The following is a 60,948-nucleotide window of genomic DNA, read 5'->3' as shown; positions in this document are numbered from 1 at the left end:
GGATTAGAAATCAGGCCACCAAGAGTTGCTGGTCCCTCCATGGGCATATGGCGCATGGCGGTGCCCAGATGCGGCGGCTGCCGTCCGTGCGGTAAAACCTTATCCAGGCGAATTGCGGCCTCCATCGTCTGACAACACTTTGGTGCGGTCACTGTCCACCAACGTGCAGACACCACTATCTCAATCCGCTGTCAAGCATATCCGCCTAAAACTCGGCATGTACCAACAAACAAGGACGAGCACACGGAAAAATCAAGATCCAATTATTTGATGATGTGGCGAGCTTAAATTATTTTTGGCTGCAAATATTAGGAAGCTGCTATGGTTGAAACTAATTCTAGAGGAACAATTGTCGAAGAAAGGTCTCAATAAAGTGTTTTGAGGGTAATTTTTTAGGAAGCTCTTGGAGTTTCTCTAAGAGGTGTGTTTGGTTTCCTGGCCAATTTTGAGCCTAGCTAGAATTCTAGCCTGACCAACCTTGGTTTGATCTCGCCAAGCCAATTCCTGATTGTTTGGTTGTCTATACTATGTTAGTTTGGCTAGCTCTAAAATGTGTTTGGTTGTCTGATTTGTTTTGATGCAGTCACCTCTTCTTTGAATATGTAAGGTTACCCCTCTGAGATAAGTTTTTCTGACGTGAGAATAAACAAAAAGAGACGAATAATAGCAGCAAAAACAAGGATAAATTCATATCCAAATCCATACCATTGCGCATTAAGCAGGCTAATTCACCCCACCAACGCAATATATTGAGCAGGAGCACATAACACGAAGTTCATGCAAGCTGGACAGGACAAGTTTCTACAAAACTGATGAATGTTCATTACATTAGAATAAGGAACCTTACCTTACAACACATTGATTTGGGGATCACAAGTATTGAATGAAACAGAAGAATTTCATACTGCAGTAATCATGATTGAGAAACAAGAAATATGATTCGTTGGAGCCTGTATCTTCAGGCCACATGGAGCCATTGATCATAAAAGGCCGAGGGAGAATCCGATGACCATTACAGTAATAGAAAGGAACTAAAGATAATTAGGATATACGCCGTAAAAACAAATTTCATATACACTTGATAAAACTATTTGCTAATCCTAAAAATCCGACGGACGTTAAGGCATTGAGCTACCCACGCCGCGCTCCATGGTGAGGCCGAGGCGGGGGTACCAATGCGCCCTGCATCATTTGCCCACGCCGAGCACGGGGAGGTGTGACAACTCTCAGATCTCCAGTGTTGGACGAGGACGTGTGACCTGCTGCATCCACACACAATGTTGGACGGGCGTCGTACGAGCAAGGATCGATCTCCAGCGTGGAAGAGGAGCAGAGACGGGCCATTGGAGTTGGAGCAGATGCGGCCTCCACCATTGCTAGTTTGCTAAGTACTACTCTCGCTCCAATTCTTGAGGAGTTGATGGCGGCACCGGCATTAGGTAGCGAGGTGTCGCGAGTGGAAAAATCTGAGTTGCCGCCGAACTTTGAAGCCAGGGGCTCTCCCGCGTAGGGACGAGGCGAATCTTCGGCGGCCAGGTGAATGAGGAGCGCAGGGGAGCAGAGGCGACGTTGAGCGGTGAGGGAACCTCTCACGCGAGCTGAGCGAGTTAGCCATCTAACTAAATAGACCCTAAAAGGTCTAGAGAAGTAAGGGTCTGTTTGGAACATAGGAATGAAAAATAGAGGAACATGAAAAAACACACACAGGAATAGAATATGGAGATAGATGTAAAACGGAGGATTGAAAAAACACAGGAATACATAAGAGGTGGTGTTTGGAACATAGGAATCTAAAAATATAGGAATTGTATTAGCATAGAAATGATAAAAGGATAATCAGACTCGTCGAGCGCGGACGGCGCGGAGAGTTTATCTCTTTATCGTGTGAGTTTTCTCGAGCAAGCGCGAAGGAAACGAAAACCAGAAATCCCACTGGATTCTTTTTTTCCTCCAAAACGAGCAGAGGAAAGGAATTGGCATTTCCTTTGTTCCAAATACACATTTTCAATTCCTTTCCTCCGTTTTCTCTTCCTGTACTTTTCCTTTGATATTCCTACAGTCCAAACAGGCCCTAATAGATATATTTCCAAATAAAGACAGAGAAATTAAAGTTAAGACAGGCTTTGGAGCCGCTGGGTAAATAAGGAAATTGCGAATTTCAGGCATGGAAGGTACAGAATACGTGACGCAAGTTTTTTCGTTTTGATTGATTGCCAAGCCCAAGCGGCCAGGGCCATCTTTAGCAGCAAAGCCTTCTTCCGTCATCCAGCCTGCCAGGCCCAATGTCAACTGCATCACGCAGGCCGCAGAAAAGAACCCAGTTCCCACTAACCAACGCCATCGATGACATCTCCCTCGTCGTATCCCCGCCGTCCATCTAGCCCACAGCCGGCCTCCTACGGTCCTACCCACCAACCCGATCCCGGACCCGGATTCCCCCACCGCTCATAAATCCGGAAGCGAAAAAAAAAAAAATTCCCCGTGCTCTGCTGTGTTCTACTCTTACACCCCTGCGACTAATCCCCCTCATCGCCCGCCCCCCTCGTCTCGTCTCCCCCCCTCCGCTTCGCGCATCTCACCGCCATCTCACTCCCGAACCCACCCTCCTTTCCTTCCCGCGTCTAATTGAGCGCCAAAGCGGGGGGACATTTGAATTCCCCGCAGCTTCCGCTTCCAGTGGCTTCTCGAACCTTCCGGAGGCGCCGCCGGCCGGTGCCGGCTCTATCCCCTTACCCCCCCTAGGGTTTCGCGTTCCCCTCGGGGATGGGGGACGCCCCCGCCGCCGCCGCGGCGGCGGCGGCAGCGTCGCCCGCTTGTGCCTCGCGGAAGCGGCGACGCGGCGATGACGGCGCGGGGCTGAGGCGGGTGGCGGAGATCGTGATGGTGCTGGCCGCGGCCGGGGAGGTGCGCGGCGGTAGGGAGCCCACGGCGGCGGAGCGGGCGCTCGCGGCCGAGGCGCGGGAGGCTCTGGCCGCCGCCGTCGCCGAGGGGCCCGTGCGGCCCAAGGATCTGTTCCCTGGGGAGGCGGTGCGCGAGGTCGTCGAGGATCTCGGGCTCAACCGCGCCAAGGACCCAGCTGCCATGGGCTTTCGCCCGCCTAAGGCCTCCATCGCCGATAGGCTCATGCTTACTAAGCGCAAGGTTTTGCTAACTCTCTCTCGTTTGCACCCATTCCCGCGCAGTTCAATAGCCATCGTGCTGAACCGGTAGGAGCTTTGAAAATCTCAACTGGGGTGATAAATGCGATGTGAGAATGCTTGTATGACTATTCGACCGTATTAGTTTGTTTGGCATGGCACTGCTGTTTGCATGGCGCAAGCTATTGCTTCTGAATGATATGTTAGCCAATAATGATTCCAGGGATTCTTGGATCACTGCTTGTATATGAATATGATCTGTTCCTTTTGTCGTATTCTAATTCGGCACATTTTATTTGCTCTTGGAGAGTTTCTGGTAGTGTCTCATAATATTTACTTATCACGTACATGCTTCGAGCAAATGTTTCTGTTTCGGTTACTTGTTATTGTCGAATTAGTATGTATGCAACTTTATGTCGCCTTTGTCTTATATATGCTAAACTTGCTATTTGTGTGCTTGGATCCCTTCGAATAATTGATTATTGTCTTGTCGCGACTTTTCCAGCTCAAGCGGGTTCTAAGTGTGTTTTCGGTTACAAATTACCATTACTTTCAACTTAAAAATTAGTGTCGGTGCAAAACACGATGTATGTATACCATCTGACTGTTTCATTTATTTACAGATGGAAGAAGTCAAGGAAGCTCCAGTGCAATCAACAGTTAGCGCACCGCAAACGGTCGTCTTAAGTGGAATGTCTGAGTTCCATGGTTTGAATGGGACTACCAAGTTTGGTGTTGGAGTTCCTAGGAACCCGCCAGTTCCATCTTTAGCTGCTACTGCCCCATTAACCTCTACATCCGCAGCTACCTTGAAACCACCAGGATCATCTCCTGTAAAACCAGTTGCCAACTCATCAGTTGTTCCCCAACTCCATACTGGTCCATCAAACCTTAAATTGGACAAAAATGTTAGTGGTCCTCAGAATTTAGCACGCAGTGGAGGTATTTCTCTGTCTTCCTGTTCGCAGCATCTCTTATTTATTTATTTATTTATTTATTTATTTATTTATTTATTTATTTATTTATTTATTTATTTATTTATTTATTTATTTATTTATTTATTTATTTATTTATTTATTTGCCTTTTGGGTAAAAGTAGGACTTCTTACTTTAGCTTATTGTAAATAAGATGCCTACTTGGGCATGTTGATAGCTTTTGGATATGATCTCACTGCACAACCAAATCCTGAGTCTGTACACTGCTCAAAGATGCAAATAAGATGGACCAAAAATTTTAGCTATTTGATATTAGAAATACACCCCCCCGTGTTTCATTTTATTGTTCAAGAGTGAGCAAAGTACATAAAGCACAACAGTTGTATGACAACTGCTGTGGCTAATGAACAGTCAAGCTTTCTGACTTTTAGTCTTTTACCCTAGCATCTATGTATTTTTCTCCGAACACTCGTTCCTTTGGAAAGTTGTGCTTAACTTATCAAACTGCCACTTGTTAGTTCCAACCTTTGCATATCCCTGTAGGTGGAGGGATATGCAAAGATTGGAACTAACAAGTGGCAGTTTGATAAGTTAAGCATGTACATCTATAATTATATATCCCTGATTATAGGCTGATGTTTTCCTTTTCATTGACATTGCTCACAGACTAATTTGTCTGTATTGCTTACTGCTGCAGTAACTGTTGTCCACTCAAACAAGTCAACTCTAGAAACATCTGCTAGGTCCAATGTAAATGCTGTACAGAGTTCCAATCAGATGGTGAAAAACCAGGACACAAAACCAGTGGCCGTTCAAGCCATGACAGTTAACCCTGTTATAGGGCATCGTGCCACACCAGGTGTGGCATTTGTTCCGCCAAAACCTACTTTCGTCAATCACAATGAGATAGCAAAGAATGTTCAACAGTTTTTGCACCAACCTGCAAACCATCCTAGCTGGACTCCACCATCAACTGAGTACATGCATTCTTGCTTGAGTTGTCAAATATGCAAAGTTGTTATCATTGGTACAGACAGTGTACTTGTTTGTGATGCTTGTGAGAGGGGAGTACACTTGAAATGCCTTCAGCAGTATGGCAATAAAGGTGTCCCTAAAGCTGAGTGGCATTGTTCTGCATGCCTGACTCAGAGTAAGGGCAAACCCTTGCCACCAAAATATGGCAAGGTTACAAGAACTGTAGTTGCATCAAAGGTTGCTCCACCTGGTGGTGGAGCACAACTTTCTTTGCAGGGATCAGCAGAAAACATGGCTGCAAAGGAAAATCACCAAAAGTTGGCTGCAAATGGGAATTTGATGAAGCCAATCTCCATTCAAGGTGGCAGCACAACACCCAACAGTAATGTTTTGGCACTGGGTGCTATCATGGCTGGTTCACAATCACAATTAGTTTCTACCTTAAGACCATCAATAGTTAAAGCTGAACTGTCCTCTAATGGAAAGGAAGGAACTGGGCAACCGTGCAATACTACAATACAACCTGATGTGAGATCATCCTCTCTTAACAAAAGATTGAGAAGTGATTCGTCTTTGAACCCTGCAGATTCAGCAAACGATATCATGCATGGTAAGCATACTGCAGAAATTTCTGGTGCTGAAGCAAAGGTCAAGTCTGAAGCAAACTCTGAGGCCCCTGTGAGCAGAGATGAGGAATTGGTTGATAGCAGTAGAACAACAATTGAAACTGAACAAACCCAGGTTGTTGCTAGTGAAGAAAAGCCCAGGGCACAATCAGCCTTTGAGACAGATAAAATGAAAGATGGAAAGACAACTACCAACACAGGAACAACAACAGATCAATGCAGCAACTTCGGTACTGAACAAAAGCTCCCCAGTGAAGCAACTTCTGAGGCACACACAATTATTGACATGAAGATGACTAACAGTACTGGAATACCAGTACAGCAAAGCAACATTTCTCCTATTGAAGAGAAAACCCAGATTGATGCAGTGTCTGATTCACATCCACATACAATCCAAGATATGGAAATGGGCACCAACAATGGACCACCCATAGATCAAAGCAGCAGTCTTGTTACTGAAGAAAAGCCCCCTGAACAATCCTTTTCAATTGGTGATGTGTGTGTCACTGCTAATGCTGGAATAGCAACAGATCAAACACAACATCCAAATGGGTCAACTGAAAATGTAGTAAAGAAATCTCCCAACAGAGAACTATATAAAGAGGAATCAGGCTGTAATGCAGTCTCAGATATTACCCAAAAAGTAACTTCAAATGGCATCTTGCACCCTGAGGACAAAACTTTATGTGTTCATGAAGATGAAGCAGTGGGTTGTGACACAGAAGCAAAAGAAGCAGCAAACTAATTTCGTAGCAGGTTGCATCCAATTTTCGTTTTTCAGGTGTGTTTCTAATCAAACCAGTTGTTAGAAGTCTCATGTCTGTGAAAATCATTCCTGTTTTGATTTATGCTGATAGTGATTCTTTTAAATTACATTATTTGAAATTTGAAATTGATGCTTGTAGCTCCGGGTTATTCTTTAATTATTATGGCTATGTCAATCACATTAGCTTATTTGAACTCATGGTTACAAGTATGCTTAGGCGACCTTTAGTGGCCTGTATTTATTGCAGCACATGTTTTTCCCCCAACTCTGAAAACTGAAACCTTGCATGGCCTTTTGGATTGAACATCTGTATCTTACCTTATCTTAAATCTTTTCACAGTTGGAACTATGCTGAATCTACCATTTATTTTACCAACATCAGTGATCAACTGTGTTCTCTACATTCTCTTGGACAGCTTTATACATTTAGCCATCACCAACCATTTTTCCAGGAGGTTTGTTCTGTACCCCTTGGAAACATGCTCACCAGACCCACTCCATTCGTAGTTCACTGGTATCACCACATTTTTTTACCAAAAAAAATATATATATTACGTTCCTGCTGACATGAGCTTTCCTAAACTCTGCAGGTATCCACTGCCTCCTGGTGTAGTTAGAGAATCCTAGAACACAGGAAATATAATCGTGATGTTGTACTTTATGTAGATTGATAATCTTGAGTTCCTAACTATTTAATTACATTCCCCTTTTATTTGTTCTGTGCTCATCTGTAATGGTGTAATTAGATAGGGTGTAGCTGAGTTAGGACTGGATTATCAAGTCACAATAATGATATTTGCCTTCGTCATCACCTCGGACCATGTTTCAATTGATACAGTCTACCGTGCAATTGTTGTGGACGCCTTTGTGGGGTGCCAGTATAAGGCGCTGGCCCAGGCGTCTAGCAGGATTTTTTAGGAGATTTGATTTCAATTTGTTATAGTGCACCTAATCTATAAAGGGCACTTTCGCAATGTAATCAAATCATCAAAGAAGGAATAAGCCTCCTAGGCGGGTGGGTTTCCCTTCGATGGTTGCTGCCGGTGATTCAGCCGTGGCCTCCGGCGAACACACAGCGCCATTGCCTCGCGCTACCCTCTAGGTTCCAGTTCACCGTCCCAATTACTCCATTCACTCATACACTCTCCGCACCGCCCGTGCAATAACAGCAATCTATCACCATCGGCCTGCTAACTCATGCCACTCGCTTGAAGTCTCCAATCCTTCTGTCAGTTTGCAGCTACTTCATCCTAAATCAAATCTTAGAGCATCTTCAATAATTTTTCTTAAACTCACTCTAACTCTCATTTTGAAGAATCGATGACTAATTGCTACCTATGTGGCTATATCTTATATCTAATCTAAAAAGCTTGCTTCATTCTCCATCTTTGATGAGTAAGGAATTAGGAATAGAGGACGACAAGTTGGACCGAGCCGAGCTAGCTTGATATCTACTCCTACCATCACATGCCTGTGTAGTGCTCACATATATGAAAAGAACATGTCAAGATCATATTCACGTTCGTGGGCTCCGGATCCACTTCTGGCTCGTGATTGAGCATGGCAATACACTACTCCTGAGTTTGTGGAAAACTATTCTAACTATAAAGGCATAGATGTCACCCTTGTGGTGGTTGACAAACTTACAAAGTATGCACATTTTGTTACTCTTTCCCATCCATATTCAATAGGGAACATCTCTATATTCTTTATGGATGATATATTAAAACTAGAGAGAGCATCTTTACTAGTAAGCTCTAGCAAAACTCATTCTCTTCTCATAGAGGTGAAATTGCATAGCAGTACCTCTTATCATCCACAAAGCGATGAAGTGTAAGGCTACTCTTATCATCCACAAAGTGATGGCCAAATAGAAGGAGTGAACATAGGAAGTGTCTGCCATGGTTGTTCTTTAGTTGAGTTACCACTCTTCCCTCATCTATGAAAATGTCATCATCTTATATAGGTATCCACCTCTCCTAGATGTAGTACTTGTTCCTTTGTATTTCTAATGATACTCCTGTTACATTGGCAGGAAATGAGATCATGTTGAACAAGTTTAAGAAGAATACTCATGATGCTCAGAATGGAAACAAAGGTTGTAATAAGGACCGAGTGGTCCAAGAGGGGATGTTCAATTGGTTTCTAAAACTTAAAGTCAAAACCTATACAATTTGTAAATCCCAAGCATCTTGGCTCCTATGTTAGCCTAAGAATCAATTTAATTAGTCATGGATGATCACACTAAGAATAGAGTCCTTAGAGCATCTTCAACGGATGACTTATACAAAATCCTTAAAAATCTATATAGGTGATCTCTTGCTATTAATAATGTAGCTTTTTCTTTCTTCTCTCCCACCAGATTATCAATACCTTTAAAGCATACTTCCTCTATTCTAAAATATAGTGCATTCTAGCAGTTGAAAATTATCTTGAAATATAGTGTATTCGGAGAACAAGAAGATAATGTTTACTTAAATAAAAATACATAATTATTTTGTTTAAGAAAAATAATTCATGTACTCGCCATGTTTTGTATAAGGAGACTGAGAGCTCACCCTTTAATCATGGGAAATAAAATCAGACTTCGATTAGGAAGTTAAGTTCTGCTGCACTCTTTTTTATTTTGTCTAAAAATGACCAGAATGCAATATATTTTAGGATGGAGGGAGTATAAAGTAGATAGAGTGGATCATTTACATTTGGCAGAGAAGGTGTAGATTTTAAGTAGCTACTTAAAACTTTTAGGTATTATTGCCACAGCCTGTACTTCACATTAACACACAAAGATTTTATTTGATCTCTTCGTTAGTGAATACTCCATCCGTCCCAAATTATAAGTCATTCCAAAAATCTTGGAGAGTCAAAGTTTTTCAAGTTTGACCAAATTTATATAGCAAAATAATAACATTTTTAGTACCAACCAAGTATCATTAGATTCTTTGTTAGTTATATTTTCATAGTGTACCTATTTTATGACATAAATATTTATATTTCTCTCTATATTTTTGGTCAAACTTATGACCAAATGCTTTGACTCTCCAAGATTCTTGGAATGACTTATAATTTGGAACGGAGGGAGTGTCATTACGGTTGCACACACTATACAGCTGCAGCCCGTGACAAACTGACAATTGACAAATCCGTGTGAACTGTGAAGCGTGAAGCCGTCCGTCGATCGGATTACGAGGCGGTCCCACCGTGCACATCCCGTCCCCACCGATTTCATTGTCATCAGCTATTTCTTCTCAAAAACTCGAACCCAAAACCCCAAATCGACCCGGATCCGAGCCAGGCACCCGCACGATCCCACCGCCTCCTGCCGATCACCGGGACCTAGCATCGCCGCGGCGGCGGCGGGAGAGGGGAAGGAAGGCGATGAGGAAACGGGAGCGGGAGAACCCGTGCGGGATCTGCGGTCACTACCACAAGTACGAAGAGGGGGAGGTCTGCGGGGTGTGCGGCCACCGCTTGAAGCCATCGGATGGGGAGGGCGCCCCGTCGAGCCATGAGTCCGCCTTCCCCACAGAGGTGCTGAAGGAGTTCCTCTTCCTCGGGAGCTACGACAACGCCTCACGCTCCGAGGTCCTCAGGACGCTCAGTATCTCGCACATCCTTAACGTACGTGTTCAAGCCCTCTTTTATAGATGATCCCCATCCGATTCCTTGTTTGTGATGATTATTAAGTTCCGGTCACCAAAGTTGAAGATCGATTCCCCGTCCAAATAGAACTAAAGAAGTTGGAGAGCGATAGTACTGCTGGGCTGGGCTGCTGGCGCTATCTAGGGTTTGGCATGTTATGACCATTCATGGTCCATCGAGGACAGTTTGGTCAACCTGTGCTTTGTCATCTTCCACAGAGACCACGGGCTATTAATTTGGGTTATATATTTATGGGAAAGAACGGGAATGTGTTTGTCCTGTACAGTCTTGTTATTTATTTGCTCGAATGGAAAGTTGGTTTAAGTGAAGAAAGAGCAAGCAGAACATGGGAAGGCAATTAATATGAGGGGTTTACTTGAACTGGATGTGGAACTCAAACAGGGGTATTTGACAATTGAATGATGTGGAGCTTGATTGAATTGGATAGAAGAAAATCAATCACTTGTGATAATTGGTAGTTAACAAATATTTAAGGAATGAGGCGTAGCCTGTGGTGATGATTACTCATATTTGGCTTCTTAATTGACAAGTGTTCCTATGATATCTGAAATTAACAGAACCTGATATGGAAGTATGTTCATTGAGATAATGTGGAATAACATGATGGTTATGGAATGTTGCTAATTAATTTTTGTTAAACAGTGATACGCATGATTCATTATGTTCCATAAATGTTGACCATGTTACAACTGCTAGTTGAATTTGATGTAATCTTCATAGTAGATAGATGGATGCTGTTTGGTTCAGCCATATACTCTGTTTCAAATTATAGGTTTTGGTTTTTCAAGATGCATATGTATCTGGGCATAGCATATATCTCGGTGCAGAGCAAAAGCTATGTAACTAGAAAAGCAAAACGACCGAATTTGGGACAGAGGGAATAGTTATGTTGCTGTCATGTTGATGCTGTACAGCATGTCCACATCAATTATTATTTCTGGCTAGTTTCTCAATGTGGTTACTATCTTGTGAATCTGCAGGCTCACGTACCTGACAGCCAACTTTTTGTATATTCCTGCCTCACTGTTAAAATCAGTTATTGTCCTTGACTGTTTAGAGCTTGCTTCAGTATGATATTTGAAGATTGATTACTATTCTTATTATTTGCTTAACAGACTGTGCCTGATTGCCACAATCTTTACAAGAATTCATTCACGTATCACAGTCTTCAACGGGACAGGCCTTTGGATTTTGACGAGGCAAACCAGTATCTAGGTATTATCTGTTTACTCTTTCAGCATTTCGTTGTGGAATTAAGTGTACACTTAGTCGTGAACTACTCTTTTTTCCCTTGTGGAGTTGTCCCTGTAAAAAGCATGTTGCTACCGGATTGAACTCAAGTAGATATCCTCTGCATGTCATCCTAACAAATTCTATTTTTTTCGAACTGCCTGTTGAGGTTCATTATATGATTATTTGTACCTGGTTTTTTTATTGCTTCTTCCATTCAAACCTGGTTCATGTCTCTTTTAAGCTGGGGTGGACATTTGTATATGTACTTTTGTGTTCCACGTTATTTTTTGCTTGTATATTGCACATAAGCCTTCTCCTCAAGTGCTTCTTTCTGAAGTTTCCACAAATAAAAATTACTTTCATGGAAAAGGGAAGGGACTGTAATATACTTCTCAAGTACTGAGCTGTTATTCCTCTTTATTGTCACTAATATGGTATTGTGATTTCCTTATCTGCAATTTTAGAGAAATGTGAAAGAGATAAATCGCGTGTTCTTGTTCATTGCATGACTGGAAAAAACAGGTACTTGCTTGTGTAGAACTTCTATTAGCATTTACGTTGTCTGCTTTGTTGCGATTGGTTGATGAATACTTCTTTGGAACACATTTTGTTAGGTCTGCTGCTATTGTCGCAGCCTTCTTGATGAAGTCTAGAGGATGGAGACTTGCACAGTCTTTTCAATGGGTGAAAGACCGAAGACCGCAGGTTCAACTGACAGATGGTTAGCTTCATATACCCTTTGAAGCTTGTTGAGTATAAGATATCATCTCTATTGCATTATGAATCCTTGGTTCGTTGCCTATCAAATGTTAACATTTTTTTCCTACCTGAATTGACAGCAGTCTACTGTATATACATAGTGAATAAGCACTGCTAAAATACATTGTTTAGTTTATTGTGTGGTTTGTATCTCTGTTCTCAAATTTTCAGAGACTAGATTAATACATCCTGAATGAATATTACAGCTTTCACGCCCTTGTGGCTTTTCTTGCTTGAAACTTGACACACAGAACCACTTATGCAGTTATCAAATTTTTCCTTCCCTTTGTTAATGGTAATTATAACATGTTTCTTCTGTGCAGCTTCTCAGAATGAGCTTTTGGAGTATGAGCTGAAGCTTTTTGGACCCAGTGCTCAACCCTTGGTTCCCACTGAATCATTTGCTTCTCTTGGATTTGGTTATGAAAAACCAGCAGGTGACATCCAAGCACCTATGTTCAACCAAATGACCATGCCATCCATATTTGAGCGAGTCAACCCAAATGATCACCCCACCAATTTCACTTTTGGAGCTGAGAGGATAGCGGAAGTTAACCCTCACGATAACAATAGTGATGGTGGGGTAAACCCAACTAAAACAGAGAACCTGATGGACGGCTCTTAAGATGGTTTCATGATGTCACTGTTCAATCTCCATGTTGCAGTGTACTCCTTGCTGCGGAAGTAAACCCAACTGCTCAGTGCACCGAATACATCGGCTGTCTAGGTTTCAGGGAGGTTTTGCCCTTTGTCACTTGAGAAATGGTTCTTTGGCAACCGACCTTTTCTTTAGAATGACTATGAAATTAGTCTCAACTTGTAGTAATAGATGTTTGTGGCTCATATCTCTGTTCCCTGCAAAGCTGCTGGAGGTTCTTGCCCATATTCCTAATCCTATATTTCCGGTTATGTCGTACTGTTGCTATGATGCTCTACGCTTAGAAGCGTTGGTTAGTCGCTGATATCTCTGTTCTTTTCACGTATAGTTTCTGCAAAGCTGCTGAAATTTCCTACCCGTATTCTTCATCCTATATTTTCTAGTTATGCCGTATGTATGCAGTGATGTGCTACGCGTAACCTGTAGTCCCATACTGGATTGTACGACTTTGCCTCCGACTATGACGAGAAGATCAGGCGGCGGCACAAATTGTACTTTAGTAATGGGTCTTCAAAATTTTCATGGATTTTCACTTTGATACTCTAACTAAAAAAATGTGACGATCTGAGTTCTCAATCTATGATGGATTCTCATTTGGGTCCTCCAACTAAAAAAGAGAAGACAATTTAGTTCATTCAACTAATGCTGTGTCTGAGACTCTGAGTAGAGATCCAAATCTCACCACGTCACATTTATGCCTATGTGGTTGTACAAGCTTGGATATTGAGGCTACGTGAAAATTTATAGAAGCCCCGGCAATAGATCAGACAAAAGGGAGGTGGATTGCAAGGGGGGAGAGATGGAGAGATTTTTTTTAAAACTTTATTGTAGGCTACTGGCGGTGACGTGATGGATTTCGAACCTTAGTTAAGTTCGACAGTAAATTGAGAATTCAAATGGTCATTTCTTTAGTTCGAAGATCCAAAAGAAAATTAATGGCAGATTAAGAATCCAAATTTAGTTCGAGAAAATGTTTTAGTTCGAAGATCCAAAAGAAAATTTTAAAGACTTTTAGTCACGTGCATTTTACTACTCTTTTACTTTTTTCAATATAACGGACTACTCTAGCATCTCTACGGTATTACAATCACGAGTGATGCACCTTACAGATTACAATCATGAGCGATGTACCTGGACGCATCATCAACCGAAGTGGACAAACTCGGGATGATCCATCTGTACATGGAAGCGTGTTTGATTGAACATATATTATTTCAAGTTTCCTTCAGGGGAAAGCAGCCCAATTGACAGTGATAGTGTACGTGTATATGGACAAGTGAGCAGTGTGACGGAGTAGTAGTACACAACACGGACTTTACATGATGCGTCCAATTCATCGCACCTGGACATATGGAAGCTGTATAGGATGAACCTGGACACGTTTACAGTCAGGTTCTAGTTCTAGCTACGCCTCCGCACGCCCACCGAAACATATATAACACCGGCGCCCTCGTCGACCAACACGCCAATCGCCAACTGCAAGAGGGAGTTGCTCGCCGGCACACACAATCAGCCACGGGCCCACGGCCATACAATTGGTTCTTGACGTTCCACCAAGGCCTTGATCTTGATCGGCACAGCAATCGGCGGCATGGTGACAATGGAGTTCTCGCGTGCGTACAAGAAGGCAACAGCGGCGCTAGACGAGGCGGCGAGGGCGCGGCTACGGGGCCCGTTCATCGGCGACATCGCGCCGTGGTCCGACCGTGCGGACGCCGACGACGATCTGATGGATTTGGTCGACGAGTTCTACAACGGATACGGCGAGCACGGCACGGACTACGGCGTCGCCACCAAGGATGCCGTGGCGTCCCAGACCACGGAGTGGAAGGAAGCGTTGCGCTTGACGCTGGCGGAAGCGGCGGCCGACGCGGCCGCCGTACGAATCCGCGCCGAGGCGGAGCGCATTGTCCGAGGCGCTGGGCCGGCCGTCGTTGGCGGCGGCGGGATCGGGAAACACCTTGTGGAGCGGCTCCGTGCGAGGGGTTACGACGCCGGTAATGCTCTACTGCTCTTCTGTTTTCATTAGCAAAATTGTGGGCACTCTGATTTCCACCTCCCAATTCGACACGATAGATTAACAGCGCAAGATTACCAACTTGGGGTCATTAACGTTTATCCTGTGATTGGGCATACATCCAGGTCTCTGCAGATCGTCGTGGGAAAGAACCAGCAGCATCCCGGCGCCGGGCACGTACGAGTACGTGGACGTGGCAGTGGGTTCGCCGCCGCTGCCGTCTCGCTACATCGTGGAGGTCAACGTTGCAGCCGAGTTCGAGATCGCGAGGCCGAGCGCGGAGTACCAGGACCTCCTCTCCTCCCTGCCGCCGGTGCTCGTGGCGAGGCCTGGAGCTCTGAAGGAACTCGCCGCGGCAATGTGCGCCGCAGCGGCGGAGTCTATCCGCGGCGCGGGCATGCACGTGCCGCCGTGGAGGCGCGCGCCGTACGTGCAGGCCAAGTGGTCCGCGCAGTTCGAGAGAATGGAGGCCGCGGTGCCGGTGGCGGCGACGGGGCCACGCCCTGAAGGAGGACCGAGGGCGGCAGTGCATGCCCGGCGGCCTGGCATGGGGAAGAATTGCGGAATGGAGATGGAGATGGGACGCCGGCAGGGGGTCATGGGACGGGAGGCACTGGTGAGCGTCAGGCCCTTGTTCAGAGGATTGTGAGCTGACATGGGCAGGATCGTGGGAGGGAAGGATTGTTCAGGCTTCCAGAGGCCTCTTTGTTTTCCGTAGCAGTATTCTTTTGGTCATGGATTGTGCACAATTTGCACGACTCATATTTTGGGGGTTGAGGGTTACAAAAACCAGATTGAACTTACTGTACATGGCTGTACATTCTGGAACTGAATTTTGGTTCATTTGAAATGAAATGGAACTTTACAAAGGCCTTATTTGTATCAAAAAACTTTTTGGATTTCGATACTGTAATATTTTTGTTTTATTTAGAAATTAGTGTCCAATCAAGAACTAATTAGACTTAAAAGATCCGTCTCGCAATTTACAGTAAACTGTGCAACTAGTTTTTATTTTCGTCTACATTTAATGTATCATACATATGTTTGAAGATTCGATGTGATGGGTGAAAAAATTTAAGTGCAGAACTAAACAAGCCGATTGTAAACGTAAGTAATGGCAACCTGTATATGGGCTATGGTAAGGCATCTTTATATCCATTCTATTTGATAGAAATAGAAATTTTTGACGAAAACTCCTTCCAAAAAACTTCTTTATTTATATTTCCACGCATAGCTATTTTTTTATTTTGAAATTTTCACTAGCCAAAGATAAAGAACGAGAGGAAGACTAACTTTATAGAGTATGCACAACATATAGATAAGTTTTCAGAGGAGAAAAAAAATATAAAGAACCATTTTATTCAAATGACTCTATAAACAAAATGACACCCATAAATGATAGTGAAATGGGTTATGGAGTAAGCACGCTACTCGGGCCCATGTTATCGCCTATCGGTCTAAGCTCCTAGCGTCTTCATCATTTCACTCCATGTCATCTTGAGGGTCTTTGGGGTGCTTGCTAGAATAGTTGAATAAATTGAGCGTATGACGGCAGAGGGCAAAGAGGAGGTGACAAGACAGTATGTCTCCCCAACATCGTGTCTTCTAAGTTGTAAGATGTTTTTGACTATTCTAGATACATTATTTTACTATATATTTAGATATGTATATCTAAGAAAATTATTGTATCTAGAAAGGTTAAAACCTATTATAATTTAGAACCGAGGGAGTATTTTAATGGTTGACTCTGAAACCGACCACCACGAGTACGCAATTGGACTTATGCTGTACTAGGTCTCTAGTGTACTCTCTACAGATCACTTTGTCTGCACCAAACAAAATGGAGAACGTGGGTGCGTACCTGAATGCCTAGTGGTCGCTCCACTATATGAACAAGACATTTCAACCAAGGCTGCTCACCACCACTTCACCAGGAGAGACCCAAGACCGATCTGGCAAACCACGCCTGAACACGTCAGATATTTTTTTGGGCCTGCAACCACGCTCAAGCACGTCAGCTATGTTTGGCCCTTCTCCACCACATGCAGATGGACTGGATCACCGGATGCATGGAAGCAGCAAGCCAGCTCTCCACCGAGCCAGCCGTCCGGGGCAAAACCAGCAGGCAGCGCGCGTGCATTTGCGAAACAAACCCGCGAGAAGCGCGTATGCGTATGTCAGCCTCGCGACACACGCGCATCAGGTGGTGGACCGCCGCCCCGCCGGACCGGGTGCTGGCGAGTGGCGCCGGCGAAAGAGACCCGGAGTGCGCGTCCGCGCAGAGAAGGCGGCGATTGGGTGCGTCTGCGTCTCCAAGGCGATCGCGCCTTTGGGACAGCCAGAGCCCAGAGCCATGTACTCATGTCGCCGTCACGGCCCTGGCCCCCCCCGGCCGCCGGCTCCAGCAAGATCCCAAAACCGCGCACTGGAAAGAAGGGATCGCCCAGCGGTAGATAAAGGTCTCCGTCATGGGTAGGGAACAAGGTCCCCGGGTGCCGTGACGAACTGGGCGCCACAGCTTTGAGCTCTCTTTTCGGCGAAGAGGATGTCATGGGAAAGGAATCTGTTCGGTTCTCGGTTGGTTGGTTGAGTTCGTTCGTACCAGAAGACGAGTTTGCTGAAACTTAAGGACCAAAACCCAAGGGCATACAGCTGACGATGGAAGTTCGATCAAACTGACCTGATCGAGTCCATCCAAATTGACTGGTGTTATGTTGGATCACAGGTCAATTCGGTTGCCCTCGGGCAGTTGTATGCACTTGGCTTGGGATCGATTGTGGCAAGGTGTCCGGTGCGGGAGGACCTACCGAAAGAAGACCATTCGCATCGCATCGTGCCCGAGTGCTGGCCGTGCCGGTGGAAAAGACACGGGCAGCAGCGACTACCGCGAACCGCGCCAAAGGACCAAGAATTCCACAGATTTCAACAGATGATGGGCTCGCCCTCCGGCCGGCGCACTCGCCCGTGTCTAGCGCGTCGCACCGCCGAGGACGGCGGCCCGATTTGCCCTCCTTATTTAGGCGCCGTCTTTTGTCCCCGTCCCAGCCGAACCAAGGCGCAATGAGCTCCCCCGTGGTGCGCCGCGCACTCCTCCTGTCACTCATCTGCGCCGGAGCGCTCGGTTTCTTGCCCTGCTCCCATGGCGCCGCGGTGGCGCCCGGCTACGTCACCGTCTCCGCTGCCAGATTCAGGCCGTCCTCAACGTGCAGCTCCCTCGACCCAGGTACGCGGATTGTGGCAGCCTGATTCATCAGTTGCTTACTTGCTTCAGTTTCTTCGTGTTTGTTGGGACTTGGGAGCTTCGATTTCGATAGTGTTGATTGATTCGTTGGCTGGAATTCGGTGATGTTTCAGTTGCGCAGCGGCGGCGGAACGGCACGTCCGCCGTGTTGCGGCTGACGCACAAGCACGGGCCGTGCGCCCCCTCGCGGGCGTCCTCCCTGGCGACCCCGTCGGTCGCTGACACGCTGCGCGCGGACCAGCGCCGGGCGGAGTACATACTGCGGAGGGTGTCGGGGCGCGGCACGCCTCAGCTGTGGGACTCCAAGGCCGAGGCGGCGACGGCGACGGTGCCGGCGAACTGGGGGTTCAACATCGGCACGCTCAATTACGTGGTGACGGTGAGCCTCGGCACGCCGGGCGTGGCGCAGACGCTTGAGGTGGACACCGGCAGCGACTTGTCCTGGGTGCAGTGCACGCCGTGCGCGGCGCCGGCGTGCTACAGCCAGAAGGACCCGCTCTTCGACCCCGCCCAGTCGTCGTCCTACGCCGCGGTGCCGTGCGGAGGGCCCGTGTGCGGGGGGCTGGGCATCTACGCGTCCTCCTGCTCGGCGGCGCAGTGCGGGTACGTGGTCAGCTACGGCGACGGGTCCAAGACCACGGGCGTGTACAGCTCCGACACGCTGACTCTGTCGCCGAACGACGCGGTGCGGGGCTTCTTCTTCGGCTGCGGGCACGCGCAGAGCGGGTTCACCGGCAACGACGGGCTCCTCGGCCTCGGCCGCGAGGAGGCGTCGCTCGTCGAGCAGACGGCGGGCACGTACGGCGGGGTCTTCTCCTACTGCCTCCCGACGAGGCCATCCACCACGGGGTACCTGACGCTGGGCGGGCCGTCCGGCGCGGCGCCGCCGGGCTTCTCCACGACGCAGCTGCTGTCGTCGCCGAACGCGGCGACCTACTACGTCGTGATGCTGACGGGCATCAGCGTGGGCGGGCAGCAGCTGAGCGTGCCGTCGTCGGTGTTCGCGGGCGGGACAGTGGTGGACACAGGCACGGTCATCACCCGCCTGCCCCCGACCGCGTACGCGGCGCTGCGGTCCGCGTTCCGCAGCGGCATGGCCTCGTACGGCTACCCGTCCGCGCCGGCGACCGGGATCCTGGACACGTGCTACAACTTCTCCGGGTACGGCACCGTGACGCTCCCGAACGTGGCGCTCACGTTCAGCGGCGGCGCGACCGTGACGCTGGGCGCCGACGGGATCCTGTCGTTCGGCTGCCTCGCGTTCGCGCCCAGCGGCAGTGACGGTGGCATGGCCATCCTCGGCAACGTGCAGCAGCGGTCGTTCGAGGTGCGCATCGACGGCACCTCCGTCGGGTTCAAACCCAGCTCCTGCTGATCCATCGATTTACAGTCGGCGACGGCTTCTGATAACAGATAGCTAGTAGTATAACAAGTATATGCGTGTACGCACGTACGTACACGAAAGTATAGAGATACATCATACATACAGAGTTACATAACACACTGTACATGATAGTACAGACAAACTACAGGAGAGCGTATACCATAGTACACAGTAGCGGTGGAAGTTCTTTCTTTGGTGGCATTAGGAGGCTAACTAGAGACGTAAACGTGTTGACACATGACACGTTCCAACTGATTCGGCATTGCTTTATACAAAGGTGATCTATCTACGACTCATGTCTCGCTGTCAAACTAGCTAGACGATGGGCTGCTAATCGAGTTAGGGCAGTGTTAGGAGGGCGTGTGGGCCTACTCTGCCCTGTTCTTTTGTAGTGGTGGCTCCTGGGTAAGATTGGACTCTTCACGAAATGGCGATCCATATCACGCGCAGCCTCTCTAAATCACCATTTAAAGAGTTATTTGTATTAAAAATATTTTAAACTAGAAAAATATCTCGTGCGTTGCTATGGGAATACGGTGGATTACATGATATAATGATGTGGACAAACAAAATACTTACATTACTTGATGAGTGGAAATTACAATTGTATGGCTAGTGGATTTTAGTTATATGTGATAGTGCATTGTTTAGTTCGACAACTTGCATGTTGAGAGAAATATAGTGACTTGCTGATGTGGACACTACGGATTTTTAATTATGAGTAATAGTGGATTGCTTAGTTGGATAGCTTGCATGTTGAGAGAAATAGGTAGTGGGGTTTAGCTATATAGGAGTATAAGATCTCTTCACTCTCTAACAATTTTTTATATATATCATACTTTATGAGTCATTCTCATCTTCTATATTTGACTAGCGAAAAATCCAGAATAAAAGATCACTATATTTGAATTAGATAAGCTGTTGGAGGATAGTTTTTCACCAAAATCTCTATTCCTAATTTCCTATCATTCAGAAAGGATATGGAGAGTCTCTTGGAGATGTTCTAATGTTTCATTTGTGCATAAAAATAATATTGTGTTTTAATATTAGTTAATAATGATAATAGGAGTGGATTTAGAAACATAGAATATATTTAAACATATTTATGTTTGTAATTTATATTTATAAACATATCCATGTTTGTAATTTATATTTAGATTTAAGGAGATATTTTTTTTTTCACCGGAAGAAGTGGTAGTTGAGATATAAATTTAAAGGGACCAGTAAGATTATCTGTCATAATAGCATGGTGGGTAGTTTAGACATACATAGATTTAGGGGTTACTTATAGTATGTTTCACAAAAGCAACTCGAGCAAAAGCCTAGCCTAATCATACCCTATTTTTTAGCTCCCCTACTTTGAGTGCGTTGTTCCACCCTTCTTCCATGGTTCGGGCGGCCCAACTCATCTAAAATGGATCTTGCGCTTCCTCTAGATGGAGGATGACCTTTGGACGATGTTACCCTATGCCATGCTAATTGTTTCCCTCTTGTATCCAGGACATGGTTGCCAAAGATTTGGCATCAGTCTCTACATAACGGAGTTCTACTTCCATGATCAAATAAAAAATTTGCTATCCATCTCGGGATAGTACGTTTGATTGTCATATGGCCTATCGTACAACCAATTCATTCTTGCTGAGCTCAACTCAATCAGTGGCTCTCAAATCAGGGTTCTTACTTCTATTTCTCTTTTTGCACATATACTTTTATGTCCTATTTATTTGACACTACCTAACTACAATATTATGACTTCATACTTGACTAGTATTCAAATCCATGAATTCAAACACTGTAAATTAAATTAAAATAACATGGCACAATAAATCACACAGACCACCATGTGTGGGGATACAAACCCTATACCCTTAGGCTAGACTTGGGTCAGGAGGCTTGGCCCATCACGAGACAGTTCGAGGCTTGATTCAACTGCTCGGGTTTCACGCAAGGAAACAAGACGCGGGATCAAGCCATATTCTAGTCGGTTAGAATAGGAATTGATATCGTGTTATCTATGGCAATTGTAACCGGCTAGGATTAGTTTCCAGATCTGTAACCCTGCCCTCTGGACTATATAAAGAGCGGCAAGGGACCCCCCTAGGACATCTCATCTCAACTCAACACAAACCAATATAATCAGACGCAGGACGTAGATATTACGCCCACACGGCGGCCGAACCTGGATAAAAATCTTGTCTATGTCTTGCGTCACTATCAAGTTCGTAGCTTGCGCACCTGTCTGCCGATAATCTACTACCGTGAGTATACCCCGAGGTAGACTGCCGACTAGCTTTCGTCGACACCATGACGTAGAGTCTATGAAAATAAGAAATGGCAACCAAACTGTCGAACAAATTGACATAGATATTTCTCACAATTGACAAACAAAATGGCATGACCAAAAATGTTCTACAATTGTCAAACAGATTAGCATATAAATTGACATGGCATTCACAATCAGATTCACCAAGTGCAAATAATTTGAAATATTTAGAACAATCCATTCAAATCTTGAAAACAATATTCGAGAAAAGAAATATTTAACATGGGGGGCAAGGTGCATAAGCTTGAGCATGGGGGCGAGCGACCTCGAGGTAAAGGAGCTTGGTCAAGGACTCCTTCCGAAAGGGTGAGCTCACAGTCGAGGAGGCTAATCGAGAGGGCAAGCTCACTGCCAGGGAGACTTAAAGGGAGGGGAGCTCGATCAGGGTGACGAGTTCATAGTTGGGGGTGGCCTATTTGGAGGACATCGTCAAAGACAAACTAGGAGAGCAAACTCGTGGTCAGGAAGGTTGACCGGGAGGATGAGCTCTTGGTTGGAGACTTGGAGTGTCCTGCGAGGAGGGCAAACTCACAAGTAAAACGACTTGCAGTAAAGGGAGATCACTATAAGGTAGCCCTCAAGGGAGATCGAAAGAAAGGGTGATGACACTTAGATGCTATGGTCTAAGCTAGGGTTCCTGCTAGGAGCTTAAATTCAACAAGAGGGGAGTGGGAGAGCCTAGACAATGGGAGGGCATTTTGGAGGCCAGAATCGAAAGCGGTGGGAGGGAGTGGTGGGTCCATGACATGAGATTCGAGAGGGCGGAGTGAGCTCTATTAGAGCTTGATGTTTTATCACTAAGCCCTTAAAATTGGGATGTGGGTCAACAGGAGTGGCTCTAAAAGTATAGGTGAGTAATTTTGAGGGCTACTTTCCATTTTTCATAATGACAAAGGTGTGCCACCTTTTTGAAGATCTAATAGTTACAATTAGTGCCCATCGAATTAATGAAAAAAATCTTTCTGGTTTTATGAGAATTTCCATTATTTATTTCTTTTTTCTAGTGTATCTAGCGAGAGTTAATATGTAGGCTCTCCATTAGGGACCTCCAATTGGTAATAGTATATCAATTTTTCATTATTTAGGATGGAAGTATGAGAACTTTTTTTTTTACGAGGAGTATGAGAACTTTTAAGATCTCTTTTTTCTTCCGTGTCTAGTGAGAGTTAAGCAGAGGTTTCGTTGGAGGGCGCCATTCGTTGGAAGACAATGGTGAGTAATCGATATGCAGTCACCATATATATAGACGCACGGCAAAAATAGGGAAGTGTACATGTATTCACCATAATCATAAAAGATAGACCAATAATTGGTAGTACCATCAGTCATTGTCAAAAGATATTGCATAATAATTAAAACAAGCATCGTGAAAACAACGTAATATATTATTATTATTGTTTATATTCATAAACTATGGGGAAATTTACAATTATCTTTGGTTGGTAGTTTGCACACTTCCAATCGACAAAATAACAAAATCGAAGTAAAATAGGAGATGGTTTGGCCTCACACTTTCATGTGGGTGGCTGGGCGCCCGCGCGCCGATCAGCAAGCCCCTGCCCTGAACCCCACAGCACCACCGCCGACGTCGTACAACACCTCGAACGTCCGCTGCTGCACGTTGCCGATGAAGCCCAAGGAGCTGTCGTCGCTGTTGGCCGCGAAGGCGAGGCACCAGTTGTCCAGCTCCAGCATGATCCCGTTGAAGTCGAGGTTGACCACGGCGCCCCCGGAGAAGACTAGTGCGACGCTCGGTATGCTGACGCTGGACTGGCCGCTGAAGTCAAAGCAAGTGTCCAGGATGCCGCTTGGCTGTGCCGGCGGGTACTTCTTCATCCCGGCCTTGAACGCCGACGACAGCGCCGAGTAGGCCGTCGGCGGCAGCCTCGTGATGACTGTCCCGGAGTCCATGACCGACCCGGCCGAGAAGACCGAGGTGGGTATGTTGAGCTGCTGACCTCCCACCCTGATGGCCTCAAGGAGCACGCCGTAGTACGTCGGGATCTGGGTGCTCCTGAGCATCGGCGTCTTGACGAAACCCGAACGGCTTGCCGCTCCCAGAGTGAGGAACCCGGACGAGCCCGGAGTCGGCGGGAGGCAGTACGAGAAGGCCTTGCCGAAGGTCCCCGCCGTCTGGGACACGAGAGACTGCGCGTCGCCGCCGAGCCCCATGAGCCCGTCGGTTTGGTCGCTGAAGCCGCCGGACTCGGACTGGCTGCACCCGAACTGGAAGCCCTTGATGGCGTTGGACCCCAGCGTGAGCGTGTCGGAGCTGTAGGTCCCGGTCGTGCTCGAGCCATCGACGTAGCTGACAATGTACTGGCACTGGGAGCTGGAGCACCCGTTCCCCTGCTGGCTCTGGCTGAGCTGCACGCAGGCGGCGGAGCTGCAGGAGAAGGGCGAGTAGGTGCTCGACGCGCTGGGGTCGAAGAGCGAGTCCACCTCGGAGTGGCACTGCGAACACGGTTTGCACTGCACCCACGACACGTCGCTGCCGGTGTCCATGGACATGGTCTGGGTCACGGCCGGGGAGCCGATGCCAACGGTGATCACGTACTCCAACGTGCTCAGGGAGGTGCCCAGCGTGGTCGGCACGGTCGCGGCGTCCGATTGCTCGACGTCGCCACCCTTGGCGCCAGAGAACTTCCGTTTGATGTAGGCGGCTCGAAGCTGATCACGCTGGAGCCTCTCCTCCAAGCTGGCGGGCATCTTGTTGGAGGGTACAGGCGAGCATGGCCCGTGCCGGTGGTGCAACGGCACCGTGATGCCGCCGCTGGTTGATGGAGGAGTCGCTGAAACAACAACAACACTGTCACAAAAATATACTACTAGTAACCAAGTGTGGAAATGCAGGTGCGTTCACGGACACTATAACTGCACCTTTGGGCTCGGAGCAGGTGGCGGCAGACTTGAGAGAGCCAACGGACAGAACCTTGTGTGTGCGATGGTCTGCTGCGTGAGCAACGAGACAGAGATAGCTGCACAGCAGGAGAAGCAGAAACTTCGAGATAGATGTCATGGTGTGCTGTTTCATGCTTCCCACTCCCAGGCTGAGATGCAGTGAGTTGCAGCTTCAGAATGTGAATCTGCTTATATAGAGGAGCAGCATGGCACTGCACGAAGCCACGACGTCACGAACGCGGCCAGGCTTGGAGATGAGGACTAGTGTTGGACGGGGCAACAGTGACGTGCGTACATGGGGACGACCGAAATCAGACCCAAATGCGTGTGGTCGTCTCTTCTAACCGTAATGGACGTTGCCGCCTTGGTCATCAGTGCAATAACGTCGTGTCCTCGGCAAAACGCCAATATCAGAGCATTTTCATGTGTTGGAGGTTTTTTCTTTCATCAAAATATTTATATTCCGGATATAAAGAGAATCTTTGGGGAAGTTGCTCTCGGTCTCTTTTAATTTGGAGGGTTTCTACGGCAACTGGCTGCGCCGCTAGGGTTAAGATTTGAATCTAGGTGAATGAAACCATAAAGGAGGATAGAGTTAGTGAAATATTGGTTGTATTGCATTGAGTGTTATGGTCTAATTATATAAGGTACATATGATTAAGACCCCACTTTAGTAGACAATGTGGTACTATTTCTATTTATCATTATGCTCACAAACATGATGTTGCACAGATATCAAAAATGTTTTAGTGTTATAGTTTTTTAAGATTCGTCTTAATGTTATAGTTTTTTTACTAAAATTTTAATGTTATAGTTGATCAGCAGTTCCACACTAATTGCAGGGATGGACTTGATAGACTTTTTTTGTTATCTATATAAGCGTTATGTCACCATGGTCTATTTATCCATATGCGATTTTGTTGTCTCTAGCCAATTGACCCTACTTAAGTCTCCAAAATGTCTACCTAACCAAACATGTACGTCGCTAAAGACGACATACTCCATCTCATCATATGCATCTCTCTGTTGTATGCTTAAAACAAATCTAATGCTACCATAACTAATCAAAACCCTTATATGCATGAGATTGGTAAACATCATTTGTCTAATTGTTGGATTTGCTCCATATCTTAGCTACATACAAACATTCTAAATAGAGTTCTTTTCTAGTTATACATCTTAGTTATTTCACATATATCTCAACCGTGTCTATTTTCTTTAATTCAATTAACATAGGATGATATGTCAGTTTTTAATTGTTCTTATAATACACTAACTTTTATATGGGTGTTTTGACATGATAGAAACCACCAATTTTTAATCTATTTTCAATTTTGAATGTAGCTATCCTCTAATAATTGATGTATTCAACCTGTATATATATCCATTCCATGAATCAAACATCAAGGTCTTGCATGCAGTTGGCCTGTCATCCTAGCTTAGCCTGGCAGGTAGGAGCGGGGCAGGCTCTCCTCGTTAGCAAACCAATCACACCCTATAAAATCAACCATGTAGGTTACTTTTTTAATTTTTTCAACTAATGCATGTGGTGGCTTCTTCTAATGTTATAGTTTGAGTTGTTTTCTGAGAAAATTATATATACTACTTCAATCTAAGCCAAACTCAAGAAGCACTCAGTAAGGGCACATACCCTACTTAACTTCTACTCCTTACATTCCAAATTAATTATAAGTCATTTCAAGAATCTTGAAGAATCAAAACATCTTAAATTTGATCAAAAGTTATATGTTACTTTATGTTTATACCATAATTTATTTTTTTACACTAACAAAATTCCTAGAAAAATACACAACATCAAACTAATTTCAGTACTTGAAGCAGTCGGAATTGTTAAAGGATAAGCACTAATAATCAACAACTTTAGTAGTCACCTTCTAATTTTATGATTATATAGTGTGGTATGTTTTTTAAAATTCAAAGTGCTCAAAAGATGAGTCTCTTCAAGTGGGTCATCCAGTAGTCATCTTCTAATTCTATGATTATATATAGTGGTCTGTTTTGTATAGAAATCAAAAGACCTCAAAATATGAGTCTTCAAGTGGAAACGGGCCGGGTATGTTTGGCCAGCGGAGCGGACTCGGACCGGTTTGCTAGCTGAGAGTAGTTAGTAGTACGACATACGACATTATATAATGGCTGTCAGCATTATTTCCATCGTTTTCTCTTGTGGACGTCGTGTTATGCATATTATTGTTCACTTGGGGTGGGCTGGGGGGGTCGCATTTCGTCGAAAGTCTCGGCCGGTTCGGCAACAGGTCACATCGCTCGCCATCGTCTATACGCACATCACGCTCTCTAATGGATCAATCCACGGCCTGTCCTTTCGATCGAAAGACGAACAAGTCTAGCTCGAAGAACGAAACTTCTTATTTTTAACGTACCTTCAAAGACGTTATGGACAGAAGGGTCAATGGGTCAACAATGGTTTTGTTTATTGACTCACAGCTATAACTCGTTAACATTAGACAGAAGGATCAATGGGTCAATAATGGAGCTAGTGTTGGATTATAGTATATACTCCCTCCGTCCTAGTATATAAATATAAGGCATAACTACTTCTAGTTCAAATACTAAGAATATATTTAATTATCTCTCTCAACACTACTAGTAGTGTATTAATGTCTGTGAGAGGACACGTCTTATATTATAGGACATGATTAAAAAATGCTTACATCTTATATACTCCCTCTGTCTCAAAAAGAGTGTCGTTTTAGAATTTCAGACATCTTATTTGACCATTCGTCTTATTCAAATTTTTTACATAAACATTATATATTTTGTTAAGACTTATTTTATCATTAGAGATACTTTACCCATGATTAAATTATTTTATAATTTACATAAAATTTTTGAATAAGACGAACGGTCAAACACGATATCTGAAAGTAAAAAACGTCACTCTTTTTGGGACGGAGAGAGTACGAGGGTGTAGCTGGTTTCGAAGCACAACCCGCGCCGTTAATCTCTGTCTATATCTTTTCTTTCTATTGACCAAAAAAACGGGACAACATGACACTGTCAATCTTATTCTAGAAGAGAATATATATATATATATATATATATATATATATATATATATATATATATATATATAAAACACTACTCCGAGCCGATCCGGCTGCTAGTGTAGGCACGCAACATCCAGTGTGTGTGTATATATATATATATAAATATAAAATAAACACGTACGTAGGTCTCCCTGTAAAACGAGCCGTAGATGAGTAATGAAGAGTACACACACGTTAGCACGCCATATGGCCTATCGTATCGCTCGCTCGATCTTATCTGTCGAATGTATCAACCATTCAACAGTGTTTTTTTCACAACAAATCAATGAATGGTACTTTCAACCATGGCCAAACAAGTGGTATTCCGGATGCAGATGCTCAAAGCAAGTTGGAGTATGCATTGATTTCCTGCCGTAGTGTTCCTCTTGCCGTGTGAGGATTGTGTCGTCGTGGAAATTATTTCGGGTCGTTTGTCACTGTGGAATTTGTGTGCACACCGAGCTTTCGTCTTAGCTGTCTGTCTGGTCTCTGGCCTGGCTTCGGCGGCTGCGCTCGGTCGTGCGTTCGACGGTTTTGTACTTTGCACCGGGGATTCCTTGCCGCGCTGCACAAGTGGGAGCAGCGTCTGTATCTGAGCTGCGTCTTGCACTCCTGCTCTTGTCTTCAAGTAGTTTTTTTTTAAGTTCCATTGCCGGCTTGTATATTTATATATAGGTGCATTCTCGTTGAGAGTAGCAAAAGTTTAACTAAATATATAAAAAAATATTAATATTTATGATGTCAAATAAATGTATGTATGTCCAACAGGCCAGGTCGTGCCTCTATGGACTTTGTGTCTAGCTTTCGGCCCAAGGTACGACCCGTAGGTCGATTTTCGTGTCGTGCCAGCCCGCACACCCATCAATAAACCAACACAACAACTTATTTTCACAAGTGTTGAAACATTTCATCACTTTCATCAGTATAGCAATTAACAACACATATATACAAGTCATAACTGCATCAATATTTTATTTTTACCGAGCCGTTATCGGCCAACGTTGGAACGGGCCGGGCCACCGGGCGGCACGGGCTGCACGGCCATATATAAATAAATGTACTATGAAAATATGTTTTATAATAAATTCAATGGTACATAGTACGATAAATATTAATGTTTTTTTGAGAGGAGCATCAGATTTTATTTTTTTTCTCTTTTGAAGAATCGTCGCCATTTAATTTAGGCTTTGTTTAGTTCCAATTTTTTTTTGAAATAAGTACTGTAGCACTTCATTTGTATGTGACAAATATTGTCCAATCATAGACTAACTAGGTTGAAAAGATTCGTCTAGCAAATTACAGGTAAATTGTGTAATTAGTTTTTATTTTCGTCTATATTTAATATTTCATATATGTGTCTAAAGATTATACAAAATCTTGATTTTTTTTGGATTTTGATGATGAACTAAACAAGGCCTTAAGAGGAGCATCATATCAGATACACGGAGTATGTGGGTACTTTGTATTGTCCGAGCATTTGGCCATAGGTTCTACTCAAAATGGCAATGGGTATCCGAAACCCGAGTACCCGACGGGTTTTACCCGATAAAGACGCGGGTATGGAATGGATTTTGTACCCGCAGATACGTTGTCGGGCGAAATCCTTTACCCAACGGGTATGGCGGGTACGGGCGTGGAATAGTAGTACCCATACCCGCGTACCCGTGGGTAAGAAATACCCGCAAAATGAATAAGCAACCTAAGCAATTTAGCCCATATAGCCCATGAACTGATTGACTGAACGTGGGAAGTGTTGAGCGGCTGGTGTGCTACTAGTGCTGCTATTAATTTGCTGGAAGTTGTTATGTTTAATTTCCTATAAGTTGTGATATTTAACTTGCTGAAAGTTGTTATATTTCTTTTGAACTCGGGTATATTTTCGGGTATGGAATACCCGTCGGGTGCGGGTACGGAATGAATTTCTTATCGCGGGTAACCCGATGGAATAGGTTTTGATCTGGCGGGTGCGGATATGGGTGGCAAGTACATCGGGTACGTACCCGTTGCCATTCCTAGGCCCTACGACAACCTTTTGGACAGGTACGGCCCAAAACAAAACCTAACCTTGGTTTGTTTAGTTCGCAAAAAATTTCAAGATTCCCTGTCAAATCGAATCTTTGGTCGCATGCATGAAGCATTAAATATAGACGAAAATAAAAACTAATTGCACGGTTTACCTGTAATTTGTGAGATAAATCTTTTGAGCCTAGTTACTCTATGATTGGATAATATTTGTCAAATAAAAACGAAAGTGCTACAGTAGCCAAAACCTAAAAATTTTGCAAACTAAACAAGGCCTGAGCCCAAACCATTAGTAAGGCCCAAAAACGCAACAGCCCACCGCACAAGGCCTTCTAACCCAGACAGCAAGACCCCAGTGCGCCAGCCGCATCTTCCTTCTCCGAGCGCGCCTGCTTCGAGCGAGGGTTTTTGAGCGAGCTGAGCACGCGGCGCGAAGGCCGAGGGGGTTGTGGCCAACGGCCTTCTCTCTCAGTCAGCCCATCTGCCTCTTGCTCACCTCCCCCACCTTCCCATTTCTTCCCCTTTTTGACTCACCCCCCCTTCTCCATCCCTCGGCCTACAAATGCGGCGCAACCGCAGGCGCAGCAGCAGCAGTCGGGTACAGTAGGATACCTCGGTCGCATCGCGCACAGTAGACACTCAAATCCGATTGCCGAGGGTGCGAGGAGGGTTGCAACGGCTAGTTGCGGCGGCTTGATGGACCAGTCGTACCATGGCGGCGCCGCCGCCGCCGCCGCCGGTGGAAGCGATGGCCAAATGTGGGTGAGAGGGACTCGGGTCGTGTGTGTTCGTCATTCCGTATCTTTCAGGGCTTGTCTCGTCTTGCGTTTGTTGCTGATCCGTGTTTTGCGGGGACTTGGTGGGGGATTGGGGTGTTTGGTTTTGGGTCGGGCCGATGCGCCGCTGTCGGATGATACGAGGCCTCGAGCAGGCTTGCCGGCCGGCCGATTTTGGCGGCTGTTGGTCGCCCATGTCGCCGATCTAACAGTGGAGCCTTTTTTTTTTAAAAAAAACACAACAGTAGAGAAATCCTAACGCGGCGGCGATCTGACCTGGTACTTGTTCTACGTTGAATTGAATTTGATCCGCTTATTGGGATTTGCTCTTGCAATAGTGCGCACTCTGGAATGGGCGCGTGCGTACTGTTCGCTATAATGCTTGATCGCTGATAATTAAGTTGTTGGGTCGTTTGTAAATAGCTGCTGGCCTTTGATTCTCTGTTTCAGTGGCCAATCGACCTTACATGTCAAACTAAAATCCTATAGCTTCATGACCTGTCTTAAGCTTGCCTGAATGCCTGGTTCAACATGTACATTTGCTCAGTTGAGAGTGAGGCTGAGGATATGGGCTCACAGGGGCTGGAACAGGTGTGTGTAATGCTGTTCGTTGCAATGCCTGATTTGTGGCAATTAGTTTGATGCATCACTTATGGGCGTCTGATTGTTCCTTTTAGTAGCTAATCATCCTTACATGGCAAACTAAAATCTCTTCAAAATCCACATACACCCTACGGCCCTACCAGAGAAGCTTCTTGGCTTGTCTTCAGTTTGCTTGATTTAACTTATGCCCTCTCAACTCTTCCCCTGTACCGAATGAATCTAAATTAAACTGCTATTCCAGTGCACTACCTCGGTGGCAATCTATTATACTTGTACCTGATCTTGTGATGCTTTTGGCAGTCTCTGGGATTGGCAAACAGGAGAGCACTGCGAACCTAGCGATGGAAGTCATGGTACTTTCAGTCACATCCATAACCTATGTCACAAATTAACTCTAGAGTATCTTCTTGGACTTGCTATCCCATTATGTCTCACCCTTTTTTTACAGCAGATGCTACTAAATTCTTGTGGGATTGCCTCAATCAAGATGACAATGAGCTGCTGGGATTGCTTGGAAATCGAACCCCACTGAGAGACTGCTGTGATTTCTTCGCCGACCTTGGTGGTATGAAGCCTTTTTTTTCTGACAATCATCATTGCTGACACTCTTGAATGCATCGCTTAAGTGTCTGTTACTTGAGTAGACATCACCTGCAAGGAGACCCTGGACCTGGAGGAATCTCGGGAGTCAAAGCGGCGGCGCATATTGGAGTACCCTTCAGAGTCTAGTCAGTCAGAAGTTGCAAGTCATGAAACTGGTTCTCCTTTTGTCACATCTGAGGTTTTTCACTTGCTCCTAGTCCTTGCTATGTTTCAAATCCCTCTCTTTTGCTATTCTTTGCATATCACAGTTACGCTTGTTTGTTGATCCATTTTTCAGGTAGCAGAGGTTTCATTGCTCTGCACTGATGAACCAGAGAGCTTAAATTGTGATATGCAGTACACTTCAAATAATTTAGGTTCGTATTTTCATTATATATGCTTAAATAGTGTTTCTGTTTGCTAATTAAAATTTGACATCAGATACGAATTCAAATGAAGCACCCTATGAGCAAGAAGATAACCATTTTGAACATTGCTCTTATGGAACCCCAGTGTACATCGAGCCTGATCAAGTGTTAGTTCCTCTCTTGTTGCACTTTGACCACTTTACTGGGGCCTATGTTTATTTGTCAATCGTGATTCATATCCTATTTGCTGTAGGCCTTGTAGCTGGGAGAGCATTGCAAATATTGATGATCAAGCTGGTATTTCAGGTCAGTGGGAAGCATTTTTTTCTGTACTATTTGATAATCAATTTTCTATTTAGTTTTTCAAGTCAGCTTCCAACATATGTGCGAGTTTCCAGTTCCATTATATTCCTAAACTTATCTGAAAGAGCAGTTTCCCATTTTCCTCTTCCACAATTGTGTATTGGCAGTTGCTGCAATACTATTATGACCAGTAGCCACACCGTTGAGTGCCTTCCTGGCACCATGCTTTTGTGTTTGTGGTCAGCAACTTACCTATTATTTATATGCCCACAGGAACAAGCGAGATTGCACCGTTGACAGAAAGTTTCATAATGCAGGAAACTAGGAAGCTTTCTACACTCAAAGTCTCTAAAGGTATTTCAGTTTGACAGTATATTATTTCTTGAAATGCAAACCTCTAGTTTTATCGGTGTTGTCATTTGGCTTCTTCTGGCTTGATAGGTGCTTCAACAGTTAAGGTGAAGCAAAACTTAACTACATCAGTAGCATACCCTTTTACTCTCATCAAACCATCTTGGGAGGAAGGTGATGTTACTCTTCAGGATATAAACAAGCGAATCCATGCTCCCCCAAAGAAGGCCCCGGAGATCCTGGGAACTTCAGCTTTCTCTGGCAAGCCAGTGATCGGCAAGACAAGAATCAGAACAGAAGGGGGGAGAGGCAGCATCACAATTCTAAGGACAAAGGGCTGACCGGTTCTCTGGAAGCCTGAGAATGCTTTTGATCCCTTATTTATCTGCTACTCTCCATTTATCAGAAGTGAGGGGTGCAGCTCCTTGGTAGTCAATTGTGCAGGCCTGAGAACCTGAGGGTGCCATTGATCCACAGCTCCTTGGTGGTCAATTGTGCAGGCCTGAGAACCTGTGGGTGCCATTGATCCACAGTTGAAGGAACAGAGAGGCCTGAGAAACTATGATTGCCATTGATTCTTTGTAACTTTCCAATTATTACTTTTATTCCTTCCAGTTTTGGTGTTGAATCACTGTAGATGCAAACTCTTTCTTCAAAGGTTCAGCATTCTTCCGGTGTATTTATGACATGTGGCTAAATGATAATATATACAAAAAAAAAAATTAAAGGAGTTAGTGCATTAAATTCCATTTACTTTTCTGTGGTTCAGGCCTGTGTCCTGGATAGCTGGTATGCATCCTGACAGGCATTCTGTACTGTGGGGTGTTGCTTGTATATTAACTGTGGATATCACAAAGTAGGAGTATGATGAATCTTGATCCATAGGAGGATGTCCAACTAGTGGCTAACCGTACATCTAGAATTCTGTTAAAATTTGGGAACACTTGTTTAATGTTTGGGAGCGGGAGGAGAGGCGAATATACCTAGCCACGCCCAACATCTGAATTTGAGCATATACTATCTGGGCATGACAACGCCACCACCACCAGCGACCCCTTCGTTCGGACTTCGATCCAAAAGCACATAACCTTCTCGGCTGTCGGTCTGTTGTGTTCTCTTGGCATGACAACGCCAGCGCCCAGCGGCGACACCTACCATGGGCGAGCCAAGTGCTGCATAGGGTGGCGTGGGCCAGCGGCATCGGCATAGGCAGTGTGCGCGACGGAGATGGCACCTAGCTCGGGCAACGTCGCGTCGCGGGTCCGGGTTCCGTCCCTCCGGGAGATCCCGTCCGCACTGGGGCTTGCCCAACCCAGGAGTCGTCGAGGAGGACAATAGACGCTCCGGCGGCGCCACGCGCTGAAGGGAGAGAGCAACACCCAACACGTACTGCTGGATGAAGAAAGGGGCGTGTGATGATGCAGCTAGGTACCCGTACCCCTGGCGCGTGCGCGTGGCCTTGGGTTGGTGTGCCAGGGAGCGGAGGTGGCGGTCCATGGGCAGCCGCGGCCTCATCCCCTTCTGCGTCGTCGTTCTTGCGGTGTCAAAGAGCAAGAGAAGCGAGAAGGCCGCGTCCGCGCGAGCGCACCCCGATTTTTTTGCGGTCGTTCGCGCGGGCCGATTCGGGCGTACGCGGGACGCCGGTTGCCACCGGAAATCTTCCGGTCCGAAACCGGAGCAGCGCGCGGCGCGCCGATGACTCCCGCGGGCCGCGGTGACTCGCGCGCATTGACGATCACAACGCAGAAACGGCCCAGCGAGGCAGCGACAGCCAACCTGCTCATGAGTGGCAAGGCAAGATAACTGGACGGTTGAAATACAGGGACATTCGAGTGTGAATTTGGAGAAAGTAATGGCTCCAAAGAGGGTCGTCCAAATATTAGTAACATCAATGGGAAGCCACCTAAACACAAGATTGTAAAATAAGTTAAGGCTACTGTGAGATAGGATCAAAACACAAGTTAATGTTCTAGGCGTGCTTTGTAAGAAGAAAACCATGCATGATCTGGGTGAGGAACACAATAAGGCCTATGCATATATGTCATAAAGTACCTTCAGCTTCAAACCATCTAAAATCCCAGCTCCAGGAACTATGTGAGCATTAATAATATCCGCCCAGCCTAAGATGCAGAATATACCTCTGAACCCAAGTAAAGACAAATAGTTTATAATTGCTTTTTCTCACCCTTCAGATTGCATAGTTACTGTGTTCCCAATGTCAGTAAACTTGCGGTCTTCAAAGATCAGAAAGTTGTGCTTCCCAGCAATCTTCAATTGAAACTTAAGAATCAGTGCAATACAGAGTAAGCTATGCAGTAACCAGATGCAGAGTATAACTTCAGCAATTGGAACAGGAATACCAAAAACACCTCTAGTAATGACTAAAATTAAAATCAAGCTAAAGAACCAAGTAGATTGGCCTTGTATAGGGATTTTGCCTTTCAGTAATGGACCACCCATTCCGATTACACATAAGGTTAAAAGATTAGTATAACAGATCGGGGAATAGGTAATTAATGTGCTTGCAAAACAAAACACGAGACAATCCCCTAACCTTCTCCAGTTCCTGCACTCTTTCTTCCTTCCTTTTTTCAAACCGGAGCCATCCCCCATTCCCATTAGAGTTAACGGAAATACAGCAATTTGTAGACTGTTTTAGACAATAAGGAAAAAAAGACAAGCCAGGTCTAGCAGACTCACAACCAACAACTAGCCTTAACAGTCTTGTCAAAAAAAAAAAAAAAAAACTAGCCTTAACAGTCCTAGAACAAAACGCAAAACAAACCAAAATACGCAAGGGTGAAAGCCAGATCAACATTCCAGGCCCAACAGAGAGCTGGCAAAGTTACAAGGATAGCCAAAAGGAGGGGCTTCAGACTTCTTGACTGCTCTCAAAAAGAAAGAGTTGTTGACCATCAAAAAAAAGAAAGAGTTGTTCTTATCTGTCACTGCAACTTATCCCGCTTCCCGTGTAGCCAATACTGAATTTTGGGTTCAGACTTCTTGACTGCCCTAAAAAAGAAAGAGTTGTTCCTATCTGTCACTGCAACTTACCCCGCTTCCCGTGTAGCCAATACTGAATTTTCCCATTGCTCATGCAAGGCAAAAAGAAAGAGTTGTTCCTTGCCGGCATGTTGATCAGGTCAGTCCTTGAAACCAGTCTCCTTCCAGACAACAACCCAAACCTGGCTGAAGCGCAACCTTCCAAACCAGTCTCTGTAGGGTAGTCATGCAGACTACAGTAGTTTTGAAAAAAGGAGATAGGCTAGTTTATTCTCAGCCGTGGGCTCACTGTATTTTTTTTTTTTTTGACGATCACCGAGTACACGATCCCCTTCCCTAGCTTCTAGGCATGGTGACTGGGCCAGCAGTGCCTTCCCCTAGCTTCTAGGCATGGTGACTGGGCACGATCTTTTGATCGGCCAGCAGTGCTCCGGCATCTGTATGTACCATTCTACAATTTCCTCTACCCAGTCAAACTAAAATCTTATTGCTTCATAATTGTCAGCGACCTATTCTTTCTCATACAGTCGATAGATAAGGATCAGCTGATTTGGTTAGTCGGTTGTATAGGTAGTGGCCACTAAGTGAGCTCCTGGTCATCAGCTGATCCTATTCTTCAGGCTAGTGGTTATACATTAGTGTTTCGGCGCTTTGTACTACACACGCACACTGTCTTAAGCTTGCCTGAATGCCTGGTTCAACTGTTAGACATATAATCCAAGCTCAAAGTCGAGTGCGTCTGTGATGCATGCTGTTTTCATGCAAAGGCCCTCCTTCCTTCTAGCTGTAGACTTAGCAAGTAGTGGTGTGGGATGGCACGGATCGGTAGGCGTCCATGGCATGCGCGCGGTAGTTGGATCAAGGGCCATGGTGGCCATGTAATCTTTGCTTATTTATGCCTGAAAATAGTAGAAGAAAAGCTGTGTTGTTTACAGCATGCACCAAAGCTTGACGAGTTGTCCACTGTGTTCGCGTGTGTTCACCACTGTACCAGGGTTGTCTTCCTCGTCTCCGGCGACGGGCACCGGCGAGCCGAAGACTACATCAACTTGTACACTGGCTCAGTTCGCGAGGCCAAAGCCATGTTAGATAATCCACGCTCATCACCTCCTGTGTATCTCGGTTGTAGCTAAGGTTTAGCTTGTGCCTGGTGTTTACCGAGTCAGGCGCGTCAGTTAGTTCGTGGTCTGATGCATGCTGCGTTCATGCAGAGATCACCCTCAATTGTAGGATCAGTAGAGTAGCGCGCGGTGTGCTCTCGTCCGTGGGATGGCACGGGCCAGTCCGAGAACGTGGCGTGCGCTCAGTAGAAGCGGAGGCGGCTTACTCGGTCTAGTCGTGGGATGGCGCGGCAATGGCGGACTCCGGGGAAGTCGCAGCGTCGTTGGTCCATCGTGGCCAATTTTTGTAATCTCTCATATAAATAAGATTGAGTCCAGAAAACGTCGCGGTTGTTGGCGACACAAACTCTCTCGCGTTCATACACTTTCCACCGGGTTCGCGTGCGTAATCTGCTGTGCCTGCAGATCTTCTTCCTCGTCTCCGGCGACGGGCGCCAGCGAGCGGAGTGATCCAGGGACTACAAGCCATAGCTTGGATGGAGGGAGGATATGGGCTCACGGGGGGTTGGGACAGGTGTGTGTAATGCTGTTCGCTGTAATTCCTGATTTGCGGCAATTAATTTGGTGCATCACTTATGGGCGTTTGATTGTTCCTTTTAGTAGCTGTAGCTAACCGACCTTACTTGGCAAACTAAAACCTGCTCAAAATCCGCATACACCCTAGCAGAGTAGCTTCTTGGCTTGTCTTCAGTTTGCGTGATTTAACTAATGCCCTCTCAACTCTTCCCTGAACTGAATGCTTCTAAATTAACTTGCTATTCCGGTGCACTACTTTTGTGGAAATCTATTATACTTGTACCTGATCTTATAATGCTTTCAGCAGTCTCTGGGATTGGCAAACAGCAGATGCTACTCAATTCTTGTGGGATTGCCACAATCAAGATGATGATGAGCTGCTGGGATTGCTTGGGAATCAAACCCCACCGAGAGACTGCTGTGATTTCTTCGCCGACCTTGGTGGTATGAAGCTTTTTGTTCTGACAATTATCATTGTTGCCACTCTTGAATGCATCTCTTAAGTGTCTGTTACTTGAGTAGACATCACCTACAAGGAGACCCTGGACCTGGAGGAATCTCAGGAATCAAAGCGGCAGCGCACATTGGAGTACCCTTCAGAGTCTAGTCAGTCAAAAGTTGCAAGTCATGAAACTGGTTCTCCTTTTGTCACACCTGAGGTTGTTCGCTAGCTCCTAGTCCTTGCTATGTTTCAAATCCCTCTCTTTTGCTAGTCTTTGCATATCATTACGTTTGTTCTGTTGATCCATTTTTCAGGTAGCAGAGGTTTCACTGCTCTGCACTAATGAACCACAAAGCTTAAATTGTGATATGGAGTACACTTCAAATAATTTAGGTTTGTCAATCTTAATTGAAGGGCAGAGCTCCTGCCAACTTTTCAAAAAATAATTTAGGTTTGTATTTTCATTAACCCTAAAACCCTAAACCTTAAACCCTAAACAGCAAGAAGATAACCATTTGGAACATTACTATTATGGAAACCCAGTGTACATCGAGCCTGATCAAGTGTTAGTTCCTTTCTTGTTGCACTTAAACTACAATAGGCCTTGTTTGGACGTTGTCTGATTCACCTCAATCCACATGTGCTGGGGTAGAATTTAGTTCAAGTTCCACTCCAACACATGTGGATTGATGTGAATCCGACTACATCCAAACATTGCCTTACTGGGCCTATGTTTATTTGTCAATCGTGATTCATAACCTATCTGCTGTAGGCCTAGCTGGGAGAGCATTGCACATATTCATGATGATCAAATTGGTATTTCAGGTTAGTGGGAAGCACTTTTTCTGTACCATTTGATAATCAGTTTTCCATTTAGTTTTGAACTCAGCTTCCAACATGTGCGGGGGTTTTCAGTTCCATTATTTTCTTAAATTCTGACGTAATACCAGAAAGAGCATTCTAGTTTCCCATTTTCCTTCTTGGACAATTGTTTATTGGCAGTCGCTGGCTTGCTGCAATGTACTATTATGACCAGTAGCCATGCCGTTGAGTGCCTTCCTGGCACCATGGTTTTGTATTTACGATAAACAATCTATGCATTATTTCTAAAACTCGACCGGGGCACGGTGAGAAAACATGCCGTTGAGTGCATTCGTAGAACTATGGTTTTGTATTTACGATCAGCAATTTATGCATTGTTTCTAAAACTTGACCGAGGCGTGGCGAGAAAACCCCTAAACCCCCACCTCCATCCATACATGGAGGCCTTTCTGTCGCCCAAGTGAGATGAGGACGGGCGAAGGGACTTTTTTCAACCCAGCCTGAAATTCGCTACCCAGCCTGAAATTTGCTCCCACTGGGATTCAAACTTAGCACCTGGGAGGTGCCACCAGAGTGTCTAGATCAAATGATCTAGCATCCTTTGGCAATTTATGCATTATTTCTATGCCTACAGGAACAAGCAAGATTGCACCGACGACAGAAAGTTTCGTAATGCAGGAAACTAGGAAGCCTTCTACACTCAAAGTCTCTAAAGGTATTTCAGTTTGATAGTATATTATTGCTTGGAATACAAACCTCTAGTTTTATCAGTGTTGTCATTTGGCTTCTTCTGGCTTGCTAGCATACCCTTTTACTCTCATCAAACCGTCTCAGGAGGAAGGTGTTATCACTCTTCAGGATCTGATCGAGCATCCTTTGGCAATTTATGCATTATTTCTATGCCTATAGGAACAAGCAAGATTGCACCGACGACAGAAAGTTTCGTAATGCAGGAAACTAGGAAGCCTTCTACACTCAAAGTCTCTAAAGGTATTTCAGTTTGATAGTATATTATTGCTTGGAACACAAACCTCTAGTTTTATGTGTGTTCGTCATTTGGCTTCTTCTGGCTTGCTAACATACCCTTTTACTCTCATCAAACCGTCTCAGGAGGAAGGTGTTATCACTCTTCAGGATCTGATCTAGCATCCTTTGGCAATTTATGCATTATTTCTATGCCTATAGGAACAAGCGAGATTGCACCGACGACAGAAAGTTTCGTAATGCAGGAAACTAGGAAGCCTTCTACACTCAAAGTCTCTAAAGGTATTTTAGTTTGACAGTACATTATTGCTTGGAACACAAACCTCTAGTTTTATCTGTGTTGTCATTTGGCTTCTTCTGGCTTGCTAGCATTCCCCTTTGCTCTCATCAAACTGTCTCGGGAGGAAAGTGATGTTACTCTTCAAGATATAAACCAGCAAAACCAGCGAATCCATGCTCCCCCAAAGAAGGCCCCGGAGATCCTGGGAACTTCACATTTATCTGGCAAGCCAGTGATCGGCATGACAAGAATCAGAACAGAAGGGGGGAGAGGCAGCATCACAATTCTAAGGACAAAGGACTGACCAATAAGGGTTGATCTTTATTTATTTGCCACTCTCCATTTATCAGGCCTTGTTTAGTTTCGAAAAGTTTTTGAATAATTATAGCATTTTCATTTTATTTAGCAATTATTGTCCAATGATAGACTAATTAGGCTTAAAAAATTTATCTCGCGATTCACAGGCAAACTGTGCAATTAGTTTTTTTTGTTTTCATCTATATTTAATGCTCTATGTATATGTGTAAAGATTCAATGTGATGGGTGAAAAGTTTAGTTTTTTATTTTTATCTATATTTAATGCTCCATGTATGTGTCTAAAGATTCGATGTGATGGGTGAAAAGTTTTCAGATGTGGAACTAAACAAGGTCTCAAGAGAGAGAGAGAGGGCAGCTCCTTGGTGGTCAATTGTGCAGGCATGAGAACCTGAGGGTGCCATTGATGCACAACTCTAAATATGGCAACGGACAAAATCCGCGCGGATAATGGCTTTGCATGCCCACACCCGTGACCAAAATCTTGTGCCCGCACCCACACCCACTACCCGTCATGGGCAGGAACCTGTGCCCGTGCCCGCTATCCGCGGGCAAGGCTCGCCCGCGGGCATGCCCGCATACCCGCTAGAAATACATTTATTTAACAAAAGCATGTGAGAAATGTAAATAGATCACACATTCAAATAGGAGTCTCAGTTCATCATGGATCACAGATCTCAATACAGTAGTTCTTCACACAAACAAATATAATCTTAGTAGTTCTAGTTTACCACACAATACATTACAAGGCTACCATACAAGAACATATTCAACAACGAAGTCTTCCAAGTGATGCAAATAAATGAGACATCAACAAGTTGATTAGTCCGAATATGCTTTAGTGATACAAGATTCATCTTTCAGTTCTTCTTCATCGTCTTCAAGACATGATCAGAAGCTATTGAACCTTCCATCAGCATCATCTACATTCAAGTTCAAAAATTAGTAACTGCAGTATAAAGTCCATCAGCCTCATTGTAACACTCTAAATTTTGCTTCTTTGAAAATAGAGCTAAAATAATTTATTTTATATTTTTTGTGCTCATGAAAGCATAGGAAAATATTTTTTTATTATTAAATTAAAATTCATCATAGAGTTTAACAAAGTTATTGTGCATACATACTGGTGCATATGTTTTAATGTGATGTTTGGTTGTTGCTCCTTTGTATGTTGAGGGTGAGCAAAGTCTTTAAAATGCGTTTAGTAGGTCGAACTTCTTTGTCTGGCACGTCTTTATCTTTTTCTACGATCAAATTCCTTATTTTTGAGCTTAGGCTTTCAGTTGGAGATTCCCAAAAATCTTTTTTTATAACCCAAATCACTCCTTTGAGTTCCTATCCATCAATCAATCTCTAAAAACTTACCGGTAATTATTTTAGCATTTTTCTGGAACTGGTTCCCACTTTTCTGTGAGCATAATCTAATTTTAGATGCTCCAAATAATTTTATCATGATATGTAAATACTTTATTTGGTTTCCTCATGTTCCGTAATATCTCTGAGAATTTTCTCCGAATTTTCAGAGCTTTTGGAGTATTTTTCGCGGCGTAAATAGTAATTCTGGATTTTTCTAGAATTATTTTATCGATAAAAATAATTAATTTTGAAAATAATAAATTCTTCATTTTACATCAACACTCAGCCCATGATCTCAAAGGCCAATATATTTATTTACTAGTGGGCTTAAATAATTAATTAGGCCTATTAGTAAAGTTGGAGGATGCAACATTGATTGGTACCATATCGCCAGTTAATGTGAAGGTGGAAAGTATTTCTCCCTATATATATATACTAACTCTTTGGATAAAGCACACAAAAAACTACCGTATGAGGAGCCTCTAGTTTGGGAAATTTCTCATGTAGTCAATTAAAATCTTTTCTCTTCTTATTGCTGCCGGCCAACTCCAATGATTTCTTCGGCGAGCTTTTCCAACTGCCACGTTCATCTCCAGTGGAAACCACCACTATTACGAGGTTTGTCTCATCATTATCTAGACCATAGTACCTCTCTTTGCGTCATTCTCTTGATCATAGTATCTCTCTTTGTGGCGTCATTCTCTTGATCATAGTATCTCTCTTTGTATCAATCCATCACTGTTTGACTATTATCCCTTCGTTTCTTGTTTTCTGCCGAAGCTCATCCTCGTGTAGTAGGCTCCCAACCCTGTGAGCAGCTACCAGCCGTGGACGCTGCCGTTGATGAGTCACTGGAGGAACACGTACGTCTGTACCATGCACGTGGAGCAACTGTCTTCATATATATTACGAGTAGAATGCGAGAGTACGAGAACAGAGAGGAATAGAATGAATTCGGGGTGTTTGTTTATTCATTGATCACGGGTATTTATACAGTCGGGGGGGAGAGGAAACTCTCGCCCCAAGTAAACTCGTGCCCACGATGAGTCGTGGGTGATATCACGGAGGTGGAACCGGTCTCCACGGGTACGTGCGTAGTCGTGGGTGATATCCCGTAGGCCGTCGTGGGGGAAGTCGTAGTTAGGATAGATCTCCCGTAAAGGGAATCCGAGGAGATGAGATCACCCCGGAAAATATCCGTAACACTCCCCCTTGATCGAATCACTTGTTGAGATCAATGAATCGTATTGCTCCTCCAAAAATTCCTGTAGGATAAAAAACGAGGAAAAATACGTGTGTATATGTGCTATAGTAAAACTCCTTAAAACCGCTTGGGAAAAGAAGGAGAAAGTTATAGCACTTAATGATTGCCTCATTGTAAACTAATATGAGAAAACCTTTGCAGGAGAAAAACTCATGTTGTAGTTTAGAGGACAATATGTGTCTTTGATACTCCTTTAAAAACCCCTGTGGGGAAAACAAGGAATATGACACTCTTGTGTTAATATTATCTCATTAAAAACTCCTTATGAGAAACCTTGTGAGGAAAGACTCATAGAGAGAAAAGAGTATAATATGATGGTGTAGACAGGCCAATGTCTAGGAGATTTCTCCCCCTGAACTTTGCAAATCCCTAAGTCGTCGCATACCAATTCCTTTGACACATTTTTCAAATGAGGAAGCTGGTAGGGACTTAGTGAATAGATCAGCAAGATTGTCGCATGATTTGGTTTTCAAGATATCAATCTCTCCCTTTTGTTGTAATTCATGAGGATAGAACAACTTTGGAGAGATGTGTTTGTTGATATTGCTCTTGATGTAGCCTGTCTCCATCTGTGTAACACAAGCCGCATTATCTTCATAGATAATGGTTGGAGCTGTGATAGCTTTAAGACCACACGACTGCTGTATGTGGTTGATCATTCTGCGAAGCCAAACGCATTCACGTGAGGCCTCATATAATGCGACTATTTCAGAATGATTCGTGGACGTTGTTGCCAAGGTTTGCTTGGATGATGTCCATGATATGGCGGTTCCGTTTTGTAAAAATACGAAACCGGTTTGTGATCTGCCATTATGGGGGTCTGATTGATATCCAGCATCGGTGTATCCTATCATCTCGGAATTTGTTCCTCTTTGGAAGAATAATCCGAGATCCCTTGTACCATTAACATATCTGAGGATCTGTTTTACTCCTGTCCAATGTCTCTTGGTAGGAGCGGCACTGTGCCTTGCTAGCAAATTCACTGCGAAAGCGATGTCAGGCCTGGTGCTATTGGCAAGATACATCAGTGCTCCGACGGCACTAAGGTATGGGACATGAGGTCCTAGGATTTCCTCCCCCTCATCTTGTGGTCTGAATGGATCAGTGTTTAGTCCCAAAGACCGAACAACCATAGGGGTTTTGGAAGGATATGCTTTGTCCATATTGAATCTCTCCAATACTTTCTGGACATATGCAGATTGATGCACAAAGATTCCAGTTGAAAGATGCTCAAGCTGTAGGCCTAAGCAGAATTTGGTTTTACCCAAATCCTTCAACTCGAACTCCGTCTTAAGATGTTTGCATGCCTCATCAATATCTTGTTTGTGGCCGATGATATTTAAATCATCAACATACACCGATATGATGCAGAATCCCGTTTGGGATTTCTTGATGAAGACACATGGGCAATCATCACTGTTGGAGTAGCCCTTCTGCAGAAGGTACTCGCTGAGTCGGTTATACCACATTCTTCCCGACTGCTTTAAGCCATAGAGTGATTTCTGTAGCTTTACACAATACATGTTGCGATTTGCGTTTTGATTCGTTATTGGGATTCCGTCGGGAACCTTCATGTATATGTCCGAATCGAGTGACCCATAGAGATATGCAGTCACTACGTCCATCAACTGCATAGATAGACGATTTTGTACAGCCAGAGAGATTAAGTATCGGAATGTTATTCCACCCATGACTGGAGAGTATGTTTCATTGAAGTCAATGCCGGGTCTCTGCGTGAACCCTTGTGCTACAAGCCTCGCTTTGTGTCTCACCACCTCATTGTTCTCGTTCCGCTTTCGGACGAAAACCCACTTGAATCCCACAGGGAATACTTGTGGAGGTGTAGGTATTACTTGTGAGAATACCTGTCTTTTTGTGAGCGAGGATATTTCTGCTTGGATTGCATCCTTCCATTGGTTCCAGTCCGAGCGCGTTTTGCACTCTGCCATGGTCTTAGGATCTGGATCATTTTCAAGGATTTCGGCAATCATTGCGGAGAAATATGAGTCGACAATTGTAGTCTTTCTATCAAATGACTCTCCAGTTTCTGCATAGTTGATGGAAATTTCATGGACCCTTTCCGATGCATCATCATTTCCCAAGATGGTCGCATCAGGGTATTCCGATGTCCCAGCATCAGTAATTGAGTGCACTGTTGATGTGGGATGTGAAGGTTGAACCTCCACTGGGTGTTTCTCAACATGAGGTTGAGCTACATTTACTGGATCAGAAGATTTTGTCTTCCGTTTCCTTTGCTTGCTAGAAGCTGTATCCGTGGAGATAGCCGTACTTCTCCCCCTCTTACTAGGGAGTTGAGTAGTTTTGTTTGGTACCTCTACTCTTTCCGGTACATTTCTCGCTGGATTATAGGATTTTGTAACACCCTTATAATCAGTAAATGCGTCTGGCACGTTGTTTGCAATGTGTTGCAAATTTATGATTTTCTGAACTTGGAGTTCAGATTCTGAAGTACGTGGATCTGAGTTGGGTATGCATGGGGCATCCCAATTGATTTCCTGGCATTGTTTGTGATGTGGTAAGTCTCCCCCTAATGCCGGAAAATGATCTTCATTGAAGATACAATCAGCGTACCGGGCCGTAAAGAGGTCCCCTGTGGTGGGCTCCAGATACTTTATAATCGACGGAGATTTGTATCCCACATAGATCCCCAATTTTCTATGGGGGCCCATTGTTGTACGCTTCGGTGGTGAGATCGGTACGTATGTAGCGCAACCGAACTTTCGCAGATGGGAAATGCTTGGGGAATTTCCATGTACTAGTTGCAACGGAGACGTCGCATGGTATGCAGTTGGTCGCAATTGAATCAGTTCAGCAGCGTGTAAGACTGCATGACCCCAACATGAGGTTGGTAGATTGCAATTCTGCAATAGCGGTCTAGCAATGAGCTTGATTCTCTTGATGAGAGACTCGGCTAACCCATTTTGTGTGTGGACATATGGGACAGAATGCTGTACTTGTATTCCTAAGGCCATGCAATAGTCATTGAAGGCTCGAGAGGAAAATTCAGCAGCGTTATCCATCCTAATGGATTTTATTTGATGTTCAGGATGTTGCGCTTTGAGTTTGATAACTTGCGCAATTATTTTGGCAAAAGCATGGTTTCGTGTCGATAGAAGAGACACATGAGACCATCGTGTGGATGCGTCTATTAGAACCATGAAGTACCTGAACGGTCCAGATAAAGGATTTATCGGGCCACATATGTCCCCTTGAATGCGTTCAAGGAAGTTGAGTGGTTCAACTTTGATTTTGAGGGAAGAGGGCCTCAAAATTAATTTCCCTGTTGCACATGCGGTGCAAGTATAATCTGAGGATTGGGGAAACTTTGCATTGGTTAGCGAGTGACCAACAGAATTGCTAGTAATTTTTCTCATCATCCCTATGCCAGGGTGACCAAGGCGATCATGCCAAGTTTGGAATGCATTGACATTCTGAAAAATTACTTTGTACGCAACATGTTGTACGGGTTTTATGTATGAATAGTACAATCCAGACGAAGTTGAGGGAATTCTTTCGAGAGTATCTCTGCCATATCCGTTATCCTTTGTAATGAGGAGGAACTCCTCATTATTTTGGTGATGGGTTTCGATATGATACCCATTTTTGCGGATATCTCTATAACTCAATAAGGTACGAGTTGAATCAGGATACAGAAGTGCATCCTCGATTGTAATCGTTGTACCCATAGGGAGCGTAATAATGGCTCTTCCAGAGCCTGCTATTACGGCATCGCGTCCAGCGATTGTTAAAACATTTCCTTTGCTCTTTGTGAGAGTTTGGAAATATTTTATTTCCCTGAGTATAGAGTTAGTGGTGCCACTGTCCACTAGGCACATTTCCTCATCCATCGGATTGACTCCCGTACAATCTATGAAAATAGAGAATATAAAAGAGAATGAAATTCTCAATATGAATATATATATGAAATATAAACATTTATTGATGTTGAATTGTGCATAAGTCAATGAACATCAAACAGAGTGTAGCAAAAACAAATTGTCAATTATTACAATCCCGAAGGCGAATAATGAAACTAAAATCTCAAATGACTATCAATCTAGTTGTAGTCGCCGAACAGATCATCAGAATTGTATTCAATGATCATGTTGTTGGTGGAGTCATTTGTCATGCCATCAGGTGGAAGAGGCGCCATTGTGTTGCTCGGTCCCGCTGGGGCGGGGTTGGAACATCCTGGGGCTGCCAGATCGTTGAAGTGTGCTTCAGACGGTTGTCCACCTTGGTTGGAGCGTCCTTGGTTGGAGCGTCCTCGTCCCACGGAATGCAAGTACAGTTCCACAAGGTGCTTAGGGGTGCGGCATTTCTTAGTCGGGTGGTTGTAGCAACCACACTTTGTACAAGTTGAGGACTTGTCTTTTGACTTAGAGTTGTTGCCTTTGCCCTTAGTACCTCGAGGCTTACGGGGTCCCTTGCGCTTGTTTTTGCCTTTGGAGGATCTAGGATTGTCATTTTTGTTGGCATCCTTTGGTGTCTGTTTCTGAGCATTTGCATGTACTTCGGGCAAGGGCTTGGCACCGACAGGGCCTTGATTGGAGTTCCATATGAGGAGCTCATTGTGCCTCTCAGCCTGAAGTAATGTTTTAATGAGATCAGAATAGACTGTGAATCCCCTCTCACGGTATTGCTGTTGGAGGATCATTTGAGCGGGAAGCATGGTAGACAAAGTCTTTTCAATTTTCTCCGCATCAGATGGCTCCTTTTCACAAAACCTCAGTTTGGAACTGAGTTTGTGCATGGCATGGTTATATTCATTCACAGATTTGAAATCTTGAATGCGGAGGTGGTTCCACTCATGAGTGGCCTCCGGGAGAATAACTGCCTTTTGTTGCTCATACCGCTGTTGCAAAGCAAGCCAGAGAGCCCGTGGGTCCTCTTCCATCAGATATTCAGCTTTGAGATCTGAATGGATGTGGTTCCTTATTATGTATAAGGCATGGTACTTGGATGGTTCAGACAATGGAGCATCTCCCTGTTTGGGAGTGTCAATTGCCCTATACATTCCGCGTAACGATAGACTCACTTTGAGATCCATCGCCCATGTAGGGAAGTTGTGTCCATCAAGAGCTAGCTCGGCAAATTCCTTCTTAGAAGAAACTTGGGCATCGGACTCTTTGGTGGCCATTGCCTACATGTTTATTTGCATAATCTTAATTAATTGCGGGGTTGTAAAATTAACAAGAATGTAATTGCATATTTATATAACAATGTAAATTGCGTATATAAAAACAATGTAAAATTGTATATGTAAAGCAATGTAAAAATTGCGTATGTAAGACAATATAAAATTGCGTATGTAAATAACAAGGTAAACTTGTTTATGTGTAGCAAGGTAAACTTGCATATGTTTTATGGTATTTTGATTTCTCATTTTGTGGAACATAGGTAGTCACCATGGAGGTGTGGACCATTTTATATTTTCACTTTTGGGATGTAGTCCTTGTATGTTTATTATTAAATTTGAGAGAGCACTTTGAGGAATAAATCCCGCAGTAGTATGAGTACTACCTTGTGGTCACCAAAATAATAATAAAGTAAGGTGACATCTAGTGAAAAATAGTATTCCAAATAGGGAGAAAAATTGACCATAAAATATTTACATATATACATGTGATAGGGAATTGTAAAGACAAAACACGTTCGACATGTAATAAATTTTTCATTCATAATATGATTGCGGAATGTAAAAATATTTACAATGCAATTTACACCAGGGTCTAAATTTGCAAGAAAAATAGACTAATAAACTGATGTAATTTAGGGAATGAAAAATGCTATGTAAATAAATAAATAAAATTAGCTAATTCATAAAATGAAAAAAAAACAATGATAACTGGCCCAGGCTGAAAGCTCGCAGGCCCCAACCTGGGCCTGGGCCACCAATTTGGCCCAATTTGGGAGGGGGGAGGGGGGTTTGGGCCAGAGGCTAGGGTTGGAAACCCTAGCCCCCAGCCAGCCGCCAGCACCAAACCGCTGGGCGCCTCCCAGGGGTGCGCCGCCGCCGCCAGGGGCTCTGGCCGCCGCCTCCTGTGCGTGGGCCCGCGGGGCTGCCTCGATTCGCGCGCCTGTGTGGGGCCGCTGCAGTGGAGTGGCCGGCCGCGCGGTCGGGACGCCTCGCAGCTGCGGGCTGGGGCGCGGGCGCCCGCGGATGACGCCGCCGCCGGGGGCCGCGGAGGCCGCGCTGTCGCGAGCCGCGCGCCGCCGAGCTGCGCGAGCGAGCCGCCGTGGTCCCGCGCCGAGGCCGAGTGTGGCCGCGCCGTGCGGGTGCGAGGCCGTCGCGCTCGGTGGCCACGGCCGCGGGGGCAGCTGCGTCGAGCCCCCGCCGCGGGTTGGCGAGCCGCTCGGGGCCGCGATGGCGAGGTCGCACGGGGCCGCGATGGCGCCCTTCGACGCGGGCGCGGGCGCTGCGTGCCGCGACGAAGTCGCGATGAAGCCGAGTGCCGCGACGAAGCCGAGCGCTGAGGCGCCGTGGCCGCGCCGAACCATGGCCTGGCGGGCCGCCGCGTCGAGGCCGAGGCGCCGTCGCGTCGGGCAGGTCCGCGCGCGCCGGAGTCCGCTCGCTGCCAGGCCGCGGCATGGTCGCGCGAGCCCGCGAGTGGCGCCTCCTCCTCCCCCTCTCCCTAGTGACAGTCTCAAGCCGGAGGAGCGCGTCCCCGAGCCGAAGGCCCGTGGGGGACGCTGATCCATGTGCGGCGGAGACGCGAGGGAGGAGGTGGTGGCGGTGGCGGTGGTGCAGCCAGCGCAGGATCGACGATGTACGCCGGCAGACGAGTCGGCGCCGACATCCGCGCCGCGATTGTTGGTGGAGACGGACGGCGCGGAGGCGGGCTGTGCGCAGCCCGCTCAGAAGACGGCGTCGGCGTCGGGTACCGAATCGGCGACTGCGGCTCTATGCCCAGTGACAGCCATTGGCTGGCCACCATGGATGGTGGCGGTGGTGGGCACGGGCCGTCGCCGTGGAGCGGGCACCGAGGCCGGGGTGGAGCCGGCAAGGCGAGGACCGGCGCTGGAGGCGCCGGTGGAGTTGGTGCCCTCGACGGTGGCGCCGCGGGCGGAGCCGCGGATGGCGCCGCGGGCGAAGCCGTGGACGACACCACCGAACGTCGTGACGGAGGGCCGACGTTTGCATGTCGGTTTCCCCCGAAACGACGTCGTACAGGAAAACGCCCGGGGTTCCTGTTGAGATCACGGCGTTCGCCACGAAAGCGATAGCCGCGAGCCTCGCCAAGGAGTTCCCGGATGTCCTCCAGTAGTTCCGCCTGAAGGCGGTTGTTGCCGAAGTGTGTGCCCAATGTCCGGGCACGGTTCATCGCCATCCAGACGATTTGGAGGATGAGAGAAGCCATTGAGGCAGGATTACGGCGAGGGAAAGGCATGATTCTACCTTGGGGTGATGCCCTAGGCGAAGGTCGATCCCTCGACGATGTTCTATCCAACCGAGCTATCACCTCTGGGGCAGGGGAGAGCGTCGTGCTGATAACGTATTACGAGTAGAATGCGAGAGTACGAGAACAGAGAGGAATAGAATGAACTCGGGGTGTTTGTTTATTCATTGATCACGGGTATTTATACAGTCGGGGGGGAGAGGAAACTCTCGCCCCAAGTAAACTCGTGCCCACGATAAGTCGTGGGTGATATCACGGAGGTGGAACCGGTCTCCACAGGTACGTGCGTAGTCGTGGGTGATATCCCGTAGGCCGTCGTGGGGGAAGTCGTAGTTAGGATAGATCTCCCGTAAAGGGAATCCGAGGAGATGAGATCACCCCGGAAAATATCCGTAACAATATATACCTCCTAAAGCTTCTGTCTGTTAGAGGAAACTTCAGCAAGCCGCTAGGAGCATCACTGCAAAATGCCCAGTTGCCGACCGACCTTGTACGTACATCTCCAGCTAGCAAGTTGCCGAAGTCAAAGCCATTGTTGGCCGTTTGACTTGTCCATCGACGACTGCTGCTGGTTCGTCCTGCTCTCGAGGTCACAATTTTGCTGCCAGACCACTTGCTGCCAAGGCGGCCATGCTCTAGTCCATCTGTACTTCCAGCCTTGAAGTTAAGCAAGCAAGATCGTCAATCGCCCGGAATTCTGAAAGCAAACCAGGGACATGCGTGTATACACACAAGCAAGTAAATCCCCCAAAGAGAAAAAGCAATTGACATTTTTATTTTCCTGTAAGCCCTTTATCTATCCACACATTCCATCCATCATTGTTTTCATATCTAAATTCTGTTTTAGTTAATCTTATTGCACTGCACTATTAGTGACGTGATTTGCATGTTAGTATCCACGTTTATCATGTCGCATATTTTCTCGAATATATAGTTAAATATTAAATTTATTAATATACTTGCAACTAGTTTTATAATTAAAATCCATATTATTTTATACTTTGATGTTTTATATATAGTCATTAATATGATTAATTAATAACATAATTGAGATTCTAAATTACAAATTTTCTTAACTTGAACATAGGTCATACATATTAGAAACAGTTGTTTCCATGTTATTTTATAGAGTCAAAGATTAATTTATACGACAACATTTATAAATAAAATATGGTTAGTTTTATCTTTTAAATTGAATATGTTATGATTAATATGAATTAATATTATCCACATAGTTTTTCTTAGTTAATGTAAATCAAGCTCGTAGTTGTTTTATGAATAATATAGCACTCCTGATAGTTTATTGACCGTAGAACTAGCTCTCTTTGAGTAGGATATGTGGTGTATTGTTCTTAGTTGTTTCTGTTTGTTTGCTTGTGTGTTGCTATTCGATGATCGAGTATAGATGGTGAGCAACTCGTGTGTGATCAAGAGTGCTACTAATGAGAAAGCTTTCATTAAGGCAAGTATAGCATTTGGGTTCTATTTCTGTGACCATGATCTTGTGACTTGATTAATGTTAAGTAACAAACGATAAAAATAACTTTTTAGCCACTTGATGATTTATCTATAAGTAATAAACAGGATAACAGTGCAACCATGAGGGCTATAATGGCTCTGGCTTTAGCTTAGTATGAAGACCTTTTCTAACTTGTTAGTGGTTACCCGAAAAGGCGCTAGAGGGGCTTGCCGTTTTAGGTATAGTGTGGGCTCTGTCTTTATGTGTATAGGTTGCGCGTCATTGTGCCATTGGAAGGAGGGCTCTATATCTGCGCGCCCAGAAAACCTTGCGGCCCTAACATGTTAGACGAACTTTTGAAATGCTTCATAGTGATCCCTGCGACCCTCCTTGGTAGTGGGTTAAGAGGCTGATCACCTCGGGCGAAAGGATAAATCATGACTTATGGGTAAAGATGTACGACCTCTGCAGAGTGTTTAAAACAGGTATACTAGCCGTGCTTACGGTCACGAGCAGCCTTGAGGATTCTTGCGTTAAGGGTGATGATTCTTGTTGTGTTAAAATACTCATTATTTATTATTTAATGCTCTATATTATTTGTGTCACATTGATCATGAGATTGTGGGATCTATACAATCTAGTTGCTATACTTGTAGAGTTCAACATGGACTCACTCTTGCTATTTCCCCTATACTTCAGGAGGATTGTTTGGGCTTGTGATCAACCAGTCAGTTTGGATCCTGTAGAGTGAAGTTAATACCCGAAGTTTGAAGTTATCTTTCGTTGTTTGCTGGCTAAGGTTATCTTTGATTTATTATTACATTATATAATTTAAGCATTGTCTTTTGATATTACCCCTTATTTTTGTAGCTATATGTGAGATTTGTCCTTTAAGACTCACATATAGTGTATATCTGGTTTTGTCCTTAAAATCGAGTATTACACTCATCTACATTCAATTTATTATAAATGCATCTTTTTATACCTTTGAGATAGTGACGAAGCCAGCTTTGGCTACACATCAAAGCCTCCAACATCTTAGGAGTAAGACGACTGCAATGCTCACTTAAAACCCTCCCACTAGTACTGAAAGCCAATTCAGAAGCTACTATGGTGATTAGAATAGCTAAAATGTCATGAGCAATTAGCCTCAAAGTAGGATAATGAGCTCCCTCCAACTTCCACTAGCCAAGAATATCAAAATAATGACTGTCATCATGAGGAAGAGTTTCCTCTTCCAAGTAGCGATCGAGCTCATTCTTACTTCTTACCAAGCTTGTAGTCTTCTTATTTGCAGCAAGGGTTTTAAATATGAACAACACAACAATTGCATTAACTATAGAAGAAGGGACACCACCAGAGGATATAGCAACAAAGTCTTGGTTCACATTATAATGTTTCATCATATCAGTAAGCAATTCATGGGCCTCTGTGACATATGTTCCAGCAGCCTCTTCTCCAAAAGGACAAATATCGTACAATGTTTCACTGTTTCTAGTTGCCATTTTGAACAAAGGTTGTAATGCACTAACAAATTTACAAAAGTCATGGTGACCAACAATGGACAACGGGTACTCATGCAATATAATCATGGAATAAAGAGCTTTTCTAGCTACTTCTTGATCAAACACATAGATTTCTACAGCTACTGCCCCCTTTTCAGTGATTCCAAACCCTCAAATTTGTTTGAACTTTTGTTCCTGCCTTCCTGTTATTGAGGGGACAAATTTTCAAATGAGTTTTCTAGTGAGTTGTACCATTTTTTGATGTGGCTGAAAGCTTCTTGTTGCAGTGGTTACACTTGGCCTTCCAAACTTCACCAGTACGCACTTTGTCGAAGTCATTCCAGACCGCAGAGGTGAGCTTTATTTTTGAAGGCCGCTCATCATCATCATCTGAGGCTTCCTCCCACTCTAATACATGCACAACATCTGCGGCTTTGTCCTCCTCAGTACCAACTACTATAGTTGTATGGGAGGTTTGCACTTGGGAACTACCAAGGGTCACCATTGTAGCTGCACATCACAATATGTATGAAATTGTCACTCGATTTATTACCCCAATATGCAGATCTCGAACTGGAATATGAAGACAAGAACTAAAAAGCACAAGATCTACTGGGAGGCATCAAGAACAAGCAAAATACTGAACTTGCCTTTGACCTTGCGGTAGGGAAGATGGCAGGGTCAGAGCTGCAGGCGGCCGGCGTCAGGGGATGGATGAGGAGGTGTCAATCTGTCAAAGCTGGAAGTGTCGGTAGCAGAGGAGCCGCGCGCGAGTGCTAAGGCCTGAGCTCGTGAGGCCTGCAGGCAAGCCGTGAGGGGTTGGGGTCTTAGGGAGGCGCCGATGGGGTTCAGGTCTTCGGGATGCTGAGGCCTAGTCGCTAGCGTCGGGCGCCACTCTCGAGTCTCAACTTCCCGAGTCGTGTGACTCGCGTCGCATCTCGTGTCTGGGCGACGGCGACACTGAGGGGAGGGGAAGTTTGGACCGAGATTTGGAAGTAGAACTAGGAACCCTAAAGCTGAGCCATATATATCACTTGTGTTATGAGCCCACATGTCAGTGCGGGTGTTGCGGGTTTGCGGGTGCGGGTATAGTATTTTATTACTCGTGTAGGATTGCCTGTTGGGCACAGATCTCTACCAATGCCTGTGCCCGCGGGCACAAATTGATGCCCATATCCGCACCCGCGGGGTTGGGTGCTCGTGGATACGTGGATTTTTTCTGCCCATTGCCATTTGTGCACAACTCCTTGATGGTCAATTGTGCAGGCCTAAGAACCTGAGGGTGCCATTGATTCAGAGTTGAAGGAATAGAGGCCTAAGAAGCTATGGTTGCTATTAATTCTTATTTATCTGCCATTTTGGCACTTTGGTCTATGTGCAAGCCTGTAACTTTCCAATTATTTCTTTTTTACTTTGAGTTTTGTGCCTTGGCTTTGGTGTTGAGTCATTGTAGATTGTGTGTGTGTGTGTATATATATATATATATATATGACTGACATGTTATTGTATTATATCAGATATGGTAAAAAATCGGTAAGCTAGTAGAAGAAACAAATAGTATAGGTAGATGACTTGCTAATGCATAGATTAAAGATTAAAAGTATTGCACATGATAGAGATGACGTGGATACTTTTTGAAACTATTAAGGGATGATATGGACTTAATAGGAAATGATGTAGACACCTTGTATAAAGAGGTAGAACATCTAGTGGGCTCATTTAGTAAGGAATGATGTAGATACCTTGTATGAAGAGAAAAAACCCTATAGTAAGATTTCACTTTATAAGAGTATAAGATAAGATAAGATTGCAGTTCTTTATAGTTTACTGTAGTGATTAGCAAAACTAGTGCATGATCCCAACCGTTTGACTGGGATTTTAGTCTGTACTTTTTTTATAAGATTTTACTTTGTACTTGCTACTACGTCACAACATACAAAGGTACATCAAGACTCAAAAATGTGCAGAGCAAAGGCCATATTATTCGTTTGAGCTTATCAGCCAAATCTGTCAGCTATTCGGTAATGTTTTTCTCTCACAACAAATCAGCCAACAATACTTTCTGCTATGGTTTTTCAGCCATAGCCAACAGTTTCTAGGAGTACAACGGAATACTCATCGGAGGAGCTAAAACAACATGGCTTATCAGCCAACAGTTTCTAGGAGTACAACATGATACTCATCAGAGGAGCTAAAACAACATGCTGGCAAATTGTACAAGCAATGTGATTCTTCAACTTACAACATCGACATGACCGATTCTACTGCACAAATTCGCTGTGTGATCACACTGACGAATATGCTTCACAGCAACAGAAGTGAGATCATGCTGTAATATATGCTACACTTTACAATTTACAAGCAGTACGAGGGTAAAAAGTACCGCTTTCTTTCACTACGTCTGTACTTCGTTCCTATCCCGTGTAAAGTACAAGTCCAGGTCGTAACAAGAACAAATAAGTGGTACGAGCAGGGATGCCACATGAAACTGGCTGTAATGGGAAGTCTCTGCAGAATTTGTCAGGCTTGCCACTGCACTGTCCAATAAGATCATAGTGGAATCTATAAATGATACAGTACAGAGATTAAACTGCCTGAATGATCCCTGCATCAGTGTAGCCACATTTCGCATAGATGTCCTGTAGTATCGCTTACTGTTGTGGTGTCATTAAGGGCACTGTAATTTTTCAGTGCCCATTTGCTACAAGGCGAAAGCCTGCTTTTCACTGATATATGGTCTTCAGTTCACAATATCCTCCCTCGGCAATTAAATGAATAATAATATCATCCAAGTAGTATCATATTATTAACAAGCCAGTCTCTGATATATGGTCTTCCAGTTCTCTATTTCCTCCCTTGACAAGCAAATGAAATTATATTAGCATAGATGAGGGTAGTACTGACAAACCTACACAGGTAGGTAAGGCAAAATTCAATAAACAAAGAAAATTAAAGGATTGAAACAAAGCATGTCTAAGCTTATGACTAACCGAACGCAGCAACCAATAGAATCATAATGCAGAAGGGCAACCGGCTTGCGCTTTCCTGCAGTTCTATGGGCAACACCACGCTTAACTACAGGCAGTTGTTTTATCCCTCTGGCCTCCATAAGACTTTTTGCAGTGGTCAAATCAGTATCTGGAAAGCATGTTAACAATCCACGTTCACTCCCACAGTACTGGAATCCTCGAGTAAGACATGATGAAATGGAGGAAGAATTGTCCTGCAAACAAACTTTGAATCAATACATTTTTTCCAACAAGAAAGTTATGAAAATTGTTTGTCTCCAGAAGCTAGGATGAATACACATATAGTAGACATCACAATTTGAGTTTATTGCTTACAGATTCCTTAAAAGGTGTGTTTAGCTTAAACAGTGTAAAAGTGGCCATATTTGTTACTTGCTAGCGTAACCATATTTAGCAACAATTGTGTTTTCAATGGAGCCAATTCTAGCATCCAGCTCATCCTAAGACAGATCCTTGAAGAGGCACACCTCTGGGGCCTTGCAGGTGCTAGAGGTCTTGCCCCACCTAGAGGTTGCTAATAGATAATAAGCTGGTGGTTTTGTTGGGTCCGGTCATGGCTTGATGTAAGGCATGTTTATTTCTGGTAAAGTAAGCATGTGTGTGTGTGAGCATGGTGGGCGTATTCTAATTTATCTCTCTCCTTAATGCAATGATACATAGCTCCCCTGCATATTTGAGAAAAGAAAAAAATGTTACTCTGAACTTTATTCAGTGCTAAAGTAATATAAGTTCATTAGATTGTCAACCTTGGCCCAAATCTGTGCACTAAGGCTTTTATGCTGTATAAATTTTCCTTTCTTTCTTAATATAAGGCAGTGCTCCTGCCATATTTTCAAAAGGCACAGAACTATTTAACAGGAAGAAAGAATTTTATTTCAGCATATAAACATACATCAGACTTGGGGTGATCTCCATTGATGAAACTTTCCATGTGTAACCCATATCCCATGCGCCGTATATCCCCTATTGTAATAATTCCTTCAAGAAAATCTTCAGGGTCCACAACCAGGGCACAATTTTGCTGTTTATCATGCAATAGCTTAAGAGCTTCTGTTACTGTAACAGATGGTAACACTTTGACATATACCTTTGACATGGCCTGGGAGACCTGATTAAAAAGGTAGAAACAAATGAAACAACAGCACAATTACAACATTGCAATTCTCAAGCATTATAAAGTACGTTGATTGAATATGCTAAACGTGATAACAAGAGTTGGATATGGGTAAAATCTGCCAGAATAGAGGCTGACAAACCTTCAAATCATCCAGAAGCATTTCTTCATTATAAGTTCCATAGTTACTAATGTCAGTTTGTATAATACTGAGCTCAAGATCGTCCACAACATCACCTTGCCTTGAGCTACCATTTCTGTCTTCTGCTGAAATTGAAGAATAACCTCGTTTGGGTGTTTTAAACCCAGAAGGCTCAGTGTCGTTTGGCTGGTTTACTACTGAAGGAACCCATATTGCCAAACCAACTGCTCCCTGTGAAGAGCCAGGAAATAAAATGTGCATTAGTTTGAGCATGCACTAGGAAGTGAAGGAAATGACCTATAGTCCGCGGCATATAAAATGGTAATGAAAATAACTAGACAAATTTGTGTTTATATGTTGTGTAGCAAAAATATAGAAAGAATACATTGACAGTCAACACTTACCATGAGAGGAAGCAAAATCCTGTAATCCTTTGTCAGCTCAAAGAGAAGCAGTACTGAAGTCAACGGGACTGAACAGACTGAGGCTAGTGTAGCAGCCATTCCGACCTACAGAAAATAAGAGCTAATGCACATTATTACTTACCGAATTAGGGAAAATGGATTTCAAAGCAACTTACCAGAGCATAAGCTTGTGGCTGTGCAACAGCAGCATTACCAGGTAAAGCTGAATTTATTAAATAAGCAGCTGAACCCCCAAAAACAGCTCCCACAGCAGCCCCAATCATCAGGCTTGGAGCATATAGCCCTCCCACAAGGCCAGAGCCCTTGCAGAGGGCAGTTGCAACTACCTTTGCAGCTGCTAGTTGAGTTAACAACCAGATACCAGGAGCAGAAGCACTTTTCCCAGTATGCAGTATTTCTTCAACATTTGTGAAACCCCAGTATAAGATCCCTGGATATTTCAGAGCTATGATACCAGCTCCCAGCCCACCCAAAGCAGGGTACACTATAATAGGAAAATCAAACTTTTCCTTTATGCGTCCAAAGAATCTTGAAAACCATCCTACCAATCCGTCAAATACCACACTCACTGCTCCACAGAGCATTCCTAAGATAAGGTACAGGGGTAGCTCTGCAAACAAGTTGAAGAGATTAGGACAACCTAAAAAACACAAATTTCACATACACTTGAATTTACAAAATAGGAGAACAATGTTATGCGGGGTTCCAAAACCTAAGTCAACATCATAGAATAGTAAGATTTCCAAAGGGAACTTCAAATTTATAAAGAAATGGTCAATCCTAACTTATTAGAAAAAATAGTTATTGGCACTATGCCCATAACCTAAATAAATGGAATTGTGTATTTGGGCTTGATGAACTTAGAAAAACATTTTACAATAGGTGCCCTGAAACTTCATAAAAAGAAGGGTAGCTACTAAAGTTACTGTAAGAAAAGATCAGAACAGTTACCGGCAGCAGATTTTAGCTCATATGCTGGCACTATAAAAGCTGGTCTTGCTCCAAGTAAAACATTTGAAACAGTAGATGATATAACAGATGCCAATATTATCATTGCAGTCGTAAATGGAGGTGAATTTTCTGCTTTAAGGGGCCTCAATACAGTTTCGATGGCAAAGAAGCACCCAGCAACTGCTGCATTGAAGCCTGAAAAGATACACATACCAGGAGCAGTACATTAGCAAGCTTATATCATGAAAAAGAGTACAATTGTAGATTAAAAGCCAAAACTAAGGTTGTAGCTTTAAGGGCAGCATTGCGACTGATCCTTATTAGCTAGTTGATTTTAAGGTTTCTTTTTACAACATTTACAAATCTATGCTTACTCCTATTCTGTTATCTGTTGAACAATCACAGGCCATATTTTAAAAACCGGAAGTTGGAATGCCAAAGGCATCTAGCCTTTTCCCAGATCCAATTAAGATGAAATTTCCATTTTGTGATGCGTTATTGAATGAAAATTATACCTGAAGCAATGCCAGCAGCAGCACCAGCAGCAACAAGTGCAATACGCCTTTCCCGGTTACTCTCCATCATTTCTGAGCATGCATTTGCACATGATTTGCCGATATCCACACTAGGACCTTCAGGCCCCAGGGAACAACCAGTCCCTAGGGTAACAGCAGCTTGGACAGCCTTTATGGTTGGGAAGATGGCTCCAACAAAGTTGATTCCTTGCGTCTGCCCTGATTTCACAAGTTTTAGCTGCTCAAATATTTCGAGCAACCCATGCATCATTCCTACAACCACACCTCCAGTCACCGGGATCAGCAGTATCCTGTGCCAAGTATCAGCTAGCTTCTGCAGGCGGAGCCATGCTGCTCCTTCGTTCGGAGTACCTGCCCATGCCCATTCATGGATGACATGAACCTAGCAAAGCCATTAAGGAATCAGTTGTTCAAGATGCAATTACAAAATCTCGGCTATTATCATGAAGACTTTGGTCACACATAATTACAAGTTAGTGTAATGTGGTTAGTTTTTAGATAAAATTTGTTGCAATTGGACATCCATCATTTCAATCCCTCATAATAATTACTTAAATACTTAATAATATTATCAGCGAGTTATACGAAATGTTAGCTCGGTATATACTATATATAGATCATTTAGGTTATTAGGTAGATATAAATGGAACCAAATTTGCAGCATGGCACTAGCTTTTGCATGGGCATGGCAGTTACACATTCCAAAAGTAGGCTAAAACGTTACTAAAACCAAGTACACCCAAATACTAGAACACAGAGCTCACAAACCAAACCAATTTAAATAGTGCTACACTGCTACTACTCCTACACTCTACATGAATGTCCAACTTCCCAATTAGAAACCACTGACTCACCCCGCGGTTAAACGCTGCGACGCAGATGCCGGTGGCGAGCCCGAGGAGGCAGCCGATGAGCAGGAGCGCCCACTCGGGCGGCGCCCGGTCCCCGAGCTCGTCGTCATCCCCCGCCGCCGCTCTCTCCCGCTGCCGCTGCGACGGCGTCGGGGATGGCGACTCGATCGCCACGGAGCGATCGAGCTGCTGGTAATGCTGGTGCTGGCGACGGCCAGGCCCAGATCCGCGTGCGGTCATGCGGCGTTCGAGGTTGCGCAGGAGGCCGCGCACGCCCCCGCCGCCGCCGCTGGCGAGCCTCGGGGAGGCGGTGACGGTGGCCTCGTCCGCCTCGACGTCGGCGTGGTGCTGTTGCTGGTGCCCCGCCGGCCCGCGCGGCGAGGACGAGGACCCGGCTTGGGATCTGAGGAGCGACGCGTGGTCGTCGTCGCAGGAGGACATGGTGGCGTGGCTGGCGTCGCCTCGATCGTCAGGTGTCAGGGGAGCGCCCGCCGCATCGAGATCTGGAGGCGGGAGGGAATGCGAGCGCGAGCGAGGGAGGCGAAGCGGAGGGGTTGACGATGACGAGTGCGAAGGCGGCGTGTCGGTTCTTATACGATACGAGGAGGCCGGCGACGCCGACGCGGGAAGGCAGGTGAGAGAACGAGTCAGCGAGACAGCTCGCGAGCACGAGCACGACCACGGCAGTGATGAAACAGAGAGGCCCGGCCGACCGACGAG

The 60,948-nt window shown here is 44.8% G+C and overlaps 9 protein-coding genes across 14 annotated transcripts in view; 7 read left to right on the top strand and 2 right to left on the bottom strand.

Annotated features, from left to right (window-relative positions):
- Nucleotides 2,482-7,251, top strand: LOC110434913 (PHD finger protein At3g20280-like). Of its 5 annotated transcripts, none has more exons than XR_002452475.1 (5): nt 2,482-3,141; nt 3,761-4,079; nt 4,771-6,455; nt 6,857-6,895; nt 7,031-7,251. XR_002452475.1 is itself a non-coding variant. In XM_021459885.1 (4 exons), exons 1-3 carry the CDS (start codon nt 2,764-2,766, stop codon nt 6,417-6,419), a joined length of 2,346 nt encoding a protein of 781 aa, XP_021315560.1. In that variant the 5' UTR covers nt 2,482-2,763; the 3' UTR covers nt 6,420-6,455; nt 7,031-7,251. The 5 variants fall into 5 exon arrangements, 1 of the variants encoding a protein (XP_021315560.1); XR_002452476.1 differs by having other exon boundaries at nt 6,857-6,954; XR_002452473.1 differs by having other exon boundaries at nt 6,781-6,895.
- On the top strand, nt 9,604-13,094 carry LOC8071772 (protein-tyrosine-phosphatase IBR5). The gene is made up of 5 exons (XM_002454334.2): nt 9,604-10,061; nt 11,219-11,318; nt 11,801-11,858; nt 11,951-12,057; nt 12,419-13,094. The coding sequence occupies exons 1-5, from the start codon at nt 9,819-9,821 to the stop codon at nt 12,718-12,720; spliced, it is 810 nt and encodes a 269-aa protein (XP_002454379.1). The 5' UTR covers nt 9,604-9,818; the 3' UTR covers nt 12,721-13,094.
- On the top strand, nt 14,029-15,639 carry LOC8071771. The gene is made up of 2 exons (XM_002454333.2): nt 14,029-14,750; nt 14,896-15,639. Exons 1-2 carry the CDS (start codon nt 14,345-14,347, stop codon nt 15,417-15,419), a joined length of 930 nt encoding a protein of 309 aa, XP_002454378.1. The 5' UTR covers nt 14,029-14,344; the 3' UTR covers nt 15,420-15,639.
- LOC8077726 (aspartyl protease family protein At5g10770) lies at nt 17,311-19,818 on the top strand. Its single transcript, XM_002454332.2, has 2 exons — nt 17,311-17,993; nt 18,125-19,818. The coding sequence occupies exons 1-2, from the start codon at nt 17,831-17,833 to the stop codon at nt 19,384-19,386; spliced, it is 1,425 nt and encodes a 474-aa protein (XP_002454377.1). The 5' UTR covers nt 17,311-17,830; the 3' UTR covers nt 19,387-19,818.
- LOC8071770 (aspartyl protease family protein At5g10770) lies at nt 23,083-24,797 on the bottom strand. The gene is made up of 2 exons (XM_002452596.2): nt 24,599-24,797; nt 23,083-24,510 (listed from the first exon to the last, which is right to left on the bottom strand). The coding sequence occupies exons 1-2, from the start codon at nt 24,750-24,752 to the stop codon at nt 23,264-23,266; spliced, it is 1,401 nt and encodes a 466-aa protein (XP_002452641.1). The 5' UTR covers nt 24,753-24,797; the 3' UTR covers nt 23,083-23,263.
- LOC8071769 (protein XRI1) lies at nt 30,108-33,436 on the top strand. 2 transcript variants are annotated; one of them, XM_002454331.2, is made up of 9 exons: nt 30,108-30,467; nt 31,389-31,441; nt 31,540-31,653; nt 31,733-31,869; nt 31,969-32,047; nt 32,112-32,205; nt 32,292-32,344; nt 32,615-32,695; nt 32,783-33,436. In XM_002454331.2, exons 1-9 carry the CDS (start codon nt 30,406-30,408, stop codon nt 33,031-33,033), a joined length of 924 nt encoding a protein of 307 aa, XP_002454376.1. In that variant the 5' UTR covers nt 30,108-30,405; the 3' UTR covers nt 33,034-33,436. The 2 variants fall into 2 exon arrangements, with proteins under 2 accessions (XP_002454376.1, XP_021314408.1); XM_021458733.1 differs by having other exon boundaries at nt 31,537-31,653.
- LOC8071768 (protein XRI1) lies at nt 39,187-40,230 on the top strand. Its single transcript, XM_021460618.1, has 3 exons — nt 39,187-39,586; nt 39,707-39,862; nt 39,950-40,230. Exons 1-3 carry the CDS (start codon nt 39,496-39,498, stop codon nt 40,162-40,164), a joined length of 462 nt encoding a protein of 153 aa, XP_021316293.1. The 5' UTR covers nt 39,187-39,495; the 3' UTR covers nt 40,165-40,230.
- Nucleotides 49,585-53,960, top strand: LOC110434841 (uncharacterized PE-PGRS family protein PE_PGRS10-like). The gene is made up of 3 exons (XM_021459591.1): nt 49,585-49,960; nt 53,468-53,533; nt 53,848-53,960. Exons 1-3 carry the CDS (start codon nt 49,585-49,587, stop codon nt 53,958-53,960), a joined length of 555 nt encoding a protein of 184 aa, XP_021315266.1.
- The window catches only part of LOC8071767 (chloride channel protein CLC-f), a 5,893-nt gene continuing 133 nt past the window's right edge, over nt 55,189-60,948 (bottom strand). The window contains exons 1-9 of the mRNA XM_002452595.2: nt 60,232-60,948; nt 59,357-59,759; nt 58,842-59,036; nt 58,046-58,500; nt 57,870-57,974; nt 57,466-57,696; nt 57,102-57,317; nt 56,171-56,403; nt 55,189-56,035 (exon numbers count right to left, since the gene is read on the bottom strand). The exon at nt 60,232-60,948 is cut by the window's right edge and continues 133 nt beyond it. Of these exons, the coding sequence (XP_002452640.2) occupies nt 55,987-56,035; nt 56,171-56,403; nt 57,102-57,317; nt 57,466-57,696; nt 57,870-57,974; nt 58,046-58,500; nt 58,842-59,036; nt 59,357-59,759; nt 60,232-60,669 (2,325 nt within the window). The 5' untranslated portion in view covers nt 60,670-60,948 and the 3' untranslated portion in view covers nt 55,189-55,986. The remainder of the gene's footprint in view (nt 56,036-56,170; nt 56,404-57,101; nt 57,318-57,465; nt 57,697-57,869; nt 57,975-58,045; nt 58,501-58,841; nt 59,037-59,356; nt 59,760-60,231) is intronic.

Source organism: Sorghum bicolor, chromosome 4, assembly GCF_000003195.3.
Source record: "Sorghum bicolor cultivar BTx623 chromosome 4, Sorghum_bicolor_NCBIv3, whole genome shotgun sequence".
NCBI classification, from domain to species: Eukaryota; Viridiplantae; Streptophyta; class Magnoliopsida; order Poales; family Poaceae; genus Sorghum; species Sorghum bicolor.
The sequence above is the reverse complement of the archived record's forward strand: the minus strand, read 5'-3'. Positions and strand labels throughout refer to the sequence as shown.

Bases quoted from the DNA above. Each gene is read 5' to 3' on its own strand.
- LOC110434913 (XM_021459885.1), top strand. From the start codon at position 2,764: ATGGGGGACGCCCCCGCCGCCGCCGCGGCGGCGGCGGCAGCGTCGCCC. The intron at 3,142-3,760 runs GTTTTGCTAACT...ATTTATTTACAG, and splicing joins TCATGCTTACTAAGCGCAAG to ATGGAAGAAGTCAAGGAAGC. The intron at 4,080-4,770 runs GTATTTCTCTGT...TTACTGCTGCAG, and splicing joins GAATTTAGCACGCAGTGGAG to TAACTGTTGTCCACTCAAAC.
- LOC8071769 (XM_021458733.1), top strand. From the start codon at position 30,406: ATGGACCAGTCGTACCATGGCGGCGCCGCCGCCGCCGCCGCCGGTGGA. The intron at 30,468-31,388 runs GTGGGTGAGAGG...TGCTTTTGGCAG, and splicing joins GGTGGAAGCGATGGCCAAAT to TCTCTGGGATTGGCAAACAG. The intron at 32,048-32,111 runs GTTCGTATTTTC...ATTTGACATCAG, and splicing joins GTACACTTCAAATAATTTAG to ATACGAATTCAAATGAAGCA.
- LOC8071771 (XM_002454333.2), top strand. From the start codon at position 14,345: ATGGTGACAATGGAGTTCTCGCGTGCGTACAAGAAGGCAACAGCGGCG. The intron at 14,751-14,895 runs GTAATGCTCTAC...GCATACATCCAG, and splicing joins TGCGAGGGGTTACGACGCCG to GTCTCTGCAGATCGTCGTGG.
- LOC8071770 (XM_002452596.2), bottom strand. From the start codon at position 24,752: ATGAAACAGCACACCATGACATCTATCTCGAAGTTTCTGCTTCTCCTG. The intron at 24,511-24,598 runs GTGCAGTTATAG...TTGTTGTTTCAG, and splicing joins CACCTGCTCCGAGCCCAAAG to CGACTCCTCCATCAACCAGC.
- LOC110434841 (XM_021459591.1), top strand. From the start codon at position 49,585: ATGTACGCCGGCAGACGAGTCGGCGCCGACATCCGCGCCGCGATTGTT. The intron at 49,961-53,467 runs GTCGGTTTCCCC...TTCTTGTTGCAG, and splicing joins CGGAGGGCCGACGTTTGCAT to TGGTTACACTTGGCCTTCCA. The intron at 53,534-53,847 runs GTGAGCTTTATT...ACCTTGCGGTAG, and splicing joins AGTCATTCCAGACCGCAGAG to GGAAGATGGCAGGGTCAGAG.
- LOC8071772 (XM_002454334.2), top strand. From the start codon at position 9,819: ATGAGGAAACGGGAGCGGGAGAACCCGTGCGGGATCTGCGGTCACTAC. The intron at 11,859-11,950 runs GTACTTGCTTGT...ACATTTTGTTAG, and splicing joins TGCATGACTGGAAAAAACAG to GTCTGCTGCTATTGTCGCAG. The intron at 12,058-12,418 runs GTTAGCTTCATA...TCTTCTGTGCAG, and splicing joins GCAGGTTCAACTGACAGATG to CTTCTCAGAATGAGCTTTTG.
- LOC8077726 (XM_002454332.2), top strand. From the start codon at position 17,831: ATGAGCTCCCCCGTGGTGCGCCGCGCACTCCTCCTGTCACTCATCTGC. The intron at 17,994-18,124 runs GTACGCGGATTG...GTGATGTTTCAG, and splicing joins GTGCAGCTCCCTCGACCCAG to TTGCGCAGCGGCGGCGGAAC.
- LOC8071768 (XM_021460618.1), top strand. From the start codon at position 39,496: ATGCCTATAGGAACAAGCAAGATTGCACCGACGACAGAAAGTTTCGTA. The intron at 39,587-39,706 runs GTATTTCAGTTT...AAACCGTCTCAG, and splicing joins TACACTCAAAGTCTCTAAAG to GAGGAAGGTGTTATCACTCT. The intron at 39,863-39,949 runs GTATTTTAGTTT...CTGGCTTGCTAG, and splicing joins TACACTCAAAGTCTCTAAAG to CATTCCCCTTTGCTCTCATC.